This window comes from Engystomops pustulosus, chromosome 9 (assembly GCF_040894005.1).
Source record: "Engystomops pustulosus chromosome 9, aEngPut4.maternal, whole genome shotgun sequence".
Lineage (NCBI taxonomy): Eukaryota > Metazoa > Chordata > Amphibia > Anura > Leptodactylidae > Engystomops > Engystomops pustulosus.
The window spans coordinates 16796159-16848671 of record NC_092419.1 but is presented as its reverse complement, the minus strand read 5'-3'; the positions used below and the strand labels follow the sequence as shown (position 1 = coordinate 16848671).

Sequence of the window (52513 nt, the reverse complement as noted above, 5' to 3'; positions counted from 1 at the left end):
CTCTGGGGTATAATACAGGATGTAACTCAGGATCAGTACAGGATAAGTAATGTCATGTATGTACAGTGACTGCACCAGCAGCAGAATGGTGAGTGCAGCTCTGGAGTATAATACAGGATGTAACTCAGGATCAGTACAGGATAAGTAAAGTCATGTATGTACACAGTGACTGCACCAGCAGAATAGTGAGTGCAGCTCTGGGGTATAATACAGGATGTAACTCAGGATCAGTACAGGATAAGTAATGTCATGTATGTACACAGTGACTGCACCAGCAGCAGAATAGTGAGTGCAGCTCTGCAGTATAATACAGGATGTAACTCAGGATCAGTACAGGATAAGTAATGTCATGTATGTACACAGTGACTGCACCTGCAGCAGAATAGTGACTGCAGCTCTGGGGTATAATACAGGATGTAACTCAGGATCAGTACAGGATAAGTAATGTCATGTATGTACAGTGACTGCACCAGCAGCAGAATGGTGAGTGCAGCTCTGGGATATCTCGTTAGCTCGTTAAGCTCTGTCTGTTGCTGTGTGATGCTGCTCTGCGCTCCAAGCAGGTTCCACCTCCACCAGGGCCTGTTCTCTCCTCTCCCAGGAAGCGAGTGGGTTTCCAGGCATGAGCGCAAGTCCAGTCTCCTGTCTCCTGAACTAGGCCAGCGGGGCACAGGAGTAGCCATTTAAGCCTGTTCTACACTTGCAATTGTGATGCATTGAACGCATGCTGCCGGGATCTCCCGCTGCATTCTGGGACTGAACTGTCATGCTGAGTTCAGTCTCGGTTTGCAGTGTTTGGGCCAGGAGATCACATCACACTCGCAAGTGTAGAACGGGCCTTACCGGCCAGCGCTATGGGGGACTCTGGGGTAAGTAGATCCACCCGGAGCCGCAGCAATGCCACTCCAACTCCCCCCAAGTCAGAGGAGGCTCAGAAGACCAACCAAGACCTCTGGAAAGCTGGGTACATCGGGAAAGCTGAGTGCTCAGAGAGGTGATGCGGGCTGGGGATTGCTGAGAACTGGGGAGTCTATTAAACCTAACTGATCTAGTACGTAACCCGGGACAGCCTGTACATATAATAAAACTAAAGCTCTCCTTGCAAAACATTGGTTGATTGTTTCTGATTGCATGTGTAATTGGAATGAAAACGCATTTGCGAATGGACTGAGCCCCTCCCCCAGATGTTTGCATTGTGTTTCTATACATAATCTAAACGCCCCCATGTGACCGCACCCTAAACTATTTAAAGGAAACCTACCATTTCAAATGGTAGGTTTAAGCTGTAAACACCGAGCACCAGCTCAGGGTGAGCTGGTGCCGGTGCTTAGTTTCGTTAGTGTTAAAACCGCGGTATCGCGGTTTTAACACTTTTTAAACTTTATAGCATAAACTGCTTCGGCGCTGCGTGCGCACGCAGCGCCGAAGCGGCTTCTGCTATAAAGTTTAAAAAGTGTTAAAACCGCGATACCGCGGTTTTAACACTAACGAAACTAAGCACCGGCACCAGCTCACCCTGAGCTGGTGCTCGGTGTTTACAGCTTAAACCTACCATTTGAAATGGTAGGTTTCCTTTAAATTCAGATAATGCTATTTCCTTTTCTTGATAATATTGTATAGAGTATTGTGATACTTCTCAAGAAATTGTATTGCGCTCACAGTTCTGCTATTGGTGCAATCCTAGTATGATCTCACAGCACAGCTCCTCCTCTTTGCTCTGAGTAAGAGGAGTAGCATACATCTGACTAGAAATTACAGCAGAAGAGATGGGCTTTGGTGCAGTTTGAATTGAGTGATAAAAAAAATAGGACACTTACTGTGTAAGGACACTTGCCCGGTGCAGTATATTTTGTCTGGTCTGGGGTATGTAATTATATATTGTCTGGTCCAGGGCCGGTTCTAGCGTATTTGATCCCTGAGGCGAGAATTGAGTTGATAACCCAACACCAGACTACACCGACTTCCAGGATATGTTTGGGCCACTGCATGTACAACACATTTTTAGAAAGTGTCTACATCCTGACTGTTGATTTTGCCGCTGGCACCACATCCACACTGCACCCATAAAATACCACGGTCACTAACTGTATAAAGTAAACTAAATAACAGTGTTCCTAAATCATATATATCTCACAATTCAACCGACCATTCTGCCGACCTCTCGAACCACAATGTATATAGAATATATCCATTGTATGGCCCTTTGTCGTTTATAATAATATATTATATTCCCCCGGAATTAATTATGTTACATATAAACCCCCAATTATATATAAAATATACCGTATATTATTGAACATAAACCAACCTGAATATAAGCAGATTTCATCACAAAATAACTGGGAAAACCTACTGATTCGAGTATAAGCCTAGGGTGGGAAATGCATTGGTTACAGCCTCCATCCAGTACAAAGCTAGCCAGCCCCCTGCCCCAAAGTATATAGCTAGCCATCCCCCAGTATATAGTTAGCCATCCCCCAGTATATAGCCAGATCTCTACCCCCAGTATATAGCTAGCTTGTCCCAGTATATAGCCAGTCTGCCCTCAGTATATAGCCAGTCCCCCCCCAGTATATAGCCAGGTCTCTACCCCCAGTATATAGCTAGCTTGTCCCAGTATATAGCCAGTCTGCCCTCAGTATATAGCCAGCCCCCTGTCCCCTGTATATAGTCAGCCTGCCCCCAGTATATAGCTAGCTTGTCTCTAGTATATAGCCAGCCCCTGCCCCCTGCCCCGTCAGCTCCCTCAGTATATAGCTAGCCAGTCCACCCACCCCCATTATATAGCCATTACATGCCCCCTGTATATAGCCAGTCCCCAATATATTTTAGAAAAAAAAGGAAACTCAATACTCACCTTTCCGCCACTTCAAGCAACTCCTCTTCTTGATTCCTGTGCCCTGCAACAGGTACCACGGACCTGCATCTGCATTGGAGGTGAGTACTGGGGTTTTTTTCACTGGATTATAAGCAGAGATTAGGGTTTTTCGGCACATTTTTTGCTTTATATTAAAGTATATATGCTGTATCTGTGTGTTATATATATATTTATTATACTCTACTGCTCAAAAGTTTGGGGCCTTTCTTTTTTAAAGAAAAGCACAATTTCTTTCAATTAAGCTAACAGTAAATGAATCATAAATGATGATTATAGCTGCAAACGTCTGGTTTTTAATGCAATATCTACATTATGTTGTTTATATTGAAAACAGTTTGGCTGATTAGAGAAGCTATAAAACTTACCTTCTTTTGAGCTGGTTGAGAATCCGGAGCATCACATTTGTATCATGAAATAAAGACCATTTCATGTGATGAATTGCCAAGAAATTGAAGATTCCTTACAACGATGTGTACTACTCCCTGCAGAGCACAAACAGGCTCTAACCAGAGGAGAAAGAGAAGTGGGAGGCCCCGCTGCACAACTAAGCAACAAGACAAGTACATTACAGCCAAAGGTCTGCAATGCTGGAAGTGCAGAAAAGGGAGCGTTATTTGATGAAAAAAGTATATTTCACACCTTGTCAATGTCTGGACTATATTTTTTATTTTTCAATGCATTTGAAAAATCAAAGTATGAGTTTTTATGGAAAACACAAAATTGTGTCTGGCTGACCCCAAATTTTTGAGTGGTAGTGTACATATATTTTTAATATTTACTGGACCCCACTAAACTGTTTACGGACCCCCTAATTAATTATACATATTTTTTCTTCACCGACAAAAACCCCATAAATGTAGATATTTTTGCTAATAGGTGGCACGGTGGCTGAGTGAGTAGCGCTTCTGCCTTGCAGCACTGGAGTCCTGGGTTCTAATCCCACCCAGGTCAACATCTGCAAAGAGTTTGTATGTTCTCTCCGTGTTTGCGTGGGTTTCCTCCGGGTCCTCCGGTTTCCTCCCACACTCCAAAAACATACTGTAAGGTTGTTTAGATTGTGAGCCCCAAGGGAACAGGACCAATTTGTCATGCTTTGTGCAGCGCTGCGTAATCTGTGTGCGCTATATAAATAAAGAATTATTATTATTTCCACCTATGCCTCCCGGGCTCTGGGCCACCTCTCTGTCTACGAAGAAGCCAGCAAGACGGTGAGGAGACTGCGGGAGGAGCGGAGGTGCTGCCATCTATGAACTATTAGTGTGAATTCACAGCGTTTGGGTTCTTTGTCTAATCAAACCTGACCAATGAAATAACGCAGCGTGAACCTGTAGCGTTAGTGAGAATGACCTATGAACCCGTAGCGTTTGAAAAACTGGTCTTAGCCACATGGAACAATATGATTCAATCCGTGGTTCACAAGTCTCCATTAAGCTTATGGAAATAGTACATGTTTTTTTATTAGTATTCTTAGTATTTCATCATTATTATTCGTATAACATATGTTATTTTGCATGATACTATAGGGTACATGTCATTTTATTATTTTTAGGAAAAACATTTGTGAATAAATAACTTTATTGTATATGATTGTAGCTTCTACTTCATACAACAGTCACAGGGTGTGCAGAACACTGGTGCTCTGGACACTTTATACATTTTGTTTTTTCTTGTTTTTGATACTCTAGACCAGTGATGGCTAACCTATGGCACTGGTGCCAGAGGTGGCACTCGGAGCCCTTTCTGCGGGCACTCAGGCCATCACCAGAGATGACTAAAGGGAACTTCCTGCAGTCCCAGACAGTCCAGGCCTTGCTGTGCACAGAGCTATTTTAAAGCGACAGCACTACCTGGGACTACTGGAGGAGTGGGAACGTGTGGACAGATCTGGATTATCATTGTAGCTCCTGCTCCAGCCCTGACAATTCTTCCTGTTTATGGGACCCTGGAGGGAAGCTACAATGATCATCCAAATTTCTTCTATTTTCTGCTTTATTGTTGTCCTCAGGGTGCTGGTATCAATCACAAATTAAATTTCTGTGTTGGCACTTTGCGATAAATAAGTGGGTCTTGGTTGTAGTTTGGGCACTTGGTCTCTAAAAGGTTCGCCATCACTGCTCTAGACTATCCATGAGCATAGTTTTTGGACCCCTACGGGTAGGAGGGATATCTGTTGAGTAGCCGCAAATATCCTTTCTTTCATTCAAGGAAAAGATCCTGAATGATGAGAGGTTCCGGGAGATGGAGGAGGAGAAGCAGAGGCGGTTGATGGGGCTTCAACATGAGAGTCAGATGGAGAAGGAAAGTCCGGTATCGTACAGTGGGCCCCCTGCAGGACAAGCGGCCATGTCATCTATCTGCGGTTCTGCCGGCCCGGGTGAGGACAGTGACAGCCACCAGGGAGGACTTTTCTTTTGGAGACGATCTACCAGAATATGTGCCGGGGGCAGCAAACCACGAAAGAAGAATACCAAATCCATGGAAGTGGTGAGCCTAGTGTACAGCCCCACCCTACCCCATAAAAACTGGGTCAGCCTGATGTGGTGATGGGCTCCGTCTCTGTTTGTGGTAACAGTGGGGGAGCAGAGGAGGCATCGGCCAGAAGGCCGGACAGTGAGGGCGCGGCCCTGCGGAGGGCATTCCCCCAGAATCCAGTGCTGTGGTGTGTCCCCCAGTGGGACATGGGGATAGCCCGGAACTAGTGGCAGCTTCGTTCGCCCTATCGCCTCTTTCTGTTGCTACCGTTGATCACTTAGGTGGGAGGCGGCGGCAGTGTGGAGGGGTCGCTGAGGCTAAGGGCAACAGACTTCCCAAACAGGACAGTAAAATTTTATTTTGTGTTGGTGTTGGGAATGATCCAAGTTCGGATGCAGCTGAAGAGAAGCGGCGCCTAATACCTGCGAAAGATCAGCGGCGAATTCTACCCAATTATAAGAAAGCTAAATTAACATCTGCTACTGATGATGCGGAGGGCACAAGTGTGACAAGAGTTGGGGTCCCCTCGGGGCAATGCTCTAAAGGTCCCTTGTGCTTGAAGATGCGGAGATGGTTATGCCCCCTATGCCCCCTATTTCCCTTATGCCCCCTAATGTTGCTGCTGGTCCAGCTGGAGCAAATGCTGGTGTGAGGGTGAGTGAAATGAGTGGTGCATTGGGAGTGAGTGATGGAGTGAGTGGTGGTGGGACGGCTGAGTGTAACATGGAGGTGGGTAACAGTAATGTGGTGGGTATAGGGGTTGGTCCATCATCCTTGTCTCTGGGGACGGCTTTTTGCAACGGCGCCTCCTGCAGGCCTTACAGAAGGGAGAAAGGACGATCAATGTAGCGGGGCAGGAGGTTGATTTGTCGTTTTGGATAGAGAGGCACGGCCTGTCTGCCTTCCGAGAGCAAAGAGGCAGGGAGACACCATGGTCGCTCCCGACAACCGGGCCGGGTGCTAACTGTAGGAATGTGGTCCGTCTTCGGTGGCGTGGCAGTGATGTGTTTCCCCCTCGGGCACGGGTAGTTGAGCTGATGCTGAAGATGGACTTCAAGGCGGCTGACATCTTTGCCTTGATCCATCCCTATGGTACATCTGAGTTTGATATCAGCTTTGTTCGGCCGGAGGGGCTTGAGCTCTTCTGGTCCAACTATGAGCTGAGATACAACGAGCCCGAGTGGCGGGACTTTGCTGTGCAAGCAGTGTCCCGCCAGAGCGAACTCAAGAAAGTGACCTTGCTTTGACATCATGACCTGGATGAATCGTTATGGAGAGGTACTGGGAGTACCTGAGAAAAATCGAGACGAGTATGGTATCTGGTCAGGGGCCTGGACCTTCATGGTGAAGTTGAGGCGTTCAGGTAACTCAGTCGCCCACATCCCTTCATCAGCCTTCCTGGGGAGGGATCGGATCCTGATCTTCTAACGGGGGCAGCCTAAGCTGCGAAGTAGTGGAGGGGCCAAGGACGAAAGACAGGAAAAAGACACCTGCCCAGCTAAGGCGTCTAGAGAAGTCTCAACAGGAATGAGAGCGGGGGAAGTCTCGGGCTTTCTGGCGCACACGATTGGATTGTGGCACATCGGCGCCGGCTTGCATGCGACAGAAATTGGGTGTGTGGTCGTCGGACAACCCAATGGATTGGGACAAACTGTGGAATTTAAAACAGGAATTGTGTCGCAAGATCAAGCACTCACATGCACCAGGAAGTAGCAGGTGAACTCTGGCGGACCTTGGCGCAGAAGCGACGGATGCAGGAACTCGGACGCACGATCTTAGTGAATCGCGCCGGACCCGAATCCTCGTCGGACAACGCACCACGGGATCGTGACAGGACCGGGTTAATCTGCCGCAATATGTTTTAAAAGGGGGTGTTCATTTCCCGAGGGTGGTGGTAAGATGGGTAAAAAGAAAGCCGTCTAACTCAATCACTCATGATGGCGGCACCCACTCCGTTGACGCTGGCGTCCATTAATGTCGCCAGCATTAAGTCTGATGCGGCTAGATTTGCGGCCTTTGATTTTCTCGGCCGCGTTGAAGCCGACATTTTATTTTTGCAGGAGACCAGGCTGCCAGATTTGGCGGCCGTGTTTAAAGCTAAGAGGGAATGGAGACACGGGCCTTCCTATTGGTCTCTTGCGGCCGAGCCGTATAGCGGAGTGGCGGTCCTTTTTACCGCACCGGTAGAATGCCGACGAGTTATTGAGTTAGAAATGGGGAGGTGCCTGATCCTGGATGTCCTCATGAAGGGACAAGAACTTTGTCTAATTAACATCTATGGTCCCCAGTCCAAGTGGGACAGGAAGTGTCTCTTTATGAGGATCAAGCCCTACCTTTTTACAAGTCGGCAGGTGGTCTTTGGAGGGGACTTCAATGCTGTCACGAGGTCCCAGGATAGGGGAGGTTCCAGAGACAAGCTGACTTATGATAGCGTCGCTCTTAATAGCATAGCCAGTGAGGCTCGCCTGGTGGATGTCCACATCCGGCACACCCCAGGCCACCCGGGGTTCACCTATTATAGGGGTAGCTGCAGGTCTAGAATAGACAGGTTTTATTTATAGGAGGAAGCCATTTCTTCAGCAGTTTCTGTTGTTGAGGTGGAATTCTCCGATCACTGTCTAATTTTGTTTTCTCTGAATGTTACAGAGACCCCCCGGATGGGAAGAGGCTACTGGAAGCTCAATTCGTCTCTCCTGGAGGAAGCGGAGATCAGACAATCCTTCGAGGACTTTCTTCAGAGCCAGGTACCTTTACTGGGCCTTTGTAGCAGTAAGTCAGAGTGGTGGGAGATGCTCAAGAAAAGGGTGGCGAGATTCTTCCGCCAGCTCTCGAGCCTCAGGAGCCTGGACAGGTACCGCCTGTATCAGGGCCTGAGGAGGAAACTCGAGCATCTCGTCTCGACTGGAGGTAGTCGTGAGGACATCTCCAGAGTGAAATCCTTGCTGAAGAGGTGTCAGTACGATAGACACGCATCTTTGGTTTTTGAGAGGGATTACGGGAAATACCGCTCGCCCGACCCTTACAGAAACTGCAAGATGTCAGTGAATGGTAAAGTTGTCACAGGACTGGTTGATAGTACGGGATCCCTGAAAAGGTCCAGATCAGGGATTCTGGAGGTCGTCAGATCCTTCTACTCGCACCTCTTGGGCAGGAAGGATCTAGATCGGGATGTGATGTCGGCTTTCCTGGCTGAAACTGTCCCTGAGCCAGGAGTAGACCCCTCTCTTGATGTTTTGACAGAGCTGATCAGGGAAGAGGAAGTCAGCCTGGCGATTGAAGGGCTCGCCCTCAAGAAATCGCCAGGTCCGGATGGCTTAACATCTGAGTTTTATAAGACCTTTAAGGACGCCTTGGTTCCCCTCTTGACTGAGGTATTCAATGAGTGTCTTTCCTCGGGCGCTCTGCCGAAGTCAATGAGGAGGTCAGCCCTGATCATCCTGTCAAAGGGTAAGGACCGATCTCGTATTGAGAACTGGCGTCCCATAGCGCTTCTCAATACGGACAGAAAGGTTTTGGCAAAGGTGCTGTTTAATCGGCTGGTGCAGTTTGCACCCCGGCTCCTTTCAGGGACCCAGCACTGCTCTGTTCCAGGCCGCAGTACATTTAGTGCTGTGCTTTGTGTTCGGGAGGCAGTGGAGCAGGGCAGGGCTGGTAACTGGAAGGGGTACTTGCTGTCCTTGGATCAGGCAAAAGCGTTTGATCGGGTTGACCACGAGTACCTCTGGTCTGTCCTTCTGAGGTATGGCCTGCCGGGGGAGTTTGTCAATTGGCTGAAAGTTTTGTACGCAGGGGCAGAGAGTTTCCCGCTTGTGAACGGTTGGATTGGCCGCCCTTTTGAGGTCGGGTCTGGTGTTCGCCAGGGTTGTCCTCTGAGCCCACTTTTATACGTGTTCGCGATTGACCCATTCCTTAGGAGGGTTGATCGTGGGCCGTTGGTGGGAGTCGGGATGGACCAGGCGGCACCGGAAGCCACTCTACGGGTGGTAGCCTATGAGAGGGGAGGCGCAATGGGTGATGTCAGAGGTTGACCGCTACTCAGAGGCTTCTGGGTCCAAGATCAACCGGGATAAGTGTGAGAGTCTCTGGCTGGGAGAGGGGGATCCAGGGTTTGATCTCCCGGACACTCTTCCAGGGCCCCAAGACTCTGCCAAAGTTCTCGGCATCGAATTTGGCCAGGGGGATTACCCCATGCAAAACTGGGACGGCAGGCTTAAGATCGCCGCTCAGAGGGTGGACCAGTGGAAGGGTTGGTCTTTGACCCTCAGGGAAAGGGTGAACTTGATCAAAACCTACCTGCTCCCGTTACTGATTTATCTGGGCAGTGTGTGCATGTTGCCAGAACCCCTCTGGACTCGGGTCTACAGTCTGTTCTTCCAGCTGTTATGGGGGAATAGGCTGAACCTTATCAAGAGGGAGGTTACTTACCGCACGAGGAGACAAGGAGGGTTGTGTATGGTCAACCCTGTGGTGTTCCTAGTGAATACCTTTCTTAAGATCAATGTTGCAAACCTCTGGAAAGAGAGGGCTCCTCCGTGGGTATACTCCTGCAGGGGATGGTTTCGGCCTTTCTTCCAGGAATGGGAGACAGGAGGGCAAGTGAAGGATCTTCGCACACCGCATGGGCATCTTCCGGCTTACGCTACCCCGGTTCTGAAGGTGATTCGCCGGTGGGGTCTGGGAATGTGGGAGATCAGGACTTTGTCGAGGAAACTCCTTGACAGGAGGGTTCTGTTTGCCCGTTTCCAGAAGCCTCTGGCCCTCAGGGATTGCCCAAGTCGGGATCTTGGGGTGGGTTTAGCTCTTTTGAATTCCATCAGGATCCCCTTGAAGTTTTGGGACTTGGCTTGGCGCTGCTTCCATGGAAAGCTGTGTGTGAGGGACAATCTGAAGTGTAGGAGCTCTGAGGAAAGGGGTTGTCCCCGGGAGGAGTGCGGTGGCCTGCTGGAGAGCATGGACCACTTCCTGCTTCAGTGCCCCTTTAACACAGAGGTGTACAACCGGGTGGGCGCTTCCATCCATTGGCCCGGGTTGGCCGGTCTCTCCTATGTGGAGTGGGCCTATGGAGCATTCAGAGGCCTGGGTGGCCGGGACCGCTGCACGTTATTCCTAGTTAGCCTAGTGGTCAGGTACCACACGTGGAACGCACGGTGTTTAGTATCGACGCAGCGTAAAATCCTCCCGGTGGATGAGGTGGTTAGGAACATTCTGGGTGACCTGGTGAAGGTGCGCTCTCTGGAGTATGAGAGGCTGGGCACGGGGAGGGCCTCTCTCCTTTGGAGGGGGTTCTCCTTTAGTGTCCCTTAGTCCGTCATCTCCTCTCCTGGTGTTGGGCTGAAGCTGACACTGTAGATTTTTGTTTTGTATCTGAGGTTATAGTGATGTAGGGGCTTGCAGGCACCGAACCTGGGCTTTATGTGGTTTGGATTTGTTATGTTGATTTGTTTAATGTGTTTGTATCTTGTGTACAGTGTGTATTTATAGTTATATGTAGTTATAGTTCTTGTGTGTGTATATAGGTTGGTTGGTTTTGGGGTGTTGGTGTTAGGGTGTTAGGTTGGGAGGGGGGTGGACGGGACTTGGACTGTACGATCCTGGGCACTGGTCTGGACTATATAACGCGAACTTTGGACGTTAGACCAGTGTCTGGGGGGGGGGGGGGGAGGGTGATGGGCGTGGGATTTAGTTAGCTATATTTAATGTTATTTAATGTTATTAATGTTATTTCAGTTATATTCATTGTTATTTCTGTGTTTATTTCTTGTTCGTTTATGTGTATTTTGCTGTGTATTTAAAAAAAAAAAAAAAAAAAAAAAAAATTAGGTGGTGGGACTGGGTGAAGGTTTTGTTTTATAATGCTGATCGTGTGGTGTGTGTGGCTGGGCCAGGAGATTTCCGTAAGGCTCTTTTAGTTTGTATTATTGTTTTGTTATTATTATTATTGTTTTATTTTGCCAGAAGTTATGGCTTGATTTATGTTTATGGTTGTTATGTTTTTCATTTTTATATAAAATAAAAGATTTACTGGATGTAACTCAGGATCAGTACCGGATAAGTAATGTCATGTATGTACACAGTGATATTTTCCTGGTTAGTCGCTGCTCCTGACATGATCCAAACCCTTATAGTTATGAGATAGATAAAAGGTCACTTCCTTGTAAGAGAAAATCCTGGAATTTCCACATAATATCAAACAAACAGTGAAGTAACAGACCTGATCCAGCAGCCCCTCCCCCACTCCAGAGGTCACTGATAGGATTGGTGGAGTGTGAGCCCTGCGGGACAAGAAGCTTAATCCCAGCAAAGGTCACAAGATGATCATAGGATTTACCGAGCAAATCTGAGAGCAATAATTGCGCATCAATCCCCACATCCCTGACCAGGAGAAGAGCACATACAACCCGGATTATACACTGCAGCTGATACCACCAGAGGATGGAAGCGAGATTTTATAGCTCCTGATCTACAGTCACCTCTCCCCGGGACAAAATGGCTGATAACAGAGAGTAATAGATTGTATCCCCGCTGTACAGTCTCCTCTCCACGGGATAAAAAGGGATCATAACAGAACACAGTACTACTACTCCTATCCTGAAAATGTGGGTAGAGCACAGTACTACTACTCCTATCCTGTATATATGGGCACAGCACAGTACTACTACTCCTATCCTGTATATATGGGCGCAGCACAGTACTACTACTCCTATCCTGTATATATGGGCACAGCACAGTACTACTACTCCTATCCTGTATATATAGGTACAGCACAGTACTACTACTCCTATCCTGTATATATGGGCACAGCACAGTACTACTACCCCTAACCTGTATATATGGGCACAGCACAGTACTACTACTCCTATCCTGTATATATGGGCACAGCACAGTACTACTACTCCTATCCTGTATATATGGGCACAGCGCAGTACTACTACTCCTATCCTGTATATATGGGCACAGCACAGTACTACTACTCCTATCCCGTATACATGGGCACAGCACAGTACTACTACTCCTATTCTGTAAATGTGGGCACAGCACAGTACTACTACTCCTATCCTGTATATATGGGCACAGCACAGCACTACTACTCCTATCCTGTATATATGGGCACAGCACAGTACTACTACTCCTATCCTGTATATGTGGGAAGGACACAGTACTACTACTCCTATCATGCATACATGGACGCAACACAGTACTACTACTCCTATCCTGTATATATAGGCACAGCACAGTACTACTACTCCTATCCTGTATACATGGGCACAGTACTACCACTCCTATCCTGTATATATAGGCACCGCACAGTACTACTACTCCTATCCTATATACATGGGCACAGTACTACCACTCCTATCCTGTATATATAGTCACAGCACAGTACTACTACTCCTATCCTGTATACATGGGCACAGTACTACTACTCCTATCCTGTATATATGGGCACAGCACAGTACTACTACTCCTATCCTGTATATATGGGCACAGCACAGTACTACTACTCCTATCCTGTATACTTGCCCTTGCTGGGGTCTTGCTCTGTATTTTGTTGCGGTGGGAAAGAACGATGCGTCACTCGTGTTGCAGCGGAGTTTACTGTGGGGGTCACTATACAAGGAATAAATAGGTGGGGGGGGGGGTTGTAGCTCTCAGACATCAGGGTCCTGGTAATGGGGGCTCTTCTGAGAAGGTGGGTGCAGGGGTCGGGGGCCACACGATGTGTTATCTCCTCTGAAGGTTTCTTGCAGTTTCCTTCGCAGCTCAGCCTGAACCTGCCAGAGACACAATATGAGACCTGGGGTCTATGGGGGGCAGTATAGAGCAATGGGGTCAGGGGGTGGGGTAGGGGGTCATGGGATAAGGTAAAGTGTGGAGGATCCTCTCACCTCCTTATTACAGATGCAGTAGAGCACAGCGACCAGCAGGCCCTGCAGGACACAGAGGAAGAAGAATCACTACTGGGACTACTCCCCCCATCATCACTACCAGCTCATTTAAAGGGAAACTCCAGCTACAAAAATTCATCAGGTGTCTATTGGTTTGTTGGATGGGTGAGCCACAGGACCCCAGAGGGCAACAGTATCTGTGACCAGCACTAATAACAAATAATCTGTATGTAGTGAGCTCCCCCTAGTGGTGGTGTATAATCTGTATGTAGTGAGATCCCCCTAGTGGTGGTGTATAATCTGTATGTAGTGAGCTCCCCCTAGTGGTGGTGTATAATCTGTATGTAGTGAGCTCCTCCTAGTGGTGGTGTATAATCTGTATGTAGTGAGCTCCCCCTAGTGGTGGCTGTATAATCTGTATGTAGTGAGCTCCCCCTAGTGGTGGCTGTATAATCTGTATGTAGTGATCTCCTCCTAGTGGTGGTGTATAATCTGTATGTAGTGAGCTCCCCCTAGTGGTGTTTGTATAATCTGTATGTAGTGATCTCCCCCTAGTGGTGGCTGTATAATCTGTATGTAGTGAGCTCCCCCTAGTGGTGGCTGTATAATCTGTATGTAGTGAGCTCCCCCTAGTGGTGGCTGTATAATCTGTATGTAGGGAGCTCCCCCTAGTGGTGTTTGTATAATCTGTATGTAGTGATCTCCCCCTAGTGGTGGCTGTATAATCTGTATGTAGTGAGCTCCCCCTAGTGGTGGCTGTATAATCTGTATGTAGTGAGCTCCCCCTAGTGGTGGCTGTATAATCTGTATGTAGTAAGCTCCCCCTAGTGGTGGTGTATAATCTGTATGTAGTGAGCTCCCCCTAGTGGTGGCTGTATATTCTGGATATAGTGAGCTCCCCCTAGTGGTGGTGTATAATCTGTATATAGTGATCTCCCCCTAGTGGTGGTGTATAATCTGTATGTAGTGAGCTCCCCCTAGTGGTGGCTGTATAATCTGTATGTAGTGAGCTCCCCCTAGTGGTGATGTATAATCTGTATGTAGGGAGCTCCCCCTAGTGGTGGATGTATAATCTGTATGTAGTGATCTCCCCCTAGTGGTGATGTATAATCTGTATGTAGTGAGCTCCCCCTATTGGTGGCTGTATACTCTGTATGTAGTGAGCTCCCCCTAGTGGTGGTGTATAATCTGTATGTAGTGAACTCCTCCTAGTGGTGGCTTTATAATCTGTATGTAGTGAGCTCCTCCTAGTGGTGGTGTATAATCTGTATGTAGTGAGCTCCCCCTAGTGGTGGTGTATAATCTGTATGTAGTGAGCTCCCCTAGTGGTGGTGTATAATCTGTATGTAGTGAGCTCCCCCTAGTGGTGGCTGTATGATCTGTATGTAGTGAGCTCCCCCTAGTGGTGGTGTATAATCTGTATGTAGTGATCTCCGCCTAGTGGTGGTGTATAATCTGTATGTAGTGAGCTCCTCCTAGTGGTATTGTATAATCTGAATGTAGTGATCTCCCCCTAGTGGTGGTGTATAATCTGTATGTAGTGAGCTCCCCCTAGTGGTGGTGTATAATGTGTATATAGTGATCTCCCACTAGTGGTGGTGTATAATCTGTATGTAGTGATCTCCTCCTAGTGGTGGTTGTATAATCTGTATGTAGTGATCTCCTCCTAGTGGTGGTTGTATAATCTGTATGTAGTGATCTCCCCCTAGTGGTGGTGTATAATCTGTATGTAGTGAGCTCCCCTAGTGGTGGTGTATAATCTGTATGTAGTGAGCTCCCCCTAGTGGTGGCTGTATGATCTGTATGTAGTGATCTCCCCCTAGTGGTGGTGTATAATCTGTATGTAGTGATCTCCCCCTAGTGGTGGTGTATAATCTGTATGTAGTGAGCTCCTCCTAGTGGTGGTGTATAATCTGAATGTAGTGATCTCCCCCTAGTGGTGGTGTATAATCTGTATGTAGTGAGCTCCCCCTAGTGGTGGTGTATAATGTGTATATAGTGATCTCCCACTAGTGGTGGTGTATAATCTGTATGTAGTGATCTCCTCCTAGTGGTGGTTGTATAATCTGTATGTAGTGATCTCCCCCTAGTGGTGATGTATAATCTGTATGTAGTGAGCTCCCCCTATTGGTGGCTGTATACTCTGTATGTAGTGAGCTCCCCCTAGTGGTGGTGTATAATCTGTATGTAGTGAACTCCTCCTAGTGGTGGCTTTATAATCTGTATGTAGTGAGCTCCTCCTAGTGGTGGTGTATAATCTGTATGTAGTGAGCTCCCCCTAGTGGTGGTGTATAATCTGTATGTAGTGAGCTCCCCTAGTGGTGGTGTATAATCTGTATGTAGTGAGCTCCCCCTAGTGGTGGCTGTATGATCTGTATGTAGTGAGCTCCCCCTAGTGGTGGTGTATAATCTGTATGTAGTGAGCTCCCTCTAGTAGTGCTGTATAATCTGTATGTAGTGAGCTCCCCCTAGTGGTGGTGTATAATCTGTATGTAGTGATCTCCCCCTAGTGGTGGTGTATAATCTGTATGTAGTGAGCTCCTCCTAGTGGTGGTGTATAATCTGAATGTAGTGATCTCCCCCTAGTGGTGGTGTATAATCTGTATGTAGTGAGCTCCCCCTAGTGGTGGTGTATAATGTGTATATAGTGATCTCCCACTAGTGGTGGTGTATAATCTGTATGTAGTGATCTCCTCCTAGTGGTGGTTGTATAAACTGTATGTAGTGAGCTCCCCTAGTGGTGGTGTATAATCTGTATGTAGTGAGCTCCTCCTGGTGGTGGCTGTATAATCTGTATGTAGTGATCTCCTCCTAGTGGTGATGTATAATCTGTATGTAGTGAGCTCCTCCTAGTGGTGTATAATCTGTATGTAGTGATCTCCCCTTAGTGGTGGTGTATAATCTGTATGTAGTGAGCTCCCTCTAGTGGTGTCTGTATAATCTGTATGTAGTGAGCTCCCTCTAGTGGTGTCTGTATAATCTGTATATAGTGAGCTCCCCCTAGTAGTGCTGTATAATCTGTATATAGTGAGCTCCCTCTAGTAGTGCTGTATAATCTGTATGTAGTGAGCTCCTCCTAGTGGTGGTGTATAATCTGTATGTAGTGAGCTCCCCCTAGTGGTGGTGTATAATCTGTATGTAGTGATCTCCTCCTAGTGGTGGATGTATAATCTGTATGTAGTGAGCTCCTCCTAGTGGTGGTGTATAATCTGTATGTAGTGATCTCCCCCTAGTGGTGGCTGTATAATCTGTATGTAGTGATCTCCTCCTAGTGGTGACTGTATAATCTGTATATAGTGATCTCCCTCTAGTAGTGCTGTATAATCTGTATGTAGTGATCTCCCCCTAGTGGTGGCTGTATAATCTGTATGTAGTGATCTCCCCCTAGTGGTGGTGTATAATCTGTATGTAGTGAGCTCCTCCTAGTGGTGGTGTATAATCTGAATGTAGTGATCTCCCCCTAGTGGTGGTGTATAATCTGTATGTAGTGAGCTCCCCCTAGTGGTGGTGTATAATGTGTATATAGTGATCTCCCACTAGTGGTGGTGTATAATCTGTATGTAGTGATCTCCTCCTAGTGGTGGTTGTATAAACTGTATGTAGTGAGCTCCCCTAGTGGTGGTGTATAATCTGTATGTAGTGAGCTCCTCCTGGTGGTGGCTGTATAATCTGTATGTAGTGATCTCCTCCTAGTGGTGATGTATAATCTGTATGTAGTGATCTCCTCCTAGTGGTGATGTATAATCTGTATGTAGTGATCTCCTCCTAGTGGTGGTGTATAATCTGTATGTAGTGAGCTCCTCCTGGTGGTGGCTGTATAATCTGTATGTAGTGATCTCCTCCTAGTGGTGGTGTATAATCTGTATGTAGTGATCTCCTCCTAGTGGTGGTTGTATAAACTGTATGTAGTGAGCTCCCCTAGTGGTGGTGTATAATCTGTATGTAGTGAGCTCCTCCTGGTGGTGGCTGTATAATCTGTATGTAGTGATCTCCTCCTAGTGGTGGATGTATAATCTGTATGTAGTGAGCTCCTCCTAGTGGTGTATAATCTGTATGTAGTGATCTCCCCTTAGTGGTGGTGTATAATCTGTATGTAGTGAGCTCCCTCTAGTGGTGTCTGTATAATCTGTATGTAGTGAGCTCCCTCTAGTGGTGTCTGTATAATCTGTATATAGTGAGCTCCCCCTAGTAGTGCTGTATAATCTGTATATAGTGAGCTCCCTCTAGTAGTGCTGTATAATCTGTATGTAGTGAGCTCCTCCTAGTGGTGGTGTATAATCTGTATGTAGTGAGCTCCCCCTAGTGGTGGTGTATAATCTGTATGTAGTGATCTCCTCCTAGTGGTGGATGTATAATCTGTATGTAGTGAGCTCCTCCTAGTGGTGGTGTATAATCTGTATGTAGTGATCTCCCCCTAGTGGTGGCTGTATAATCTGTATGTAGTGATCTCCTCCTAGTGGTGACTGTATAATCTGTATATAGTGATCTCCCTCTAGTAGTGCTGTATAATCTGTATGTAGTGATCTCCCCCTAGTGGTGGCTGTATAATCTGTATGTAGTGATCTCCTCCTAGTGGTGACTGTATAATCTGTATATAGTGATCTCCCTCTAGTGGTGGCTGTATAATCTGTATATAGTGAGCTCCCTCTAGTAGTGCTGTATAATCTGTATGTAGTGAGCTCCCCCTAGTGGTGGTGTATAATCTGTATGTAGTGAGCTTCCCCTAGTGGTGGCTGTACAATCTGTATGTAGTGAGCTCCCCCTAGTGGTGGTGTATAATCTGTATGTAGTGAGCTCCCCCTAGTGGTGGTGTATAATCTGTATATAGTGGGCTTCTTCTAGTGCTGATTATACTTTCCCCCAGTTTTCGTACATGGAAGGAGCTGAGCAGCAGTTCTAGTCCCAGCTTGCTGTACCGCACTCGGCCTGTGGCGCTCTCCTCAGGAATGAGGTTGAAGACGGCTTCATGAATCCCAAGCAGTGGAATTAGTGTCAGTGTGGACTTGGCCAACCTGCGAAGAGGAGGGAGAAGAGATGCTCTGCAGTATTATTCAGGGTATGATGCTCTGCAGGCTGAGGATTAGATAATGTTCTGCAAGGCTGTGATCTGTATTGTGCTGGGGATGATACTCTGCAGGGCTGTGTTGTATATCTAGAGGAGATGATGCTCTGCAGGGTGGTCTGGATTATTACCTGTACTTGCGGTCACTCCTCCTCATCTGATTGGCTCTCAGTTTCAGCACCAGGATTCGCAGAATCCGTAAAAAGATGAAGAAGTTCACCTGATGACATCACACAAGATTAACTAATCACTGGAGTGAGGCGCAGAACGAAGAAGTAATCACACACATATATATATATATATATGTATATATATATATATATATATATAGCAAGAGATGTGTACTGCCTGTTAGTCAATGTATCAGGGGGGCTCATTTACTTACCCGGTCCAGTCGCGATCCTGCAGTTGGGTTCTGCCGGGATTCACAAAGATCGTGCGCCCGATATCCACCAGGTGTCGCTGCAGCGCCGAGGTCCGCCAGAGTTCACCTTCTTCTTCCAGGTGCATGTAAGTGCTTCATCTTGTGACACAAATCGTTTTTTAAATTCCGTGGTTTTTCCGAATCCGTCGGGTTGTCGGGCGGCCACGCCCTTGATTTCTGTCGCGTGAAAGCCGGCGCCAATGCGCCAAAATACGATCGCGTGTGGCAAAAACCCCGGGGCAATTTGGCGCAAAACGGAAATATTCGGGAAACCCAACGAAAGTGCGACGTTCGGACCCTTAGTAAATGAGCCCCAATATGTCATGTTTGGAAGTCCCAGGACTCACCAGCACGGCCAGCAGGATGGGAGAGCGGATGATCCACCAGTAAGAGCGGTTGTCATTTCTTTCCCAGCAGCTACAACACAAGGGATAGGATCAGGGCACAACCTTGTGCTACTAGATGCTCGTCTGATGGTCTCTGTGTACAGGGCATGGAGGGGGATAAGTGCTACTTACTGTGTGTTCTCATAGAGCTGTCGCATGACCACCCATGGGATGACAAACAGAATTGGGGCCCCTGCAACATGCAAGACAAAGAACATTTACAGGCCTTCAGGGGACACCACATGCAGGGAGGTCAGAGGAGTCTGGAGGAGGAGGAGGAGGACGACAGAGGAGACTGGAGGAGGAGGACAGAGGAGCCTGGAGGAGGAGGACAAAGGAGCCTGGAGGAGGAGGAGGACAGAGGAGCCTGGAAGAGGAGGAGGAGGACAGAGGAGCCTGGAGGAGGAGGAGGACAGCGGAGTCTGGAGGGAGGAGGACAGAGGAGCCTGGAGGAGGAGGAGGACAGAGAAGCCTGGAGGAGGAGGGGGAGGACAGAGGGGTCTGGAGGAGGAGGACAGAGGGGTCTGGAGGAGGAGGACAGTGGAGTGTGGAGAAGGAGGACAGTGGAGTCTGGAGGAGGACAGAGGGGTCTGGAGGAGGAGGAGGACAGAGGAGACTGGAGGAGGAGGAGGAGGACAGAGGAGCCTGGAGGAGGAGGAGGAAGACAGAGGAGCCTGGAGGAGGAGGAGGACAGAGGAGACTGGAGGAGGAGGAGGACAGAGGAGCCTGGAGGAGGAGGAGGAGGAGGACAGAGGAGCCTGGAGGAGGAGGCGGAGGACAGAGGGGTCTGGAGGAGGAGGACAGAGGGGTCTGGAGGAGGAGGACAGTGGAGTCTGGAGGAGGACAGAGGGGTCTGGAGGAGGAGGAGAACAGAGGGGTCTGGAGGAGGAGCCCAGATAAGTCTGGAAGAGGAGGAGGACAGAGGGGTCTGGAGGAGGAGGAGGACAGAGGGGTCTGGAGGAGGAGCCCGGATAAGTCTGGAAGAGGAGGAGGACAGAGGGGTCTGGAGGGTGTCAAAGGAGTCTGAAGGGGGAGAGAAGACTCCTTTCTGGAGTTTGGATGAGGACAGAGGGTTATAGAGATGACAAATAAGTCTGAAGGAGATCTTCTCTTTTCTTTGCGGGTGAGATTTAGCTCCTTCAAGGCTGGGTAGAAGATTCTGCTAAGGACACATAATCCATGCTCCACCCACATGCATATATCACTCATGCTCCACCCACACACAAGCAAGGCTCCACCCACATGTCAGTCAGGCCACACCTAGTAGTAGCCCTATAATAATGTAGAGAGGATCCTCACCCCAGCCCAGCACCATGTAACGCGGGAGCGCGGCCTCCTCAGAGAACGACAGCACGAGCAGCAGGTTGTGCAGGTAGAGCCCCTCCACCAGCAGCCAGTAGTAATTGGCGGCTACACAATACTGAGTGATGGTCTGTGCTACACGGCATCCCACCAAGGTCTGGAAATGGAGAGATTACAAATTACAAACAAGGCAACGTCTCATGTTGTGTCCAGTTCTTACAGATCTCTTTCTTGACCTGTGTAGCCCCTGCCCCGTCCATCCATGTGACATGTGTAGTCCCACTATGACTATTTGTGTGACATGTGTAGCCCCACCTTGTCTATCTGTGTGACCTGTGTAGCCCCGCCTTGTCCATCTGTGTGACCTGTGTAGCCCCGCCTTGTCTATCTGTGTGACATGTGTAGATGTGTAGCCCCGCCTTGTCCATCTGTGTGACATGTGTAGCCCCATCTTGTCCATCTGTGTGACCTGTGTAGCCCCGCCTTGTCTATCTGTGTGACCTGTGTAGCCCCGCCTTGTCCATCTCGGTGACATGTGTAGCCCCATCTTGTCCATCTGTGTGACCTGTGTAGCCCCGCCTTGTCCATCTGTGTGACCTGTGTAGCCCCGCCTTGTCCATCTGTGTGACCTGTGTAGCCCCGCCTTGTCCATCTGTGTGACATGTGTAGCCCCATCTTGTCCATCTGTGTGACCTGTGTAGCCCCACCTTGTCCATCTGTGTGACCTGTGTAGCCCCGCCTTGTCCATCTGTGTGACCTGTGTAGCCCCGCCTTGTCCATCTGTGTGACCTGTGTAGCCCCACCTTGTCCATCTGTGTGACCTGTGTAGCCCCAACTTGTCCATCTGTGTGACCTGTGTAGCCCCACCTTGTCCATCTGTGTGACCTGTGTAGCCCCAACTTGTCCATCTGTGTGACCTGTGTAGCCCCAACTTGTCCATCTGTGTGACCTGTGTAGCCTCGCCTTGTCCATCTGTGTGACCTGTGTAGCCCCACCTTGAATTTACGACAAAAGGGTGTGGGCCCTGCACAGCAAATGTATACCGGTTGTTTTATAGACACAGAATGCCAACAATTGTGTACAAGAAAAGAGCGTGTCAAGACAACCAAACTATAAGCAAAGTATCAAACTTTATTTGCACATACTAAATATTTTGACAAACACTGACCAGTTTAAAAACACTTAAAACGTGTAACAAGTACACAAACACAAAAGGACTCAATGGGATGAAAGTGGTAGAATCATCCCAAGGAAACCACCCTGACTGCAATAAATCGTATCTGGTGTCGATAGGTATATACAGTAAGAGCTCCCAAAGGAATCAGCTACATAAAGTGCATACTAACACAATGGTACAGTAAACTTTCCTACATAGCAATAGTCATAAGGTATAAGGCGCTGCATATAGCCCATATACAAGCAAAATCATAGTAGTTTACCGGACCACAACACCAGAGACAGCCAGGGGGTCGTGATGCCCCACGCGTTCCGTCACCTAAGGTGACTTCATCAGGGGAGAGCCATTTGTGTTTGTGTACTTGTTACACGTTTTAAGTGTTTTTAAACTGGTCAGTGTTTGTCAAAATATTTAGTATGTGCAAATAAAGTTTGATACTTTGCTTATAGTTTGGTTGTCTTGACACGATCTTTTCTTGTACACAATTGTAGCCCCATCTTGTCCATCTGTGTGACCTGTGTAGCCCCATCTTGTCCATCTGTGTGACCTGTGTAGCCCCGCCTTGTCCATCTGTGTGACCTGTGTAGCCCCACCTTGTCCATCTGTGTGACCTGTGTAGCCCCACCTTGTCCATCTGTGTGACATGTGTATCCCCGCCTTGTCCATCTGTGTGACCTGTATAGCCCCACCTTGTCCATCTGTGTGACCTGTGTAGCCCCGCCTTGTCCATCTGTGTGACCTGTGTAGCCCTGCCTTGTCCATCTGTGTGACCTGTGTAGCCCCGCCTTGTCCATCTGTGTGACCTGTGTAGCCCCACCTTGTCCATCTGTGTGACCTGTGTAGCCCCGCCTTGTAGGCCCCTCCATGTGCTTGCCATTTCCTCACCCTCTCTCTCAGCAGAGCGGTCAGGTCCTCCTCTCCCTGGATGGCGCCATGTGGCTGCTCCAGCAGAGCGTCCCGGGACAGCAGCGACACAGCGCGGAGGATAAACGACACAAACAGGTTACAGTGGATGAGGTTCCGGGTGCAGCAGAGGCGTCTGAAACACCAGAGGGGAAGGAACAGCTGAATAACCCACAGGATCCAGTCTGGAAATATGAAACGTGTGGGACATGGCTACCACTGTAACCACTGACTGGTCCACTGACTGGTACCACTGACTGGTCCACTGTAACCACTGACTGGAACCACTGACTGGTCCTCACCAGTCATTCTGAGTGTTTTGTATAGAGATGATTTGGTTCTTGGTCTAGTTATACCAAATTGTTGTCTGGAGCCTAATTATGATGTGGTGCCATCTGGGGTTCTGTTCTGATGTCTGCAGGGCTGAAAGCTACCATCTATCCGCAGGAGAGGGGATAACAATCGCCTTGTTATCTCTTATCCTGTGAAAAGGAGATGAATGGTGGATCACCATAAGGGCAGTTTGGGCGATTGGGGCCTGACACTCTGGAGGGACCCAGGGCTGTCTAATCCGCCTGCACTGATGTATCAGAGCTCCACTCCCTTTATACCGTAGATGGTTGTGGATCAGGCGAGGTGTCGGCAGGATTTACAGGAGCTGCACGTGTGCAACAGAAAGTTCTCCAGTCTGAAAAACTTGGCATTAGCATTTGCAGGAGCGAAAAACCTGGATTAAAGTTCACATTTCACAGTCCTGCTTCTACTTAGTACACACACAAAGGTATGGCTACACAGATCTCCACTGTCTGCAGGTTATTATGGTAAAAGCCTTTCATGGATTTAAAGAGTTTTCCCTCCGCTCCTTCTCTCCTTCTTTATCTGGTTTCTCTCTCCCCAACAGTGTCCTGAGAGAGATGGAAGTCTACATGATATCCAACATGGCAGGTCAGTGTATGTGATGGTGTATAGTGAAGTGTATGTGTATGTATGTATGTATGAGTACATAAACTAAGGCACATAAAAGGCGGCACTGACCTCAATAAAGTCAGGATGCAGAGAGCCACCAGCAGCGCGGCCAAGGAGATGCCATATCCCACACTATACATGATCCGCAGCTGCGACAGGATCCAGGCCTGATGCTAGGAAGACAAAAAGTGTCACCGACATTACAATACCCAGCATAACCATTGCTACAGGACTGCCCTCCCTCCATCATCAGGACAGCCCCCCATTACATCATCAGGACTTCCCCCATTACATCATCAGGACAGCACCACATTACATCATCAGGACAGCCCCCCATTACATCATCAGGACAGCCCCCCATTACATCATCAGGACTGCCCCCCATTACATCATCAGGACAACCCCCCATTACATCATCAGGACAACCCCCCATTACATCATCAGGACAGCACCACATTACATCATCAGGACAGCCCCCCATTACATCATCAGGACAGCCCCCCATTACATCATCAGGACTGCCCCCCATTACATCATCAGGACAACCCCCCATTACATCATCAGGACAACCCCCCATTACATCATCAGGACAGCACCGCATTACATCATCAGGACTGCCCCCCATTACATCATCAGGACAGCACCGCATTACATCATCAGGACAACCCCCCATTACATCATCAGGACTGCCCCCCATTACATCATCAGGACAGCCCCCCATTACATCATCAGGACTTCCCCCATTACATCATCAGGACAGCACCACATTACATCATCAGGACAGCCCCCCATTACATCATCAGGACTGCCCCCCATTACATCATCAGGACAACCCCCCATTACATCATCAGGACAACCCCCCATTACATCATCAGGACTGACCCCCATTACATCATCAGGATGGCCCCCCATTACATCATCAGGATGGCCCCCCATTACATCATCAGGACAGCCCCCCATTACATCATCAGGACAGCCCCCCATTACATCATCAGGACAGCCCCCCATTACATCATCAGGACAACCCCCCATTACATCATCAGGACAACCCCCCATTACATCATCAGGACTGCCCCCCATTACATCATCAGGACAACCCCCCATTACATCATCAGGACAGCCCCCATTACATCATCAGGACAACCCCCCATTACATCATCAGGACAGCCCCCCATTACATCATCAGGACAACCCCCCATTACATCATCAGGACTGCCCCCCATTACATCATCAGGACAGCCCCCATTACATCATCAGGACAGCACCGCATTACATCATCAGGACAACCCCCCATTACATCATCAGGACAACCCCCCATTACATCATCAGGACTGCCCCCCATTACATCATCAGGACTGTCCCTCCATAAATCATCATACACCATAGGCCACGCCCATTGCCCCACCCTCCATCATAGTATGCTATTAACCTCAATGGCTCCTTTGTATAATGCGGACAACCTCCCTGTGGACCAATATAATATTTGTTGTTCAACATCCCCGTCTCCATGTGTGATCCCTGGCTTCTGCTGCTCCCCTTTGCCATGTGCCTGGGGATCCATCACCATACGTACGCCGTAATACCCCAAGGGGAACCTTATCACGTCATCAGGGCTGCCCTCCCTCCCATCATCAGGGCTGCCCTCCCTCCCATCTTCAGGGCTGCCCTCCTTCCCATCATCAGGGCTGCCCTCCCTCCTATGATCAGGGCTGCCCTCCCTCCTATGATCAGGGCTGCCCTCCCTCCCATCATCAGGGCTGCCCTCCCTCCCATCATCAGGGCTGCCCTCCCTCCCATCATCAGGGCTGCCCTCCCTCCCATCATCAGGGCTGCCCTCCCATCATCAGGGCTGTCCCCCCATGTCCCGGGTCTCTATGGCTTCCCTGTGTTCGGTGTTCTCTCACCTGTGACTGTTCCTGCTCGGGGTCGATGTTCTCGCACTGTGAATGGTCTCTCCAGGGCATTTCTGTCTCATCCTGAACCCACTGACCATCTGCACTGCAGCGCCGGAACACCAGGCCGCCTCTCACTGGGGAATGACCAAGAGAAGGTGTCACTCAGTCAGCGGTCACTCAATCCACCACACAGGGTCCTCCCCCTTCTCTCACCTAGAGGGTACCAGGGCAGGTAGGTGGGACACGGCTCGGCGTGGGTTGTATTAGCTGCAGCATCTCCCCAGCAGACGTACATGTCAAATGTGCGATTACAGAACACACCTGCAACAAATGGGACAGACTGAGGGTCCTGTGCATGAAAGTGGAGTCCTGAGCAGCTGGGGAAGAGTGGGTGAGCGGTCCGGGCAGTCTGAGTGGGTGAGCGGTCCGGGCAGTCTGAGTGGGTGTGCGGTCCGGGCAGTCAGAGTGGGTGTGCAGTCCGGGCAGTCTGAGTGGGTATGCGGTCCGGGCAGTCTGAGTGGGTGCGCGGTCCGGGCAGTCTGAGTGGGTGCGCGGTCCGGGCAGTCTGAGTGGGTGCGCGGTTCGGGCAGTACGAGTGGGTGCGCGGTTCGGGCAGTACGAGTGGGTGCGCGGTTCGGGCAGTACGAGTGGGTGCGCGGTTCGGGCAGTACGAGTAGGTGAGCGGTCCGGGCAGTACGAGTGGGTGAGCGGTCCGGGCAGTACAAGTGGGTGAGCGGTCCGGGCAGTACGAGTGGGTGAGCGGTCCGGGCAGTCTGAGTGGGTGCATGGTCCGGGCAGTCTGAGTGGGTGCGCGGTTCGGGCAGTCTGAGTGGGTGAGCGGTCCGGGCAGTACGAGTGGGTGTGCGGTCCGGGCAGTCTGAGTGGGTGCGTGGTTCGGGCAGAATGAGTGGGTGCGCGGTTCGGGCAGTCTGAGTGGGTGAGCGGTCTGGGCAGTCTGAGTGGGTGAGCGGTCCGGGCAGTATGAGTGGGTGAGCGGTCCGGGCAGTATGAGTGGGTGAGCGGTCCGGGCAGTACGAGTGGGTGTGCGGTCCGGGCAGTCTGAGTGGGTGCGTGGTTCGGGCAGTATGAGTGGGTGCGTGGTTCGGGCAGTATGAGTGGGTGCGCGGTTCGGGCAGTCTGAGTGGGTGAGCGGTCCGGGCAGTACGAGTGGGTGAGCGGTCCGGGCAGTACGAGTGGGTGAGCGGTCCGGGCAGTACGAGTGGGTGAGCGGTCCGGGCAGTACGAGTGGGTGTGCGGTCCGGGCAGTACGAGTGGGTGAGCGGTCCGGGCAGTACGAGTGGGTGTGCGGTCCGGGCAGTCTGAGTGGGTGTGCGGTCCGGGCAGTCTGAGTGGGTGAGCGGTCCGGGCAGTCTGAGTGGGTGAGCGGTCCGGGCAGTCTGAGTGGGTGAGCGGTCCAGGCAGTCTGAGTGGGTGAGCGGTCCGGGCAGTCCGAGTGGGTGAGCGGTCCGGGCAGTACGAGTGGGTGTGCGGTCCGGGCAGTCTGAGTGGGTGCGCGGTTCGGGCAGTCTGAGTGGGTGAGCGGTCCGGGCAGTACGAGTGGGTGAGCGGTCCGGGCAGTACGAGTGGGTGTGCGGTCCGGGCAGAACGAGTGGGTGCGCGGTTCGGGCAGTATGAGTGGGTGCGCGGTTCGGGCAGTCTGAGTGGGTGCGCGGTTCGGGCAGTATGAGTGGGTGCGCGGTTCGGGCAGTCTGAGTGGGTGCGCGGTCCGGGCAGTCTGAGTGGGTGTGCGGTCCGGGCAGTCCTTTGTCTCATCCTGCTGACCGGTCAGAGCAGGATCCTCCTTCATCTTCCTCTCGCACTCCTCCTGATATTTCTTCCAGGCCTGAACCGTCTCCTGCACAGTGTTGGCTCTGCATGCCTAGGGCAGCAACCAGAGGACATCATCACCCGCATCCTCCTCATCATCACCCATGTCCTCCTCATAATCACCCATGTCCTCCTCATAATCACCCATGTCCTTATCATCATCACCCGCGTCCTCCTCATCATCACCCACGTCCTCATCATCGCCTGCATCATCATCATCATCACCCACATCCTCCTCATCATTACCCAAGTCCTCCTCATCATCACCCACGTCCTCATCATCACCCGCATCCTTATCATCATCACCCATGTCCTTATCATCATCATTCAAGTCCTCATCATAATCCAAGTCCTTATCATCACTCTCATGTCATCATCACCCACTTCCTATCATGGCCCACATCTCATCATCTACCACATCTTCATTATCACACACATCCTCATCACCCACTTCTTCATCACCCGCACCACATTATTAACTGCCCCTCATGATAACCCGTACCAAATCATCACTCCAACCTCATGATCACATGCACCCTCATCATCACCCACATCTCATCATCTCCCACTTTTTATCATCACCCACATCCTCATAATTAACAGCACCTCATCATCACCCGCAACAAATCATTAATCGAACTTCATCATCACCCACATCCTCATCATCACCCACATCCTCATCATCACCCACTTCTTATGATCAACCACACCTCATCATCAGCCACATCCTCATTTTCGACCATATCCTCATCACCTGCTTTTTTATCATCACCCTCCCCCATATCATCACCCACACCTCATTATCACCTGCTCCTCATAATCACCCACATCATCATCACCAACTTATCATCACCCCATCATTACCTGCATCTCATCATCACCCACATCATCATCGCCCGCCCCTCATCATCATCTGTACCCTATTATCATTGATAAGCAGAAAGTGGCTATATTAAAATATAACTTTTAATAGGTAAACCAATAAAAAGGACGTACAGATAACACACACAAATAACATTGAATGACGCCGCTCAGCCATAGATTACCATTACTTGATGGAATGTTCTCATGTGTAGCCAAAAAACAAGAGTCACAAGGATTAGTACTCTTATACATCGGACATTACTGGACCAGCCAATAGACACTACTATGAGACTTATGGCCGTGTATGACAAAACCAGTAGTAAGAGCCGGAGTAACATACATATAAGGCACAGTTTTAGTTAAGTAATTTCATGAAAACATATTGTTATCCGAAGCTCTTAAATTACAAACAATTGATCACAAGAGCCTTACATATATAACCACAAATGACAAAAAGAAATGAGAAAATGGAATGATCTCACCCAGTCATGCAGCTTGATGGATAGTGGCTCAATTGTGAGGTGGGGATGACACGGGACAGGTGGCTCCGATGAAGAGATAGCCCTAGTCTTAACTACTCCTGTCACCCCTTTTGCTCCCGCCCTAACAAGGGCGGTCCCACACTTGCCCTGGTGTCTATGCTGTCCCTAGATGTCCATAAGATGTTGAAGGACCTTTAAGGCAATTGTCAGTTGTAAATCCCAACGCGTTTCCCCCCGTTCCTTACGGGGTTCATCAGGGGATATCAAGTACGTGATGACTCGGTACCGACTCAGGCTACCAGAGTCAATTCCTAACAGATGCTTCCCCGAGTGCGGAGGTAAGCAATAATGAGGATTGGCAGTGGCCGTTCCTCCAGGGGACCCGGCCGGCACTGGCGTGCAGGTCTCTATGCTGGCGTGCGCAATGTCCTATTGCGCATGCGCCATTCAAATAGTGCGCTTCCGGCAGTCGGTCCCGCCCCCGTGTGACGCGTGCTATTGCCTATGACGCGTCGCTCGTCATGAGGGTGGGTGGGTACTCTCAAAAATGAATGAATCGGACACACAGGGATTTCCCTGTGTATGAGGTAACTAGTTAATCGTAACCCCTATCATACATGATGCGATATGTGACAATGGTCACAAAAATAGCATATAGAGAGCGATAGTACTATCTGAGCGGAGTTTTAGGAAGGCTAGAAGATGTATCGCAAACTGAAACATAAGGAGGGATTTTAAAACATTTCAGTATTCAGTATCATCAAATAAGAAATATACCTAGACATTTATAAGAAACAGGCATACTCACTGTTGACATACTCACAGAAACTGTTGACATACTCACATTTATTAATTGCAAGTCAGAAGGGGTTATATATAGGGCTGTGTGTGACTGTGGCATTGAATATGTGGGAAAAACGATTATGCAGTTCAGAAGGAGAATTGGTGCCCATCTATCTGATATAAGAAATCACCATGACACCCCCGTTGCAAGACATGTACATGACCAACATGGAGGAGATGCTAAAGTATTGAAATTTCATGGCATCACGAAAATTGATAGACCTATACGCGGGGGCAATTGGGATAAAAAATTGCTACAATGCGAGGCAAGATGGATATTCCGTCTAGATACGGTGGCACCAAAAGGCCTTAATGAGGTCATCAGCTATGCCTGTTTCTTATAAATGTCTAGGTATATTTCTTATTTGATGATACTGAATACTGAAATGTTTTAAAATCCCTCCTTATGTTTCAGTTTGCGATACATCTTCTAGCCTTCCTAAAACTCCGCTCAGATAGTACTATCGCTCTCTATATGCTATTTTTGTGACCATTGTCACATATCGCATCATGTATGATAGGGGTTACGATTAACTAGTTACCTCATACACAGGGAAATCCCTGTGTGTCCGATTCATTCATTTTTGAGAGTACCCACCCACCCTCATGACGAGCGACGCGTCATAGGCAATAGCACGCGTCACACGGGGGCGGGACCGACTGCCGGAAGCGCACTATTTGAATGGCGCATGCGCAATAGGACATTGCGCACGCCAGCATAGAGACCTGCACGCCAGTGCCGGCCGGGTCCCCTGGAGGAACGGCCACTGCCAATCCTCATTATTGCTTACCTCCGCACTCGGGGAAGCATCTGTTAGGAATTGACTCTGGTAGCCTGAGTCGGTACCGAGTCATCACGTACTTGATATCCCCTGATGAACCCCGTAAGGAACGGGGGGAAACGCGTTGGGATTTACAACTGACAATTGCCTTAAAGGTCCTTCAACATCTTATGGACATCTAGGGACAGCATAGACACCAGGGCAAGTGTGGGACCGCCCTTGTTAGGGCGGGAGCAAAAGGGGTGACAGGAGTAGTTAAGACTAGGGCTATCTCTTCATCGGAGCCACCTGTCCCGTGTCATCCCCACCTCACAATTGAGCCACTATCCATCAAGCTGCATGACTGGGTGAGATCATTCCATTTTCTCATTTCTTTTTGTCATTTGTGGTTATATATGTAAGGCTCTTGTGATCAATTGTTTGTAATTTAAGAGCTTCGGATAACAATATGTTTTCATGAAATTACTTAACTAAAACTGTGCCTTATATGTATGTTACTCCGGCTCTTACTACTGGTTTTGTCATACACGGCCATAAGTCTCATAGTAGTGTCTATTGGCTGGTCCAGTAATGTCCGATGTATAAGAGTACTAATCCTTGTGACTCTTGTTTTTTGGCTACACATGAGAACATTCCATCAAGTAATGGTAATCTATGGCTGAGCGGCGTCATTCAATGTTATTTGTGTGTGTTATCTGTACGTCCTTTTTATTGGTTTACCTATTAAAAGTTATATTTTAATATAGCCACTTTCTGCTTATCAATAATTGAATTTTTGTGGTCAGTACTTTGCAATCTTTTTGGTATCCGCTATAATACCAATTCAGGTTTATAAACGGCGGTACCAATTGGAGACTACCTGGTACATACAGGTGACTGGTTACCTTGGTGTCTCCTTAGTGGATTGGTTTTGTTGCTTATATTTGTACCCTATTATCACTCACACCTCATCACCATTGTAACAGCTGAAGAGAGATTTGACTAATTACAGCCGTTAAGATTTGCATTTACAAAACGCAACTGTTAATGCACAAATTACCGCAGATGTTAAACGTCAGATGTGAATGCACCTTAATCATCACTCGCATCTAATCATCATTCACTTAGCACAACATCATTCATCAACATTACCAATATAACATTCATTTCACCTCAGGTTATCCATAAAATCATTATCCTAAAACTTGAGCAGTAGTTTCTTACCTGCAGCCAGAGGAGAAGCAGCGCAGTCATCTGAGCCCACATCCTGCACACAGCGCACAGCTCCGGGACACCGCTGGGAAAAGATCACCCATTGAACGAACAGGTGTAGTAGATGTAGCTGTGCACAGGTGTGGTAGAAGTAGCTGTGGACAGGTGTAGTAGATGTAGTTGGGGACAGGTGTAGTAGATGTAGCTGTGGAGAGGTGTAGTAGATGTAGCTGTGGACAGGTGTAGTAGATGTAGTTGTGGACAGGTGTAGTAGATGTGGTTGTGGACAGGTGTAGTAGATGTAGCTGTGGACAGGTGTAGTAGATGTAGCTGTGGACAGGTGTAGTAGATGTAGCTGTGGACAGGTGTAGTAGATGTAGCTGTGCACAGGTGTAGTGGATGTAGTTGGGGACAGGTGTAGTAGATGTAGCTGTGGGCAGGTGTAGTAGATGTAGCTGTGCACAGGTGTAGTAGATGTAGTTGTGGACAGGTGTAGTAGATGTAGCTGTGCACAGGTGTAGTGGATGTAGTTGGGGACAGGTGTAGTAGATGTAGCTGTGCACAGGTGTAGTAGATGTAGGTGTAGGCGGGTGTAGTAGATGTGGTTGTGGACAGGTGTAGTAGATGTAGCTGTGGACAGGTGTAGTAGATGTGGTTAGGAGTCGGTGTAGTAGATGTGGTTGTGGACAGGTGTAGTAGATGTAGCTGTGCACAGGTGTGGTAGATGTAGTTGTGCACAGGTGTAGTAGATGTAGCTGTGGACAGGTGTAGTAGATGTAGCTGTGGGCAGGTGTAGTAGATGTAGCTGTGGGCAGGTGTAGTAGATGTAGCTGTGCACAGATGTAGTAGATGTAGCTGTGGACAGGTGTAGTAGATGTAGCTGTGGACAGGTGTAGTAGATGTAGCTGTGCACAGATGTAGTAGATGTAGCTGTGGACAGGTGTAGTAGATGTAGCTGTGGACAGGTGTAGATGTAGTTGTGGACAGGTGTAGTAGATGTAGCTGTGGACAGGTGTAGTAGATGTAGCTGTGGACAGTTGTAGTAGATGTAGTTGGGGACAGGTGTAGTAGATGTAGCTGTGGACAGGTGTAGTAGATGTAGCTGTGGGCAGGCGTAGTAGATGTAGCTGTGGACAGGTGTAGTAGATGTAGTTGTGGACAGGTGTAGTAGATGTAGCTGTGGACAGGTGTAGTAGATGTAGCTGTGGACAGGTGTAGATGTAGTTATGAGTAGGTGTAGTAGATGTAGCTGTGGGCAGGTGTAGTAGATGTAGCTGTGGGCAGGTGTAGTACATGTAGCTGTGGACAGGTGTAGTAGATGTAGCTGTGGACAGGTGTAGTAGATGTAGCTGTGGACAGGTGTAGTAGATGTAGCTGTGGACAGGTGTAGTAGATGTAGCTGTGGACAGGTGTAGTAGATGTAGCTGTGGACAGGTGTAGTAGATGTAGCTGTAGACAGGTGTAGTAGATGTAGCTGTGGACAGGTGTAGTAGATGTAGCTGTGGACAGGTGTAGATGTAGTTATGAGTAGGTGTAATAGATGTAGCTGTGGACAGGTGTAGTAGATGTAGCTGTGGACAGGTGTAGTAGATGTAGTTGTGGACAGGTGTAGTAGATGTAGCTGTGCACAGGTGTAGTGGATGTAGTTGGGGACAGGTGTAGTAGATGTAGCTGTGGACAGGTGTAGTAGATGTAGGTGTAGGCGGGTGTAGTAGATGTGGTTGTGGACAGGTGTAGTAGATGTAGCTGTGGACAGGTGTAGTAGATGTAGCTGTGCACAGGTGTGGTAGATGTAGTTGTGGACAGGTGTAGTAGATGTAGCTGTGGACAGGTGTAGTAGATGTAGCTGTGGACAGGTGTAGTAGATGTAGTTGTGGACAGGTGTAGTAGATGTAGCTGTGGACAGGTGTAGTAGATGTAGCTGTGAGCAGGTGTAGTAGATGTAGCTGTGGGCAGGTGTAGTAGATGTAGCTGTGCACAGGTGTGGTAGATGTAGTTGTGCACAGGTGTAGTAGATGTAGCTGTGGACAGGTGTAGTAGATGTAGCTGTGGAGAGGTATAGTAGATGTAGCTGTGGGCAGGTGTAGTAGATGTAGCTGTGGGCAGGTGTAGTAGATGTAGCTGTGGACAGGTGTAGTAGATGTAGCTGTGGGCAGGTGTAGTAGATGTAGCTGTGGACAGGTGTAGTAGATGTAGCTGTAGACAGGTGTAGTAGATGTAGTTGGGGACAGGTGTAGTAGATGTAGCTGTGGGCAGGTGTAGTAGATGTAGTTGGGGACAGGTGTAGTAGATGTAGCTGTGAGCAGGTGTAGTAGATGTAGCTGTGGACAGGTGTAGTAGATGTAGCTGTGGACAGGTGTAGTAGATGTAGCTGTGGACAGGTGTAGTAGATGTAGCTGTGGACAGGTGTAGTAGATGTAGCTGTAGACAGGTGTAGTAGATGTAGCTGTGGACAGGTGTAGTAGATGTAGCTGTGGACAGGTGTAGATGTAGTTATGAGTAGGTGTAATAGATGTAGCTGTGGACAGGTGTAGTAGATGTAGCTGTGGACAGGTGTAGTAGATGTAGCTGTGGACAGGTGTAGTAGATGTGGTTAGGAGTCGGTGTAGTAGATGTAGCTGTGCACAGGTGTAGTAGATGTAGCTGTAGACAGGTGTAGTAGATGTAGCTGTGGACAGGTGTAGTAGATGTAGCTGTGGACAGGTGTAGTAGATGTAGTTGGGGACAGGTGTAGTAGATGTAGCTGTGGGCAGGTGTAGTAGATGTAGCTGTGGGCAGGTGTAGTAGATGTAGCTGTGGACAGGTGTAGTAGATGTAGCTGTGGGCAGGTGTAGTAGATGTAGCTGTGGACAGGTGTAGTAGATGTAGCTGTGGACAGGTGTAGTAGATGTAGTTGGGGACAGGTGTAGTAGATGTAGCTGTGAGCAGGTGTAGTAGATGTAGCTGTGGGCAGGTGTAGTAGATGTAGCTGTGGACAGGTGTAGTAGATGTAGCTGTGGGCAGGTGTAGTAGATGTAGCTGTGGACAGGTGTAGTAGATGTAGCTGTGGACAGGTGTAGTAGATGTAGCTGTGGACAGGTGTAGTAGATGTGGTTAGGAGTCGGTGTAGTAGATGTAGTTGTGCACAGGTGTAGTAGATGTAGCTGTGAACAGATGTAGTAGATGTAGTTATGAGTAGGTGTAGTAGATGTAGCACCTGACATAAGGGACAATGTTCTATATAAAAATATAAACCTTTGGGGGTCATTTATCTTTATTTTTCTTACTATTTTTTATGCCTTTTTGAGACATATTTTGGCCCATCAGAATTTTTGCTCCTTTTTGGGGACATTTTTGTCTGCCAAACATTTTGTTTTTCCTCAGTAAGAGACATTTATCTTCTATTCCAGATGTGCTACACATCACAAATGACATTTATCCTTTCAAATTGTCTAAAATTTGCAAAATTTTTTTGCACAAAAAACTCCAGACAAGACCAAGGAAAACTTAAGTTACCAAAGAAGCAGATGGAAAAACGAGCCAAAACAAACAGAGATAAGATAAGATATATATCAGTATATGACACTGTCTATATTATTACTTTTCCCTATTTGCGCACCATTTATCCTTCCATGTTTTACTAGGACTACGACTGTTTCATCAAATGCGACTTGCATTTTTGTTGCAATTTTAAATTGCAAAAACACCCGACCCCATTACTGGTGAAGATGGTTTGTGCAAAAAGAGACACCAACTGCAAAGCAGTAAATTATACAAGCCCAAAACTCTGAAAATTCCAAACATAAAAAAGTAAATCCCCCCCAATTCATCAGGATACATATAAAACACAATGGGGCAGATTTACTTACCAGGTCCATTCGTGATCCAGCGGCGCGTTCTCTGCGGTGGATTCGGGTCCGGCCGGGATTCACTAAGGCAGTTCCTCCGACGTCCACCAGGTGGCGCTGCTGCGCTGAAGTTCCCCGAGGCCCGCTGGAATGCACTGAAGTACACCGGCCTATTCCTGGTGAAGGTAAGCACGAGTCCCGCGACACTTTTTTTTAAAAAATGCGGCGGTTTTTCCGAATCCGTCGGGTTTTCGTTCAGCCACGCCCCCCGATTTCCATTGCGTGCATTCCAGCGCCGATGCGCCACAATCCGATCGCTTGCGCAAAAATCCTGGGGCAATACAGGGAAAATCGGCGCAAATCGGAAATATTCGGGTAACACGTCAGAAAAACGTGAATCGGGCCTTTAGTAAATGACCCCCTATGTATACCACCCCACACGTATCCTCCGCTCCTCACAGGACCTTCAGCTTCACTCTATTACCATCCGCTCTTCTCACAGCCGTCTCCAGGACTTCTCCCGAGCTTCCCCCACTCTCTGGAATTCTCTACCAAAATGTGTCACACTGTCCCCCACCTTCCAAACCTACAAACATAACCTGAAAAATCACCTATTCAGAATCTACAACACACAATAACAGCTCTGCTCCTTCACCTCGAGTCACCATCCTCCCCATGTAGATTGTGAGCCCTCAGGGACAGGGTCCTCCTCCCACTTGTCTCCTGATCTCCGTAGTTTTGTATTTTGTACTCGCATTTGTTCTTGTCTTAATGTAATATATGTGACCCCTTACTGATTATACAGCACCAGGGAATTACTGCTGCTCTATAAATAAATAATAATAAAAATATATATATATATATAAAGTATATACTACACACTATATATGGCTAAAGTACTAGAAATATTAAAATGATACTATATATCTATTCATGTGACAATATATCTGTATATGATACTGTATATATCTGTACTTGTGACTATATATAAGTATGTGACACTGTATATATTTGTATCTGTGACTATATATCAGTATATGACACTGTATATATCAGTATCTGTGACTATATATAAGTATGTGACACTGTATATATCTGTATCTATGACTATATATCTGTATCTGTGACTATATATAAGTATATGACACTGTATATATCAGTATCTGTGACTATATATAAGTATATGACACTGTATATATCAGTATCTATGACTATATATAAGTATATGACACTGTATATATCAGTATCTGTGACTATATATCTGTACATGACACTATATATAAGTATATGACACTGTATATATCTGTATCTGTGACTATATATCAGTATCTGTGACTTTATATAAGTATATGACACTGTATATATTTGTATCTGTGACTATATATCAGTATATGACACTGTATATATCAGTATCTGTGACTATATATAAGTATGTGACACTGTATATATCTGTATCTATGACTATATATCTGTATCTGTGACTATATATAAGTATATGACACTGTATATATCAGTATCTGTGACTATATATAAGTATATGACACTGTATATATCAGTATCTGTGACTATATATAAGTATATGACACTGTATATATCAGTATCTGTGACTATATATAAGTATATGACACTGTATATATCTGTATCTGTGACTATATATCTGTATCTGTGACTATATATAAGTATATGACACTGTAAATATCTGTATCTGTGACTATATATCTGTATCTATGACTATATATCTGTATGACACTGTATATATCTGTATCTGTGACTATATATAAGTATGTGACACTGTACATATTAGTATCTGTGACTATATATCTGTATCTGTGACTATATATCTGTACATGACACTATATATAAGTATATGACACTGTATATATCCATACCTCCCAACATTTGGGAAAAGGAAAGAGGGACAAAATGGCGGCACGCGTAGCGTGCCGCGGCGATCCCCCTAAACCACACCCCCAATCACTCCCTGGCCACGCCCCAAATTTTAGCCATATTAAAAATAATAAAAATCATAATTTAAAAAAAAAAAAAAAATTATCCTCATTGGGATTTGAACCCAGAACCTGCAGTGTCCATGTACAATAATAACACAGCGCCCCAACCCACTGAGCTATAACCTCAGTGATTAACAAGTGGAGAATTTTGGTAACTAAGAACTATATACTGCCTTGGTATATAGGGAGGGATCTTCTCAGATTATTGTAATTATTGAGACTATTATTATTATTATTATTATTATTGAGATGATTATTATTATTTTTACCATTATTAATAATCATCTCCATAATAATAAAATTTATAATAATAATAATAATAATAGTCTGAATAATTACAATAATAATCTGTGAGAAGATCCCTCTCTATATATCAGTGGATTAGTCTGTGTCACAGTGTAAATGGCAGATAACACTTCTTAGTTACCAGAAATCCTCAGCTCTGTATCACTGGGTTTATAGCTCAGTTAGTTAGGCTCCTGTCTATGGTGCAGAGGGTCCCAGGTTCGAATCTCAGCCTGGCCAAAACTTTATGTAATTTAATTATATAAAGAGCTTGTGTCTGGGGAAGACCTGGAGACCATATATGGACAGATAGAGATCTGAGCTGATGACGTGGTCCCTGCTCTCTCCACTAAGCCAACACTTCTCTGAAAAGGATTCCCTCCCGATGTCTGCTCTGGGGAACCCTAGGAGATGCAGCGACCATATATGGACAGATCTGAAGCTGATGACGTGGTCCCTGCTCTCCGCTAAGCCTGACACTTCTCTGAAAAGGATTCCCTCCCGATGTCTGTAGAAGCCATTCTGTACTGTGAGTTCAGACTTTCAAAGTATTTACTATGCGGACACAGCGCCGGGACACAGCGGGACCTGGGGGGAGAATCCGTGACAATATCATAGCTGCCCGTGACGCGGGGCAGGGGTACGAAAAACGGGAAAGTCCCGTCAAAATCGGGACGGTTGGGAGCTATGTATATCTGTATCTGTGACTATATATCTGTATCTGTGACTATATATCTGTGACTATATACAAGTATGTGACACTGTATATATCTATATCTGTGACTATATATAAGTATATGATACTGTATATATCTGTATCTGTGACTATATATAAGTATATGACACTGTATATATCAGTATCTGTGACTATATATAAGTATATGACACTGTATATATCTGTATCTGTGACTATATATAAGTATGTGACACTGTATATATCAGTATCTGTGACTATATATAAGTATATGACACTGTATATATCAGTATCTATGACTATATATAAGTATATGACACTGTATATATCAGTATCTGTGACTATACATAAGTATATGACACTGTATATATCTGTATCTGTGACTATATATCTGTATCTGTGACTATATATAAGTATGTGACACTGTATATATCAGTATCTGTGACTATATATAAGTATATGACACTGTATATATCTGTATCTGTGACTATATATAAGTATGTGACACTGTATATATCAGTATCTGTGACTATATATAAGTATATGACACTGTATATATCAGTATCTATGACTATATATAAGTATATGACACTGTATATATCAGTATCTGTGACTATACATAAGTATATGACACTGTATATATCTGTATCTGTGACTATATACAAGTATGTGACACTGTATATATCTGTATCTGTGACTATATATAAGTATATGACACTGTATATATCTGTATCTGTGACTATATATAAGTATATGACACTGTATATATCTGTATCTGTGACTATATATCTGTATCTGTGACTATATATAAGTATGTGACACTGTATATATCTGTATCTGTGACTATATATAAGTATATGACACTGTATATATCTGTATCTGTGACTATATATCTGTATCTGTGACTATATATAAGTATATGACACTGTATATATCTGTATCTGTGACTATATATAAGTATGTGACACTGTATATATCAGTATCTGTGACTATATATAAGTATATGACACTGTATATATCTGTATCTGTGACTATATACAAGTATATGACACTGTATATATCTGTATCTGTGACTATATATCTGTATCTGTGACTATATATAAGTATATGACACTGTATATATCTGTATCTGTGACTATATATAAGTATATGACACTGTATATATCAGTATCTGTGACTATATATAAGTATATGACACTGTATATATCTGTATCTGTGACTATATATAAGTATATGACACTGTATATATCAGTATCTGTGACTATATATAAGTATGTGACACTGTATATATCTGTATCTGTGACTATATATCTGTACATGACACTATATATAAGTATGTGACACTGTATATATCTGTATCTGTGACTATATATAAGTATATGACACTGTATATATCTGTATCTATGACTATATATAAGTATGTGACACTGTATATATCTGTATCTGTGACTTTATATAAGTATATGACACTGTATATATCTGTATCTATGACTATATATAAGTATGTGACACTGTATATATCAGTATCTGTGACTATATATCTGTACATGACACTATATATAAGTATGTGACACTGTATATATCTGTATCTGTGACTATATATAAGTATATGACACTGTATATATCTGTATCTATGACTATATATAAGTATGTGACACTGTATATATCTGTATCTGTGACTATATATAAGTATATGACACTGTATATATCTGTATCTATGACTATATATAAGTATATGACACTGTATATATCTGTATCTGTGACTATATATCTGTATCTGTGACTATATATAAGTATATGACACTGTATATATCTGTATCTGTGACTATATACAAGTATGTGACACTGTATATATCTGTATCTGTGACTATATATAAGTATATGACACTGTATATATCAGTATCTGTGACTATATATAAGTATATGACACTGTATATATCTGTATCTGTGACTATATATCTGTATCTGTGACTTTATATAAGTATATGACACTGTATATATCTGTATCTATGACTATATATCAGTATGACACTGTATATATCTGTATCTGTGACTATATATAAGTATATGACGCTATATATCAGTATCTGTGACTATATATAAGTATGTGACACTGTATATATCTGTATCTGTGACTATATATCTGTATCTGTGACTATATAACTATATGACACTGTATATATCTGTATCTGTGACTATATATAAGTATATGACACTGTATATATCTGTATCTGTGACTATATATAAGTATATGACACTGTATATATCTGTATCTGTGACTATATATAAGTATATGACACTGTATATATCTGTATCTGTGACTATATATAAGTATATGACACTGTATATATCTGTATCTGTGACTATATATAAGTATATGACACTGTATATATCTGTATCTGTGACTATATATAAGTATATGACACTGTATATATCGGTATCTGTGACTATATATAAGTATATGACACTGTATATATCTGTATCTGTGACTATATATAAGTATATGACACTGTATATATCTGTACATGACACTATATATAAGTATGTGACACTGTATATATCTGTATCTGTGACTATATATAAGTATATGACACTGTATATATCTGTATCTGTGACTATATATAAGTATATGACACTGTATATATCTGTACATGACACTATATATAAGTATGTGACACTGTATATATCTGTATCTGTGACTATATATAAGTATATGACACTGTATATATCTGTACATGACACTATATATAAGTATGTGACACTGTATATATCTGTATCTGTGACTATATATAAGTATGTGACACTGTATATATCTGTACATGACACTATATATAAGTATGTGACACTGTATATATCTGTATCTGTGACTATATATAAGTATATGACACTGTATATACTGTATCTGTGACTATATATAAGTATATGACACTGTATATATCTGTACATGACACTATATATAAGTATGTGACACTGTATATATCTGTATCTGTGACTATATATAAGTATGTGACACTGTATATATCTGTACATGACACTATATATAAGTATGTGACACTGTATATATCTGTATCTGTGACTATATATAAGTATATGACACTGTATATATCTGTACATGACACTATATATAAGTATGTGACACTGTATATATCTGTATCTGTGACTATATATAAGTATATGACACTGTATATATCAGTATCTGTGACTATATATCTGTACATGACACTATATATATCTGTATCTGTGACTATATAAGTATATGACACTGTATATATCTGTATCTGTGACTATATATAAGTATATGACACTGTATATATCTGTATCTGTGACTATATATAAGTATATGACACTGTATATATCTGTATCTGTGACTATATATAAGTATATGACACTGTATATATCGGTATCTGTGACTATATATCTGTACATGACACTATATATAAGTATGTGACACTGTATATATCTGTATCTGTGACTATATATAAGTATATGACACTGTATATATCTGTATCTGTGACTATATATAAGTATGTGACACTGTATATATCTGTATCTGTGACTATATATAAGTATATGACACTGTATATATCTGTACATGACACTATATATAAGTATGTGACACTGTATATATCTGTATCTGTGACTATATATAAGTATATGACACTGTATATATCAGTATCTGTGACTATATATCTGTACATGACACTATATATAAGTATATGTCAGTTTATAACACTCTGATTTGCGGTAAATGTTTGTCTAGAAGTTGTGTAGAGTGACCTATAGTTCTCAGCACTTACCTGACACCGAGGCTTCACACACAGATCCCTGACACTGAGGGATCCCAGAGCGGAGAGAAGAAGAGATGTAAGGGAGGGGGAGGCACTTATATATAGAGGAGGTGGGGCCAGCACCATCTATACATCTACATAAATCAGCACCATGTATACATGTATATACGTCAGCACCATCTATATACATCAGCACCATGTATACATCTATATACATCAGCACCATGTATACATGTATATACATATAGCACCATCTATATACATACAGCACCATCTATATACATCAGCACCATCTCTACATCTATATACATCAGCACCATTTATATACATCAGCACCATCTTTACTTGTATATACATCAGCACCATGTATACATGTATATACATACAGCACCATCTATATACCTCAGCACCATTTATATACATCAGCACCATCTATATATGTATATACATACAGCACCATCTATATACAGGCGGTCCCCTACTTAAGGACACCCGACTTACAGACAACCCATAGTTACAGACAGACCCCTCTGCCCACTGTGACCTCTGGTGAAGCTCTTTGGATGCTTTAAAATAGTCCCAGACTGCAATAATCAGCTTAAAATTGTCTGCAATGAAGCTTTATTGATAATTCTTGGTCCTATTACAGCAAAAAAATTTGAAACTCCAATTGTCACTGGGGCAAAAAAAAAAATTGTCGGGAACTACAATGATAAAATATACAGTTTCGACTTACATACAAATTCAACTTAAGAACAAACCTACAGTCCCTATCTTGTATGTAACCCGGGGACTGCCTGTACATACATCACCATCTATACATCTATATACATACAGCACCATCTAGATAAATCAGCACCATTTATACAACTATATACATACAGCACCATGTATAAACATACAGCCCCATCTATACGTGTATATACAGCACCATCTATACATGTACAAGTGCTTCTAAATAAATTAGAATATTCAATTCAAAAAGTGAAACTTCTATATTATATTGAGTCATTACACACAGAGGGATCTTTCACAAGTGTTTATTTCTGGTAATGTTGATGATTATGGCTCCAGCTAAGAAAACCCCAAAAGTCAGTGGGGCACATTTACTTACATTCCCCCTCTAGTCCACCAGGTGTCGCTGCTGCGCTGAATTCTGTCGGAGAGCACTGAAGTTCACCAAGACAGGCCGGTGCAGGTAAGTGTGTGTCAAGTGACACATTTTTTTTAAAAAATACGTCGGTTTCTCCGAACCCGGCGGGTTTTCCGGCGGCCACGGCCCCAATTTCCGTTGCGTGCATGCCGGCGCCGATACGGCACAATCCGATTGCGTACGACAAAATCCCGGGGCAATTCAGGGAAAATCGCCGCAAATCGGTAAAATTCGGGTAACACGACGGAAAAACGCGATTCAGGCCCTTAGTAAATGACGCCCATGGTGTTTTTAACCTGTTTTTGGTCCATTTTTAAGCAATCCGTTAAAAAACGCATCAGTTTTTGACAGGTTTTACCAATTACCTTAAACCATATTAATGGAAAGATGAGCGGAAGGAAAAAGTGGGGTAAAGAAAGGTGTGTAAGAACCAGGAGAACCACAGCCAAGATAGGTTTGTTAACAAAGGCCATTCAAAAATGTGGGGGAGATTCACAAGGAGAGAACACTGCCGGAGTCACAAGAGCCACCACTCACAGACATATCCAGGACATCCAACAGCTGATCCCTCCATGCCATAACACCTCTGCAGCGCCATCAGCTGATCCCTCCATGCCATAACACCTCTGCAGCCCCATCACCTGATCCCTCCATGCCATAACACCTCTGCAGCCCCATTACCTGATCTGCAGCCCCATCACCACCATCAGCTGATCCCTCCATGACATAACACCTCTGCAGCGCCATCAGCTGATCCCTCCATGTCATAACACCTATGCAGCCCCATCAGCTGATCTCTAAATGCCATAACATTTCTGCAGTGCCATCAGCTGATCCCTCCATGCCATAACACCTCTGCAGCCCCATCAGCTGATCCCTCCATGCCATATTATCTCTGCAGCGCCATCAGCTAATCCGTCCATGCCATAAAATCTCTGCAGCGCAATAAGCGGATCCCTCCATGCCATAACACCTCCGCAGCGCCATCAGCTGATCCCTCCATGACATAACACCTCTGCAGCACCATCAGCGGATCCCTCCATGCCATAACACCTCCGCAGCGCCATCAGCTGATCCCTCCATGCCATAATATCTCTGCAGTGCCATCAGCAGATCCCTCCATGCCATAACACCTCTGCAGCACCATCAGCTGATCCCTCCATGCCATAATATCTCTGCAGCTGATTCCTTCATGACATAACACCTCTGCAGCCCCATCACCTGATCCCTCCATGCCATAACACCTCTGCAGCCCCATCATCTGATCCCTCCATGCCATAACACCTCTGCAGCCCCATCACCTGATCCCTCCATGCCATAACACCTCTGCAGCCCCATCAGCTGATCCCTCCATGCCATAACACCTCTGCAACCCCATCACCTGATCCCTCCATGCCATAACACCTCTGCAGCCCCATCACCTGATCTGCAGCCCCATCACCACCATCAGCTGATCCCTCCATGACATAACACCTCTGCAGCGCCATCAGCTGATCCCTCCATGCCATAATATCTCTGTAGCGCCATCAGCTGATCCCTCCATGCCATAACACCTCTGCAGCACCATCAGCTGATCGCTCCATGCCATAACACCTCTGCAGCGCCATAAGCTGATCCCTCCATGCAATAACACCTCTGCAGCGCCATCAGATGACCCCTCCATGCCATAACACCCCTGCAGCGCCATAAGCTGATCCCTCCATGCAATAACACCTCTACAGCACCATCAGCTGACCCTCCATGCCATAACACCTCTGCAGCGCCATCAGCTGATCCCTCCATGCCATAACACCTCTGCAGCGCCATAAGCTGATCCCTCCATGCAATAACACCTCTACAGCACCATCAGCTGATCCCTCCATGCCATAACACCTCTGCAGCGCCAAAAGCTGATCCCTCCATGCCATAACACCTCTGCAGAGTCATCAGCTGATCCTTCCATGCCATAACACCTCTGCAGAGTCATCAGCTGATCCCTCCATGCCATAACAGCTCTGCAGCCCCATCAGCTGATCCCTCCAGGCCATAATATCTCTGCAGCGCCATCAGCCGATCCCTCTAGTGATATTCTAATTTATTGAGAAGCGCTTGTATATATATATATATATATATATATATATATATATATATATATATAGGGTCTAGATGCCTTTTTACATGTAAACATAATAACATTTATGTTAAATGGAATTGTTTCCCCTAAATACCTTACTCGTCCAATCCCTTTCTTTTTGTGGTTGAACTTGATGGTAATGTGTCTTTGTGTCTTTTTTTAACTGTATCAACTATGTAACTATATACAGCACCATCTATACTAGTATGAAACTATGAAATCGTGTTTGATACTGTTTGTTTGTGGGGATGAGGGGCCATATCATATTATTGATTTATAGGACGTGAAGAGACAATGGTCATACAGCGTCCCCCCTCAAGCCCTTGATGCCCCCCACCCCCTGCACTCATCTTCCCCGGAGCCTCTTCAATAAAACACTTATCACATGTCCAGCATCTCTTATCCCACCATTACCCTCTTCAGAATAATTACCACCCTCCTAATACTATTTACAGCCAGATCCCTCCAATACATGTAATGGTGAGACCCCACAACAAGTATAACGAGACACTAACAAATGTAACAGTGAGACCCCAAACCATGTATCCCGCACATGTATCTACCCCTCATGTACCAGTAGCCCCTATCCTGATGGAAGACCCTCACCTTTATCCCAGCCCCTCCCCCCATCATGTCCTGGCTCTAAACTGTGGTCAGATATGTCCGGACACAGAGATGTTCCTGGACTTGGAGGATGTGGATTTAGTAATCAAATTACTCTGAGGAAATTGTCAGGTGTCATCTGTATCTGTCTCATCCCCTCCGTCTGTTGGGGGGGGGGGATGTCACCAGAGGAGGGGGCCATGTAGCAGAGGAGCCATTCCCATAAGTGGATGCTTCACATGGAGAGCACAGGCTGAAAACAACCACATAATATTATGAGTGACCCAAAGGAAACAGTATCTAGAAAAATAGGGGGGAGGGGTAGAGAAAGAGGTAGAATCTGTATTCTACATATAATCTGTATGTAGTGATCTCCCCCTAGTGGTGGTGTATAATCTGTATGTAGTGATCTCCCCCTAGTGGTGGTGTATAATCTGTATGTAGTGATCTCCCCCTAGTGGTGGTGTATAATCTGTATGTAGTGAGCTCCCCCTAGTGGTGGTGTATAATCTGTATGTAGTGAACTCCTCCTAGTGGTGGTGTATAATCTGTATGTAGTGAGCTCCTCCTAGTGGTGGTGTATAATCTGTATGTAGTGAGCTCCCCCAAATGGTGGTGTTTTATCTGTATGTAGTGAGCTCCTCCTAGTGGTGGTTGTATAATCTGTATGTAGTGAGCTCCCCCTAGTGGCAGATGTATAATCTGTATGTAGTGATCTCCGCCGAGTGGTGGTGTATAATTTGTATGAAGTGAGCTCCCCCTAGTGGTTGTGTAAAATCTGTATGTAGTGAGCTTCCCCTAGTGGTGGAAGTATAATCTGTATGTAGTGAGCTACCCCTATTGGTGGTGTATAATCTGTATGTAGTAAGCTCCCCTAGTGGTTGAGTATAATCTGTATGTAGTGAGCTCCCCTAGTGGTGGTTTTATAATCTGTATGTAGTGAGCTCCCCCTAGTGGAGGCTGTATAATTAGTAAGTAGTGAGCTCCCCCTAGTAGTGGCTGTATAATCTGTATGTAGTGAGCTCCCCCAAGTGGTGGCTGTATAATCGGTATGTAATGAGTACCCCCTAGTGGTGGCTGTATAATCTGTATGTAGTGATTCCCCCCTAGTGGTGGCTGTATAATCTGTATGTAGTGAGTTCCCCCTAGTGGTGGCTGTATAATCTGTATGTAGTGAGCTCCCCCTAGTGGTGGCTGTATAATCTGTATGTAGTGAGCTCCCCCTAGTGGTGGCTGTATAATCTGTATGTAGTGAGCTCCCCCTAATGGTGGTGTATAATCTGTATGTAGTGAGCTCCATCTAGTGGTGGTGTATAATCTGTATGTAGTGATCTCCCCCTAGTGGTGGTGTATAATCTGTATGTAGTGAGATCCCCCTAGTGGTAGTGAATGATCGGTATGTAGCGAGCTCTCCCTAGTGGTGGCTGTATAATCTGTATGTAGTGAGCTTCACCTAGTGGTGGTGTATAATCTGTATGTAGTGATCTCCCCCTAGTGGTGGCTGTATAATCTGTATGTAGTGAGCTCCTCCTAGTGGTGGTGTATAATCTGTATGTAGTGAGCTCCCCCTAGTGGTGGTGTATAATCTGCATATAGTGAGCTCCCCCTAGTGGTGGTGAATGATCGGTATGTAGCGAGCTCGCCTAGTGGCAGATGTATAATCTGTATGTAGTGAGCTCCACCTAGTGGTGGTGTATAATCTGTATGTAGTGAGCTCCCCCTAGTGGCAGATGTATAATCTGTATGTAATGATCTCCGCCGAGTGGTGGCTGTATAATCTGTATGAAGTGAGCTCCCCCTAGTGGTTGTGTATAATCTGTATGTAGGGAGCTCCCCCTAGTGGTGATGTATAATCTGTATGTAGTGAGCTCCCCCTAGTGGTGGTGTATAATCTGTATGTAGTGAGCTCCCCGTAGTGGTGGTGTATAATCTGTATGTAGTGATCTCCTCCTAGTGGTGGCTGTATAATCTGCATACAGTGAGCTCCTAGTGGTGGCTGTATAATCTGTATGTAGTGATCTCCGCCGAGTGGTGGCTGTATAATCTGTATGTAGTGAGCTCCCCCTAGTGGTGGTGTATAATCTGTATGTAGTGAGCTCCCCTAGTGGTTGTGTATAATCTGTATGTAGTGAGCTCCCCCTAGTGGTGGATGTATAATCTGCACGTAGTGAGCTCCCCCTAGTGGAGGCTGTATAATTAGTAAGTAGTGAGCTCCCCCTAGTAGTGGCTGTATAATCTGTATGTAGTGAGCTCCCCCTAGTGGAGGCTGTATAATTAGTAAGTAGTGAGCTCCCCCTAGTAGTGGCTGTATAATCTGTATGTAGTGAGCTCCCCCAAGTGGTGGCTGTATAATCGGTATGTAATGAGTACCCCCTAATGGTGGCTGTATAATCTGGATGTAGTGATTCCCCCCTAGTGGTGGCTGTATAATCTGTATGTAGTGAGTTCCCCCTAGTGGTGGCTGTATAATCTGTATGTAGTGAGCTCCCCCTTGTGGTGGCTGTATAATCTGTATGTAGTGAGTCCCCCCTAGTGGTGGCTGCATAATCTGTAAGTAGTGAGTTCCCCTAGTGGTAGCTATATAATCTGTATGTAGTCAGCTCCCCCTAATGGTGGTGTATAATCTGTATGTAGTGAGCTCCACCTAGTGGGGGTGTATAATCTGTATGTAGTGATCTCCCCCTAGTGGTGGCTGTATAATCTGTATGTAGTGAGCTCCACCTAGTGGTGGTGTATAATCTGTATGTAGTGATCTCCCCCTAGTGGTGGTGTATAATCTGTATGTAGTGAGCTCCACCTAGTGGTGGTGTATAATCTGTATGTAGTGATCTCCCCCTAGTGGTGGTGTATAATCTGCATGTAGTGAGCTCCCCCTAGTGGTGGTGAATGATCGATATGTAGCGAGCTCGCCTAGTGGCAGATGTATAATCTGTATGTGGTGAGCTCCACCTAGTGGTGGTGTATAATCTGTATGTAGTGAGCTCCCCCTAGTGGCAGATGTATAATCTGTATGTAGTGATCTCCGCTGAGTGGTGGCTGTATAATCTGTATGAAGTGAGCTCCCCCTAGTGGTTGTGTATAATCTGTATGTAGAGAGCTCCCCCTAGTGGTGGTGTATAATCTGTATGTAGTGATCTCCCCCTAGTGGTGGTGTATAATCTGTATGTAGTGAGCTCCCCCTAGTAGTGGTGGTGTATAATTTGTATGTAGTGATCTCCTTCTAGTGGTGGCTGTATAATCTGCATACAGTGAGCTCCTAGTGGTGGCTGTATAATCTGTATGTAGTGAGCTCCCCTAGTGGTTGTGTATAATCTGTATGTAGTGAGCTCCCCCTAGTGGTGGATGTATAATCTGCACGTAGTGAGCTCCCCCTAGTGGAGGCTGTATAATTAGTAAGTAGTGAGCTCCCCCTAGTAGTGGCTGTATAATCTGTATGTAGTGAGCTCCCCCTAGTGGAGGCTGTATAATTAGTAAGTAGTGAGCTCCCCCTAGTAGTGGCTGTATAATCTGTATGTAGTGAGCTCCCCCAAGTGGTGGCTGTATAATCGGTATGTAATGAGTACCCCCTAATGGTGGCTGTATAATCTGGATGTAGTGATTCCCCCCTAGTGGTGGCTGTATAATCTGTATGTAGTGAGTTCCCCCTAGTGGTGGCTGTATAATCTGTATGTAGTGAGCTCCCCCTTGTGGTGGCTGTATAATCTGTATGTAGTGAGTCCCCCCTAGTGGTGGCTGCATAATCTGTAAGTAGTGAGTTCCCCTAGTGGTAGCTATATAATCTGTATGTAGTCAGCTCCCCCTAATGGTGGTGTATAATCTGTATGTAGTGAGCTCCACCTAGTGGGGGTGTATAATCTGTATGTAGTGATCTCCCCCTAGTGGTGGCTGTATAATCTGTATGTAGTGAGCTCCACCTAGTGGTGGTGTATAATCTGTATGTAGTGATCTCCCCCTAGTGGTGGTGTATAATCTGTATGTAGTGAGCTCCACCTAGTGGTGGTGTATAATCTGTATGTAGTGATCTCCCCCTAGTGGTGGTGTATAATCTGCATGTAGTGAGCTCCCCCTAGTGGTGGTGAATGATCGATATGTAGCGAGCTCGCCTAGTGGCAGATGTATAATCTGTATGTGGTGAGCTCCACCTAGTGGTGGTGTATAATCTGTATGTAGTGAGCTCCCCCTAGTGGCAGATGTATAATCTGTATGTAGTGATCTCCGCTGAGTGGTGGCTGTATAATCTGTATGAAGTGAGCTCCCCCTAGTGGTTGTGTATAATCTGTATGTAGAGAGCTCCCCCTAGTGGTGGTGTATAATCTGTATGTAGTGATCTCCCCCTAGTGGTGGTGTATAATCTGTATGTAGTGAGCTCCCCCTAGTAGTGGTGGTGTATAATTTGTATGTAGTGATCTCCTTCTAGTGGTGGCTGTATAATCTGCATACAGTGAGCTCCTAGTGGTGGCTGTATAATCTGTATGTAGTGAGCTCCCCCTAGTGGTGGCTGTATAATCTGTATTTAGTGAGCTCCCCCTAGTGGTGGTGTATAATATGTATGTAGTGAGTTCCCCCTAGTAGTGGATGTATATTCTGTATGTAGTGAGCTCGCCCTAGTGGTGGCTGTATAATATGTGTGTAGTAAACTCCCCCTAGTGGTGGTGTATAATCTGTATGTAGTGAACTCCCCTTAGTGGTGGCTGTATAATCTGTATGTAGTGAGCTCCCCCTAGTGGTGGTATATAATCTGTATGTAGGGAGCTCCCCCTAGTGGTGGTGTATAATCTGTATGTAGTGAGCTCCCCCTAGTGGTGGTGTATAATCTGTATGTAGGGAGCTCCCCCTAGTGGTGGCTGTATAATCTGTATGTAGTGAGCTCCACCTAGTGGTGGTGTATAATCTGTATGTAGTGATCTCCCCCTAGTGGTGGCTGTATAATCTGTATGTAGTGAGCTCCTCCTAGTGGTGTTGTATAATCTGTATGTAGTGAGCTCCCCCTAGTGGTGGTGTATAATCTGCATATAGTGAGCTCCCCCTAGTGGTGGTGAATGATCGGTATGTAGCGAGCTCGCCTAGTGGCAGATGTATAATCTGTATGTAGTGAGCTCCACCTAGTGGTGGTGTATAATCTGTATGTAGTGAGCTCCCCCTAGTGGCAGATGTATAATCTGTATGTAATGATCTCCGCCGAGTGGTGGCTGTATAATCTGTATGAAGTGAGCTCCCCCTAGTGGTTGTGTATAATCTGTATGTAGGGAGCTCCCCCTAGTGGTGATGTATAATCTGTATGTAGTGAGCTCCCCCTAGTGGTGGTGTATAATCTGTATGTAGTGAGCTCCCCCTAGTGGTGGTGTATAATCTGTATGTAGTGATCTCCTCCTAGTGGTGGCTGTATAATCTGCATACAGTGAGCTCCTAGTGGTGGCTGTATAATCTGTATGTAGTGATCTCCGCCGAGTGGTGGCTGTATAATCTGTATGTAGTGAGCTCCCCCTAGTGGTGGTGTATAATCTGTATGTAGTGAGCTCCCCTAGTGGTTGTGTATAATCTGTATGTAGTGAGCTCCCCCTAGTGGTGGATGTATAATCTGCACGTAGTGAGCTCCCCCTAGTGGTGGTGTATAATCTGTATGTAGTGAGCTCCCCCTAGTGGAGGCTGTATAATTAGTAAGTAGTGAGCTCCCCCTAGTAGTGGCTGTATAATCTGTATGTAGTGAGCTCCCCCAAGTGGTGGCTGTATAATCGGTATGTAATGAGTACCCCCTAATGGTGGCTGTATAATCTGTATGTAGTGATTCCCCCCTAGTGGTGGCTGTATAATCTGTATGTAGTGAGTTCCCCCTAGTGGTGGCTGTATAATCTGTATGTAGTGAGCTCCCCCTTGTGGTGGCTGTATAATCTGTATGTAGTGAGTCCCCCCTAGTGGTGGCTGCATAATCTGTAAGTAGTGAGTTCCCCTAGTGGTAGCTATATAATCTGTATGTAGTGAGCTCCCCCTAATGGTGGTGTATAATCTGTATGTAGTGAGCTCCACCTAGTGGGGGTGTATAATCTGTATGTAGTGATCTCCCCCTAGTGGTGGCTGTATAATCTGTATGTAGTGAGCTCCACCTAGTGGTGGTGTATAATCTGTATGTAGTGATCTCCCCCTAGTGGTGGTGTATAATCTGTATGTAGTGAGCTCCACCTAGTGGTGGTGTATAATCTGTATGTAGTGATCTCCCCCTAGTGGTGGTGTATAATCTGCATGTAGTGAGCTCCCCCTAGTGGTGGTGAATGATCGATATGTAGCGAGCTCGCCTAGTGGCAGATGTATAATCTGTATGTGGTGAGCTCCACCTAGTGGTGGTGTATAATCTGTATGTAGTGAGCTCCCCCTAGTGGCAGATGTATAATCTGTATGTAGTGATCTCCGCTGAGTGGTGGCTGTATAATCTGTATGAAGTGAGCTCCCCCTAGTGGTTGTGTATAATCTGTATGTAGAGAGCTCCCCCTTGTGGTGGTGTATAATCTGTATGTAGTGATCTCCCCCTAGTGGTGGTGTATAATCTGTATGTAGTGAGCTCCCCCTAGTGGTGGTGGTGTATAATCTGTATGTAGTGATCTCCTTCTAGTGGTGGCTGTATAATCTGCATACAGTGAGCTCCTAGTGGTGGCTGTATAATCTGTATGTAGTGAGCTCCCCCTAGTGGTGGCTGTATAATCTGTATT

The 52513-nt window shown here is 46.0% G+C and overlaps 1 protein-coding gene across 1 annotated transcript; it reads right to left on the bottom strand.

Moving 5' to 3' along the window:
• Positions 1-12954: 12954 nt before the first annotated feature.
• Positions 12955-42003, bottom strand: GIPR (gastric inhibitory polypeptide receptor). The gene is made up of 14 exons (XM_072123572.1): positions 41953-42003; positions 31353-31425; positions 27134-27230; positions 25565-25672; positions 25361-25485; positions 23526-23629; positions 22473-22626; positions 20408-20567; positions 19241-19301; positions 19070-19139; positions 18430-18518; positions 18110-18248; positions 13237-13278; positions 12955-13122 (listed from the first exon to the last, which is right to left on the bottom strand). Exons 2-14 carry the CDS (start codon positions 31392-31394, stop codon positions 13000-13002), a joined length of 1314 nt encoding a protein of 437 aa, XP_071979673.1. The 5' UTR covers positions 31395-31425; positions 41953-42003; the 3' UTR covers positions 12955-12999.
• Positions 42004-52513: the final 10510 nt, after the last annotated feature.

Coding starts and splice junctions, on each gene's coding strand:
- GIPR (XM_072123572.1), bottom strand. CDS start 31,394: ATGTGGGCTCAGATGACTGCGCTGCTTCTCCTCTGGCTGCAG. Junction 27,231..31,352: donor TGCTTCTCCTCTGGCTGCAG/GTAAGAAACTAC, acceptor TTGCTGCCCTAG/GCATGCAGAGCCAACACTGT. Junction 20,568..22,472: donor CCGCTCTGCTGAGAGAGAGG/GTGAGGAAATGG, acceptor CTCCATTTCCAG/ACCTTGGTGGGATGCCGTGT.